We start from the raw sequence: 72,089 nt of genomic DNA, 5'->3' as shown, positions 1-72,089 counted from the left end.
GAGGAGGTTCCCCGGACCCAGGCATGTATGCAAATTAACTGCCATCTTGGTTGGGTTAATTTGCTTACTCACCCTGATTGGCTGGTGGGCATGGCTTGGGCGTAGCGAAGGTGTGGTCAATTTGCATATTACTCTTTTATTAAGTAGGATTATATAAGATCCTAAAGGTTGACCCTAATCCAATGGTAGTGACATCCTTTATATGAAGAGGAAGAGACACCAAGAATATGATCTTAAACTTCTTGTTTCCAGAAGTGTGAGAAAATAAATTTCTGTTGTTTAAGCCTCCCACTCTGTGGTATTTTGTTATGGTAGCACTAGTAAACTAATATACTAAACATCTAAAGATTCATAAAACATAGAGTCCCCTTTCCCCTCTCCTTGGATATATAACATGTTAATGGTGCTTTCTTATGTATTAACACCAACTTGCACACTGGGGACATTTAAAAATAATGTTGATATATGTGACATTTTCATTGCCTTTCCATTTAAAAATAAACTTCGAACAAAAAATGCAGAAATATATAAATAACATTTGCTATACTATATTGGGATACCCAGGCTGGCCCCTGTCCTCTTTCTCACAAGTGCAGACATAGTGGTCTCCTGTCTCAGAGCTCAATGACTCTCCCCTCCCCCTATCCCATCCTCCACACCCCCATTCCACTCCTCCAATACCCCCACCCACTAAATCCCACCCCTGCTCCCATTAGGATGTGCCCAGGAAGGTGGGTGTGCTTGCATAGATGGGTGGGGTTGAGTGTAGAGGCTGGTGGTGGGGGCAGTGCCTGTGAAAGAGGGAGAGGAGACAGACCCAGGGTGCCAGGTTGTTTGTTTTATTTAATAAATATGTTAAATTGTCAATATTGTACAAATGTTTGAGGCAAATGTGAGGTGGTATACATTTTGTAGATCTAAAACTTTGAAAATAAATTAATAGAACATTACTTGTTTATGTAATAAGTTTAATAATGTGGTTGTGTGTTCTCAGTACCTAAGTTGTGTGCTGAGAACAAAGAAAAAAGTAGAATTCCTGGCTTGTGTTACTCTCTATATAGAATTTCTATAGTATTGATACATGAAACTGTTGCAATGTGTGGAGTTTTATTATCATTATTCTGGAAATGCTCTACAGAAATTCTAATACTGACATCAATTTATTTAGAAGACAAAAAGTGTCATACATTATTTTTACTCTGTATATGGAAGATTTGTAGCTGGCTCAGTTTCTTGTGGCTCCGTAGAGACTAAAAAATGTGATAAAAGACATAAGCTGTGTCAGCTAAGGAAGAAAGAAAATATATGAAAATAAAGATATAAACTTTCTTATAATGACAGGAGAGAATAGAAAAGGGAAATAACTTTATTCATGAATGAAGCAAAAGAAAAGAATAAGGAAAAAAAAAGCCAAATGTGTTGACCAGTAAGACGAGAATAAAAAAAAAGAAAAGTAAAAGGAATTTTTTATGTTCTAAACTCTCATAACAACACTAGAGGCCTGGTGCATGAAATTCATGCACTTGGGGGCTCCCTCATCCTGGCCTGCACCCTCTCACAGTCTGGGAGCCCTTGGGGGGTGTCAGTTGGACATCCTTAGCACTGCCAAGGAAGTGGGAGAGACTCCCGCCGTTGCTGCTGCACTCGCCAGCCATGAGCCCAGCTTCTGGCTGAGTGGTGCTGTCCCTGTGAGAGCACAATGACCACCAGGGGGAAGCTCTTGCATTGAGCATCTGCCCCCTGGTGGTCAGTGCGCGTCATAGTGACCCGTCATTCTGCTGTTTGGTCGATTTGTGTATTAGCCTTTTATTATATAGATTATTATATAGAATTTTAGTTTAAAATTTTAACTGACATATTTCATATAAGCTTCCTGAACTAAAAGCAGAGAGACCACCAGTCTTTTTGAAGTACTATGGCACTTACCAGCATTGAAAGTAGACTCTAATTTTTGTTGAAAATATTAAAAGTATACTTAAAATGACGTGAACATTTTATACAAAATATTCTCAGTAGTAATTACTTATCTCTAGGTATTCTTTGGTAGTAAAACTTTGAGTGATTTCAATTTCTTTGCTTATATGTATTTTTTTCTTTCATATTCTTCAAAATGAGCACATTTACTTTTAAGTCATGGTTCAAAGCAGAAAATCAAAACTTTTAAGCAGGAAACATTACTTCCTGAGTATATAAAATCTTCACAAGGACAGAAGTAATGTTTTAGGTTGAAATTTCAAAAATGTTCCTCTAAGCAACAGAAAATTGACCCATTGGTATACGTATTAATGCAAAATAATATTAAATGTAAATTTTAAAAATATAAAATTAAAAAATACATCCTATTTCTGAGGCAAATGATATAATTGTGTGTTCCAGGCTCATAGCTAAAGGAAAAGGATCAGAACATGAGACTGAAGGGGCCTTTCTGCTACCAAAACAGACTCTCACGGAAAGAGGCCAGAGTATTTCAGCAATAGATTAGTATTGCTCATTTGTCCTCAATATTCTTGTCATTATCTCAAACAATCTTTATATCCTGTAAACCAGGCACTGACTGTTCATATTCACTATCAACAACACATACATATATACACTGAGTGGCCAGATTATTATGATCTCTGAAAGCATAATAATCTAGCCACTCAGTGTATATCCTATATAATAAAAGGCTAATATGCAAATTGTCCCCTTGATCAGGAGTTTGACCAGCAGGCAGGCCAGTCAACTGCCCATGTCCCCTCCCCCTGGCCAGGCTTGCCAGACCCCACCCATGCACAAATTCATGCACCGGGCCTCTAAGATACATATATATACTGAGTGGCTACAGTATATATAGCAAGAAAGACAATATGGGCAGTGTCTTTTTTTTTTTTTAAATATATTTTTTATTGATTTTTTACAGAGAGGAAGAGAGAGGGATAGAGAGTTAGAAACATCGATGAGAGAAACATCAATCAGCTGCCTCTTGCACACCCCCTACTGGGGATGTGCCTACAACCAAGGTACATGCCCTCGACCGGAATCGAACCTGGGACCCTTGAGTCCGAAGGCTGACGCTCTATCCACTGAGCCAAACTGGTTTTGGCGTGGGCAGTGTCTTAAATCTCTTTGAATGATATAATAAAACTAGTAGCCCGTTTGCACGAAGATTCGTGCAATAGACCTTCATTCACCTGGCTGCCTGCACCAGTTTTCTGCCGGCACCGGGGACCCAGGCCTTGGCTGTGGCCACCACCTTCTGCCTTCTTTCAGGGTCTGGGCTTGGCCCCGGGCAATGGCCTTGGGCTCGGCTGCACCCAGCGTCCCTGCTACCAATCGCAGGAGCCGACCCCCAGTGGTCTCCTGCGATCGGCACAGGCTCCCCACTGGCACCCAAGGCCAGGAAAGCCTCGGGCAGCTTTCCCGGCCTTGGGCTCGGCTGCACCCAGCGTCCCTGCTACCGATCGCAGGAGCCGACCCCCAGTGGTCTCCTGCGATCGGCGCAGGCTCCCCGCTGGCACCCAAGGCCAGGAAAGCCTCGGGCAGCTTTCCCGGCCTTGGGCTCCGCCACACCCCAACGTCCCTGCAATGGTTTCCTGGTGGGCGTGGTTGATAGGCGTGGCTTGGTTGGTGGGCGTGGCTTGGGCGTAGCGAAGGTGCAGTCAATTTGCATATTTGTCTATTATAAGGTAAGATATCATAGTTCATGTGGCTTGAACAATAGTAATTTATTTTCTCTCAGTTCTGGAGTTTGTAAGTAGGAGATCAAGGGTCCCAATATGGTCAGATTCTGGTGACAGCTACCTTCTTCGCTTGTAGATAGTTGCCATCTAGCTGTGTATTCACATGACAGAGTAGGAGGCACTGGTGTCTCTTCTTATAATGGCACTGATCTCGTCATGAAAGCCCACTCTCATAATCTCTCCTAAGTGTAATTCCCCCCTAAAGGCCTGACCCCTAAGTATAATCACATTGGGGATTATGGATATAGCATATGAATTTTAGGGACACAAAATTCAGTTCACAGCATCTAGAAACTAAGACTCCCAAACTCTCTATTTTTAATATTTTGAAGGACCTCCATACTGCTTTCCATAATTGCTATACCATTTTACATTACCACCAAGAGTGTCCAAAAGTGCCAATTTTTCTACAAACTTAACACTTGGGATTTTTGTTTGTTTCTTTTTCATAGTAGCCATTTTAACAGGTGTTAGGTGATATCTTATTACAGGGGGTGTGTGTTTTGTTTTTGTTTTTTTGCATTTCCCTGATAATTAATGATGTCACGTATTTCATAATATACCTGTTTTGATCCAGCAAACCCACTTGTAGGTGTATATCTAAACAAATTAAAATTGGGATCTTGAAGAGACATCTACACTTCCATGTTCATTGTGGCATTATTCACAACATCCAAGATATGAAAACAACTAAAGTGTTCAACAAATAAAGAAAAAGTTTTATATACTAACAAATACTCATAGGAGAGAATATAGTGGTTGTTGCCATGAACCAGGGAGTGGTGGCAGTGGTCATTGTTCAGTTATACTGGATAAATAAGTTCTAGAGATCTGCTATACAAGAGTGCCTATAGTTAACAAAATTTTATTGTGCATTTCAAAATGTATTAAGAGTGAGATCTTATGTTTTCACACACACACACACACACACACACACACACATACATGTACACAAGGAAACTGTGGGCAGTGTTGGATATGTCCATTACTTGATTGTTAGATGGTATTATGGGTGTTTGACTAAGTCCAAACTCATCAAATCATACAAATTAAATATGTGCAATTCTTTGTCTATCATTATACCTCAATATAGCTGCTTGAAAAGAAACAAAAACAAAAAACAAAGACAACCTCCTAAACTGTCAATGTAAAAAGTCTTATAAAAATGGTTTATCAGTGGGTTACTAGATATGAAAAAAGTATAATGCTTATCTCCATTTCTTTGCACCAGGACTCTGCATTTTTCAGAAGACCATTCTAATGTCCTAAAAGGCCGAATGTTACTGGTAGCTGGGACACTGAGTAAAAGCAATAAAATCCATGTGCATCAGCCCATTGCTTCTCTTCCACTGAAAATTCAGTTATTCATTCTCTTAAACAAGATTTTAATTCTGTAGTCTTCCAACTTCAGCTGGTGCCAGCTCATTATGCAAAACCACTTTGTAAGCAAACTACAGTGTTGTCTTCCTCAGTTAACTGATGGTAGAAAATTCCTCATGGGACCATGCTGGTGGGTTGAGGGTGAGAGGCAATGTGGCAGGAGTAGGTGCTCTGGGAGCTTGATCTACTAGATTCAGCAAATTACTTGTTATTTCAGGCCATTCTCCTATATAGCATTTCCACTTGATGTTACAGGAATGTTGCTCACACAAATATTATTTGGTGGATTAGTTAATGCCCATTCATTTCGCATGCGCATTTGTAGGCCAGTGGTGTTTTGTCTCCCTTAGAGCCCAAAAGGATTTTCTCTGAACCCTAAAGGCCCACATTATGATTTTCTTTGAGGATTTGAGACCTACTCCATGTACATCTTAATGGATTACAGGAATTTTGAGTGTCATTAGCTCTGCTAAGTCATATTGGTACCAATTTTCTGTTTGGGTCCAAGTTCCTTATTTCTTAAAATTAAAGAATGAGTTCAGGGACAAAGAAATGAGCGAAAGCAAAGTTTAACTATAGAAAAGCTCAGTGTTGCAAGGAGGGGACCCAATCGGGTTGCCAGGAAAGGTTCTTTGTCTAGGGATTAATATATGCCCTGCTAACTTCCCACTGATTGGTCCAAACAATTTGGCCCTAGTCACATTCATACATTTTAAACTCCAGGCTTCCAGCTCACATTCCCCACCCTGAAAATGACTCAGGACAAAACTATATCACCTGAGGATAATAAGCCCTACTCCTGGTAGTGTACAATGATATTACAAATCGGCAAAGCTAAGCATAGTTTTGGAGCCGATACACCTGTAAATTATACCAATAAATGTCTGGTGTCATATTCATTTAGTGTGATCTACCTGTAAGACTGGTTTTAGTCAAACAACCAAACAAACTGAACTACTTTTTTTTTTTTTTTTTTAGGTATTTAAAACATTATTTAAAAAAAAAAAAACACAAAACTTTATTGTCCCCTTTTTTTCCCTCCGATATTCCACCTCCACCCAACTCCTGCCCCACCCTAGGCCTCCACCACTCTCTTGTCTATGTCCATAGATAATGTATTTATACACATAAAATCTTTAGTTAACCTCTTCCCACTCCCCTACCCCTTACTGCTGATGTTTGTCAGTCTGTTACATGTTTCTATGCTTCCAGTTCTATTTTATTCATCAGTTTATTTTGTTCATTAGATTATTTTTTTGTTTATTTTAGTTTTTAGATTCAATTGTTGATAGATATGTATTTATTGCATTTTATTGTTCATATTTATTATCTCTTCTTCTTTTTCTTATTTCTCTTCTTAAAGAATACCTTTCAACATTTTATGTAATACTACTCTTTTTTTTAATGTTCATATTTAATTATAACTTGAGAAAGTTTTTTAAATTTTACTTTATTTAGAAAGATAAAGGAAGGGAGAGAGTGAGAAGAAAAAACAAACAAAAACAAAAAAAATGTTGATTGGCTGCCTCCTGCACATCCCCCTCTGAGGATTGAGCCTGTAATCTGGGCATGTGCACTGACCAGGAATGGGACTGGTGACCTCTTGGTGCATGGGACACACTCAACCAACTGAACCATGCCAGGCAGGGCAAATTGAACAACTCTTAACTGTTCTTGGTAGCACATTACAAGCCATATTGATTAAATTGCCCTAATCTAACCTGTTGTTTCCTTCCCTTTTGGGCCCATTTAGAATACATTTCCACATGAATTGCTCAGGTTTTTGCCAATATAAATGGCCAAAATAATGTAATATTTATCATCTAGTATATTTAACTTGACCCTATTTTTACTTGTCCCCTAGGACAAACTGCTATCAGAATCTACTTATCTGTCTAGAGCCCAGAGGCTGTGAAGTGGTGCAATAAGGAAAATTGGTGTTTTACTCCAAAGCAATGATCTCATGTGAATGATTACAGGGTCTCCACTAAAACATGAATAGCAGTTAGGAGAATGTCAGGGGCTAGGGATGCACAAATGTCCAGATAAATCCACCTACATGACCCTTTCCAATTCTCAAGCTCTACTCTTCCCTAATCAAGGTTCCAGCCTTCACATGAGACCAACACATTTATTAATGCAACGACAGGGTAAACCCACACATCTGATTTTTGCTTTCACTAGTCTTAATACTACTAAATATAGAAAAACTCTACCTGGACCTGTGAATTGAAAGCACTGAGCTAGCAATTGTTTTTCTTTGAGCTTCCTAGTGTTGTCAGAAGTAGCTGGCCCATCTCCCATAATACTCTATTATAGCAATCATGGTATCCACTGAACCCATGTCTTCCTAGGTACTTTTTTTTTTTTTTTTTTTTTTTTGCCACTGCTTTTCATGGACTGTACAGCTGTCATCTCCAATTGTACCTGCCTGGTAAATTCATGTCCAAGCAGACTAGGTAAAAAAGATAAAACCTAGATTCCCATTATTTTTTGTTGTTGTTGTTAATCCTCACCTGAGGATATTTTTCTATTGATTTTTAGAGAGAGTGGGAGGGAGAGAGAGAGACAGAGAGAGAGAGAGAAATATTGATGTGAGAGAGACACATCAATTGGTTGCTTTTGCAAATGCCCTGACCAGGGCTGAGGATTGAGCCCGCAACCGAGGTATATGCCCTTGACCAGAATCAAACCCAGGACCTTTCAGTCCCCAGGCTTATGCTCTTTCCACTGAGCCAAACTGGCTAGGGCTAGATTCCCATTCTTGACCTTTTTTTTTGGCATCCACTTCTGATATCAGCCAAGTCAAGGAAACGGAAACCAGTCTCCACAGATAGTTTTAAACAGGTACTGTCTCAGATCTATCATATTTCATTTCTTCCTTCCTTCCTTCCTTCCTTCCTTCCTTCCTTCCTTCCTTCCTTCCTTCCTTCCTTTCTTCCTTTCTTTCTTTCTTTCTTTCTTTCTTTCTTTCTTTCTTTCTTTCTTTCTTCTTTCATTTATTATTTATCCAGTGTTGAAAGTATTACAGATCCCCCTTCCCCCCCCCCCCCCCCAGTTGTCCCCTTCTAGTCAACACCTGCGCCCTGCCCCAGGGGACAAGTATCATCATAGTTCTGTATTGCCTACTCTAGAACTTCCTTATAATACAATCAATATTCTGGCTTTCATATATTCCACTTCTTTTTTTTTTTTTCATATATTCCACTTCTATTTCTTGCCAAATGGCTTTCAGCAATATCTCTAAATTTATATCTTGCATATATCAATAGCTTTTGCTTTTTGTTGCTGAGTAGTATTATATTTTATTAATATGCTAAAGTTTATCCATTCTTCGGTTTATGGATACCTATTTTTAATTATTCCCAGGTTTAGCTATTATAAATAAAGCTACTATGAAAATTCTTACCTAAAGTTTTTTGTGGTCTTATTTTTACTTCTATTTAATAAATAACTAGAAGTAAAATTCATGGGTTATAGTTTTAAGAAAGTGCCAAATTGTTTTTTAAATTACTTGTATGCTTCCATTGGAAATTTATGAGAGCATCAGCTGCTCTACAATCTTATCGTCTGATGTTGCCCGTCTCTTTGAATTTACCACTCTACTGATGTGTACTGTTATATCATTGTGGTTTTAATTTTTCACTTTTGGTAACTAATAATGTTGGTTTATCTAATCATTGTAGTTCTCTGTAACTTCCTTATTTTTTATGTATGTATGTTTTTCCAATAAATCATTAGATGGTAAATATTCTTCAGAATTAAATAATATAACCATTTAAATTAAATTAATATCTAAAAAAGACATACTTATTTATCATTTTTGTCCTACAATACTTGTACATAATTATCACTTAATTTATAAATTCTCTGATTCCAGTACCATAAATTTTATGATTATGCACCTGAATTAAACTAATTTTTATTATATTCATACAAAGCTTATAATTAAAATTTACTTAACTATATTAGTTATGTAATATTTAATGTTGCATACAAAGCAATAAGATTATTTTAAATACATTGTACATGTAAGGTTAGTCAACCCTGAGAACTGATATTTGATATTTTAATCATTCATGGTTTCTAAAATGCTTTGTTGTTGTACCTTAAAATGTCAGATGAGAAGAATACTCAGGAAATGGTTTCTTTACATAGCTGAGATTTCTCTGTTCTGTGCAAATCATGCTGGCAAACATATCTATCACTAAATGGAACCAGCTGTAGGGGGAATATGATTCCAGGAAGCAGAGATGGAAATAGAGGGAGTCTTGGAGGCTTTTAATTTTCTGTGTCCAGTTATCTCTTAGGTTCAAATGCACACAGTCCTTTATGTGAGGTAATAGTTTCCCATTTTGCCTAAATTCCCCATGTGTTTTCTGTTAAATTTATATATTTGACAATCAAATCTAGAATACTTACCATGTACCAGACACTGATGAAAGCGTTTTGCAAAATTTGACCCAAGATCAACTTAGGAAGTAGATACTATTGTTTCTCCAATATGACAGATATGAAAACTAAGCTCTTGCCTGGGTACAACAGAGTGGTTCATCTGTTGGTTTCACCTTGGGGTTGCCCCGACCTGCGGGTAAAGTCAACGCGAACCCTAGAGGGGGAGTGGGAATGAAAGGACAAGAGGCACAAGAGACGGAGACAAGACAGGCTTTCTGATCAAGTCTCGTTTATTGCAAGGTATACGGGGATAGATATAGGCAGGGAGAGAGTGAGGGAATTCCTCTAATGATGTCAGCGGGAGGGTAGTTAGGCTGTAAATATCAAGAATAGGTTATCTCAACAGAGAGGTCTATTTGTGCCCCAGCCGCCAGGATGTCTGCCGCCAGGGTGCCTAAGTAATAACTGTCAAGAGCCCCCTGTTGTGCAAACAATGTTATCTTTGGTCATCCAGATGCAGTCCTGGGAGCACAGTTTCCCACATGGGGTCACACATGAAACTTCAGACATGTGACAGCTATATATGTAGTATGTAGTATAAACATTCAGCAATATATTTTTGCTAAATAATGGAATTCATGAATTACTGAAAATATTTACCACTCAAGTAATTTGTAAGGAGATAAGTGGATACCCAATTAACATAAATGAGACTGTATGAACTTTGAATAGCAGTATTTCAAATAACAATAATTAATATGAACAGCTTTCAGGTGAAGCATTCACTGCAAGACAATGTTCTAGGTAAATTACAGACATTCACCCTGTCATTCACTTCTCACAATGACTCTATTATCCTTTTTAGCACATGAAAAAGCAGGGCTGAGAGAGATGAAAACACTTGACTAAGTTCATACTGTCCAGAAGGGGTGGATTTTAGTTAGGAACTAATTCCAGGTCACCTTTAAGTGTGCACTTTTTTCAATAAGCATTTTGTATTATGATTAGAGCAAAAGAGAAGAAAATATCTAAGGTGAAGAGAATACATGCTGGAAGATGCAACTAGAGCACACCAATATAATCAAGTAAATGTAAACCTTTAGTAACTGAACCATTTCCAGTGTAATTTAGTGCAACACACACACACACACACACACACACACACACACACACACACACCAAAACTTAATTTGAAAACATCAGAGTAAGATTTGATTTCTGACTGTTTATAAGCCCTATTATCTTTTTAATTCATTTCTGAAAAATGCAATATAAAAAACTACTACCATAGGAAAAAATTTAAGGCTCAAGTGTGAAATATATTACATAATTTTTATACACTTTAAATGAACTTAATGGCATAAAAGTCATTTTTTATTAAATATCAGAAACTATTATCATTTAGAAAGTGGATTTAACTCTATGCTGAATTTAACCTAGTGTTAATGTAAAAAAACCATTGAAACCTGTAAAGAATTTTTGTGAGTTTATTTGAGCCAAACTGTCAACATATGCCGGGAAGCAGAACTTCAATGAATTGAGATAGTGCTCCAAAGAATGGAGGGTTACATCTGTATTTATACATTGCAATCAAAGGAAAGGGACTTAGGTGAGTTACATGAAATTCATTGGTGATAGATTTTGCAATCAAAGGAAAGAAACTTAGGTGAGTTACATGAAATTCATTGGTGATAGATTTTGCAATCAAAGGAAAGGGACTTAGGTGAGTTACATGAAATTCATTGGTGATAGATTAAGGAGGTGGAATAAAGCAAAACAGGAAAACCTCTGGGATAAGGTAAAAAGTGAAATGATGAACATGTGCTTCTTTAACAGAGATGGATACAGGATACTTTAACGTAATTAACAGTTGACAATTAACTTGATAACAATAACAATGAGGGAATATCCTAGTGTCATTTGTTGTGCCCTGAGGGGTTCGGGGTAAAAAAGGAAGTTACAAGTTGCCCAGACATCTCAAAGATATGTTATCTTAGAGGCAAAAAGGCTCAGTAAAGATCTAAGTTGATCTTTGTCAGGGAAAATATCAGCCTAGGACAGTGATGGGCAACCTTTTGAGCTTGGTGTGTCAAACTTCACCAAAAAACTGAGCATAACTTGGGTAGTGTGTCACTTTGAGGAAAAAACATTATTTCGCAAATGTTTCATCCTCAGGAGCAGCAAATGTTTCATCCTTGGCATGCAGCCGCCTCAGCGGCTGCATGTCATCAGAAATGGCTACGCGTGTCAGTGCTGACATGCGTGTCATAGGTTCGCCATCACTGGCCTAGGACATGACTACCCACTATAACTTGTTTGTAGTTAAATATTTAATTTTCAAACCATCTTTTGTGGTTATTTTAAGTCTCTGAGTTTGCAAGACTGCCACGCAGGCCTCCCCTGAGCTTGTCAGGTTAGCATGTGGCTCCTTTCATCCACACATCCCCCTTTTGGTCATAAATCAATCCAATGGATGCATTGATGACCAACCTTTTGGTTGGATAATGGAGTCCCACGGTGCTAGGAAGGCTCATTCCTAGGATGTCTCAGTGTCAGCATGTCTTGCTGAACAGGTGGACCACTGGGGACGGGGCAAGACCATAACCTTAGATAGCATTTAAGGTCAAATTATGTATATATATTTTAAAAAGGCAGGTAAATGGAGGCAGTCAGATCCTATATGTCTTTGTTAAAAAGTATTCTGGATCATTTCTAATTTTTGAGCCACCATGATCTGAGTCTTTTTGCTATTTGTCTTACATTTTGCTTTTCTGCATCTAATATAACATTTACATATTGTGAACAAAAGTAACAATACTAAACCAATAACAGTGATTAGGAACAGAAAATGTCTAATACTAGACAAGGAAAAATCTAAGGGGAACAAGCATCCCAGCCAACTGAAAAACCCTTTACATGTATTATTATAATCTTTTATTAAGCTAATTATATGTTTCCCTCATTCATCCACTGTCATTTGTACCTTATGATATGTTTGGCCAGATGAATTAAGGCTCTCTACTATTTCATTATCTAGAAGCTCTAATTTTTCTTCTGGCCAATTAGTTTCCATAGAAATGACTTCATGGGGAGGATTAAGTTCAATTTCCCAATACATTGGTTTTTCAGTATCAATATTATCATAGGTTTTATGAACCTCAAGCAAAGTTATTCTGCCTATAATTTCAGTATTGCACCATATTCCAGTATTATTTAATGTAAACTTGGTGTTATTACAGTAAAAATCCCTTTGTATATTGATAGTAGGAGAAGACCAATGTGTGGCCAAGAAAGCATTAATTTCACTATCATACCTGGTAATCAGAACATCATTGTGCAGTAGGTGGGAAAGATTAGCAGGTATCCAAGTTAAATTTTTCATATCTAATAAGGGAGGAGCTCTGGGGAGGCAGATACTGTTTCCACTAGGGAACCATAAGGATAATAATAATATAAAAATTATTTTTATATTATTATTATCCTTATCCTTATAAATTATTATCCTTATAAAAATACATTCAATCAATAACAATCAGATGATATGAAAACAAGGATCAAGCAGTATCAGTTTGTGAGCATACAGGCCTTGTTTAGGTCATCTTTGAATAGCTTTCTGCCTCTGTGGTCAGCGACTTCTCATCCTCGAAAGGTCTCAGCTGTTTCTTGTCCTTGAAAAGTCTTTGATCTCCACTGCAGACGGAGATGGGTATCAGAGATGGGAGTAGACGTCCATTCACAATCAGGTGTCTTTTTTAAATGAGAAATGTGAATCCATGAGTTAACTCCTTTAAGTTTAGCTGCACATGGGTTAGTTATTAATACCTGGTAAGGTCGTCTCCAACGAAGTTGGAGAGAGTCTTTTATTTGGTATCTTTTCCAATACACCAAATCTCCTGTTTGTAAGACGTGATCTTTGAAATCTTCGTCTCCCGGGAGCACACTGTGAAATGAATCTGTTACCAATTTATCAATTTCTTTAAGTTGGTTAATAAGCCCTTGACAATAATGTAAAATGTCTCCTTTTAGCAAAGTTGGTTCATATGCCCCTTCATCCAGATGCATAGGATGGCCAGTGACCATTTCATGAGGAGAAAGCTTATGTTTACCAAAAGGAGTAGATCTCAGGTTGAGGAGTACTATAGGAAGAGCTTTTGTCCAGGGGAGATTAAAGGCTTCTGAAATTTTGGCTAGTTGAGTTTTGATTATACCATTGGTACGTCCCACCAGTCCAGAAGACTGGGGTGAGAAGCACATGGAAATGCTGTAGTCTAGGCCAAATGTTACAGATGGATTTTATTATTTGCCCAGTGAAATGAGTCCCTCGGTCACTATGTAACTCAGAGGGAATTCTAGGACTTATTTTTTTCTAGTAACAATTTACCAGCTTGTTAAGGCTGTTGCTCTCCTGCAAGGGAATGCCTCAACCAGGTGAGAAAACATACAAATCATGACCAATATATATTTGTAACCTTGAAATGATGGCATTCTGATAAAATCCAATTGCCATATTTCAAATGGGCCCAAAGGAAGTGGGAAATGTCCTTGGGATCCATGGAGTGGTTTTCCTGGGTTATAGTTTGGACAGATAGAGCATTTTCTGTACACTTTATGAGCTACTATAGGAGAAGGTTCCCAGTAATATTGTTTACTCCATGAAATCATCTTTTCGGGACCCCAATGTGTTAGCTCATGTGCATGCTGAAGTACAGGGAGTTGGGCCTCTACAGGTAAAATAAGTTTCTGATTGGTTCCAAGCCATATCTGTCTGTCTGGGTCAAGAGTTCCCCCTTTTTGTTGCCATATTCTCTTTTCGTCTTCTGTGGCTGTGTGTTGAAACTGTTAAAGATAATCTTTTATGGATTTAATAGGAAGTAAAGAACATTCTCATTGACTGTTCAATGCTGCCTGATTAGCTGCAGCATCAGCAACATGATTTCCTTTTGCTTCCATGGTGGTGGCTTTGGAATGCCCTGGGATTTTTATAATTGCCAATTGTTTTGGTTGCTGTATGGCATCTAAAAATTCTGCAACCAGTTTTCTGTTTTTTATGGGCTGCCCAGAGGAAGTTAAGAAGCCTCGCTGCTTCCATAACATTCCAAAGTCATGAGCTACCCCAAATGCATAGCAACTATCAGTGTAGAGACTGGCTACTTGACCTTTGACCAATTGACAAGCCCGTGTCAAAGCAATGAGTTCAGCTTGCTGGGCAGATCTGATTCCAGGCAGATAAGAATTTTCAATTATATTCACCATGGAAGTTATTGAATGTCCAGCTCGGAAATGTCCTTGTTCATCCTTTAGATAGGATCCATCTGTGAACCAAATTAAGTCAGCATTATCAATAGGAATTTCCTGTAAATCGTTCCTAGGAGCAAGAAGGTGGTCAGTAAGTAAAACACAATTGTGGGTGTCTCCATCCTGTAAAGAGGGTAACAATGTGTGGCAGGGTTAAGGCAATTACATCGAATTAAAGTAATAGGTGCAGAGAGCAGGAGTACTTCATAAGAAGCCAGTCGACTGACAGAAGTGTTGAGTGTGATGAGAGTTCAGCAAGGATTCAACAGAATGAGGAACATATATAGTTAAAGGGGAGCCCATGACTATCTCTTCTGTCTGTTTACATAACAAGGCTGTAGCGGAGATGGCCCTCATGCAAGGAGGGAGCCCTTTTGCCACTGAGTCTAGTTGCTGACTATAATACCCTATAGGTCTATGGTGGTCTCCGTGTTTCTGAGTTAGAACTCCTAAAGCATTGCCCTTACTTTCATATGTGAAAAGGAAGAAAGGAAGTTTATAGTTTGGATGCCCCAGAGCAGGAGCTTTAGACAGTACCTCCTTTAGAGTCTCAACAGCTTGTTTCCCTTCAGGGTTCCACTGAATTGGATCAGGTGTACCCAACTTTAATAGGGCATAGAGAGGCTGGGCTACCAATGAAAAGCTTGGAACCCAATTTCTACAATATCCAGTCAAGCCCAGGAATCCTCTAAGCTGCTTTTTTGTTTTTGGAAGAGGGAAAGATAGGATTCCTCTAAGTCTTTCTGGGTTAAGCAGTAGCCCATCCTTTGATATGAGATGGCCAAGCTATTTTACTTGAGGTAAGCAAAGTTGAAGCTTATCCTTTGAGACCTTATGTCCCTTTACAGCTAGCTGTTGCAGTAGGAAAATTGTGTCCTTTTGAGAGTCTAGTAATGTCCTAGAGCATACAAGTAAATCATCCACATACTGAATTAGAGTGGAATCTCTAGGAAATTTAACATCATTTATATCAGCTTTTAATATCTGGGAGAAATAGGTGGGACTTTCTGTATATCCTTGGGGCATCATAGTCCAAGTAAATTGTTGATCTTCCCAAGTGAAAGCAAAGAGATATTGATTGTCCTTTTCTACTGGAATGCTGAAAAAAGCACTATGTAAATCTATTACTGAAAAATACTGGCAGTCCTCAGGAATCCTATCTAATAAAGGGGGAATGTGCTAATTGACCATCACTCTGTCACAAAGATGGCTGCACCCACAGCTGAGGCCAAGTTCCCATAAGGAGCCTTAACGAGCAATCAGCCAGGACCTGAGGCTATGCCCTCCCCTGCCCCTGTGGGGATTGACAGGGGACCTCAGGCTGCACCCCAGCCCCAGTGCCAGGCCAGGGGACCTGAGGCCACACCCCCTGCCCAGCAGGGCTTGACAGGGGACCTCAAGGTGTGCTTCCCATCCTGGTGCTTGGCTAGGGGACCTCAGGCTGCTCCCCCCACCCCAGCACCAGGCCGGGGGACCTCAGGCCACACCCCCACCCGGCGGGGCTTAACAGGGGACCTCAGACCACACCCTCACCTGGCAGGGCTTGACGGGGGACTTCAGGCCGCACCCTTCACCTGGCAGGGCTTGACGGGGGACCTCAAGGTGCGCTTCCCATCCTGGTGCTTGGCTAGGGGACCTCAGGCTGCTCCCCCCACCCCAGCGCCAGGCCGGGGGATCTCAGGCCACACACCCCACCCCAGCACCGGGCCAGGGGACCTGAGGCTGCGCCCCCCCTGCCTGGCTGGGCTTGACAGGGGACCTCAGGCCATGCCCCCCACCCAGCAGGGCTTGATGGGGGACCTCAAGGTGCACCCCCAGTGCTGGGTCAGGGGAACTCAGGTCACACCCCTGCCGGTGGAGCTTGACGGGGGACCTGAGGCTGTGCTCCCCTCTTGGTGCTGGGCCGGGAGACCTGAGGCTGCGCCCCCCCACCTGGCAGGGCTTGATGGAGGACCTCAGGCTATGCCCCCCACCCAGCAGGGCTTGACAGGGGATCTCAGGCTGTGTCCTCCACCTGGCAGGGCTTGATGGAGGACCTCAAGGCACCCCCCCACCCCAGTCTGGGGTGGGGGACCTCAGGCCATGCCCCCCATCCTGGCACCAGGCCAGGAGACCTGAGGCTATGCCCCCTGCCCAGCAGGGCTTGACAAGGGTGGGACTGGCCAGGTCTGGGTCTCAGGCGATTTTGAGGTGCATGTGGGTGGGCGGGGACTTGACTCTGGGTCCTGTGGTGAGCCCCAGCCTCTGACAGGAGGAAGGTTTTCATATACATTTTACTAATTTTCTTTAATCTCTGACACTTCTATTACAGAGAAAGGGCAAATAGCAATATTAAATTATTTCCTCTAATTAAGCCCCTTTTAATGTGCACAAATTTTGTGCACTGGGTCACTAGTAGTTGATAATAAAGTATGTGGATTTGGAACCACAGGATGTCAGGGAATAACTATCCTATTTATAGCTCTGAGATCCTGCACAAATCTCCATCCTTTCCCATTTGGTTTCTTTACTGGAAAGATAGGAGAATTACAGGGACTTGTACATGGAATTATAAGTCCTCTTTTTAAGTAATCTTCTATAATGGGCTTAATTCCAGCTAGTGCATCAGGTCTTTGAGGATATTGGTGAATATTAGGTAAAGGCAAAGTACAATCAATAGTTATTTTAATAGGAGTGGCTGACTCAATCTTGCCAATATCTGTACTGGAAAGGGCCCAAAGTTGCATTGGAACTTCTTGCAACAAACATTCAGTTTCAAGATTATTTTCCTCTGGTGAAAGTTCCTTTAAAATCATTATTTTCCCAATTGGTTCAGTATCTGATTCATTTAGTTCTAAATACATTTCACCTTTTTGGGAAAAAGATATATGAGCATCATGGGTTTCAAGAAAATCTCTCCCTATCAGGTGAATTGGGGCCAATTTGACCAGTAAGAATATATGTTGCCCCGTAACATCCCCCAGTTGAAAGGGGACAGGTTCTGACTTAAAAACAGTCATTGGTTGGTTAGATACCCCTACCATTTGTACTGAAGCTTTGCTCCGAGGGAGAGGGAAACTTAGATGGGTAGGGTTAAGAACAGATAAAGTGGCCCCAGTATCCACAAGGGCTTTAGTAACTTCTCCTTTTCTGATAATTTCAATTTCTCCTAAAGCATTAGTAAGGAGAAGAGGAAGTACCCTGTCAGAGTCCTCGGAGCAGTCCTTTGCTTGCTTCTGTCTGTTTTCTCTTTGTAAATCCCATTTCAGTTTTCTACAGTCTTTCTTATGGTGGCCTGGCTTTTTGCAGTAAAAACAGACTCCTTTCTCTCTTTTCTAAGAGACTTTGGAGCAGAACTGGCTTGGTTGCTTAATTGTTGAAGCTGTAAGTTCATAATTTGGGTAACTTTATCTTTTTCTCTCTTTTGGATAGTTTTAGATAGCTGATCAGCCAGAATAGCCAGTTCATCAGCATGGGTAGTCTGCCAGTTTAATTTATGTTGTTTGGTCAGAGTTACAAGTTCTTCATCTAGTCCTTCCAAAAATGCGGAATTTAGTAAGGGATCATTTTGATGATCCTTGAAACTGTCTGGTGACAGACCTGAATATCATTTGAAAGTCTTTTCAAAATGTTCAAAGAAATCAAACACTGGTTCATCAGGCTTTCTTTTTCATTGCTGGATCTTGGTCCAGTTCATTCTCCGAGGAAAAATTTCAGGTATGGCTTGATAAAGCCGGTGGGCCAATTCCCTGCATTTTTTCTCTGTCTGTTTCTTTGTGTTTTAAAAAAATCATCTACTAGAGTATGCCAGTGAACCTTATTCAGCCATTCTGTTGCCTTGCTCTCAGAAACCAGTATGTGTATTAATTGGAACAGGTCAGAATAGCCAGGATCATATGTTCTAACAGTTAAGTCAAATTCCTTTGCAAACCCATCAGGGTCCTGCAGAGGGTCAGGAAAATCTTTAGTTAGGTTTCTTAATTCTGTTCTAGTCCAAGGAACATATACAATTGCTGGATCCCCTCTACCTGAGACAGGCTTTTCCCGGAAAGGAGCTGCTAGAATTCTTGAATTATCTTCCTCTGAGTTTGTATTCTCATTTTTCCCTAGGTCAGCAGGGGATGGTAGTTGAGGAGATATAGAAGAAGGAAGAAGAGAGGTGGAGGGCGAGTCTGCACAAGGAAGCTCAGAGAGCAAAGGGTATAGTGGAGGAGCAGTGGGAGGGGGAGGAATGGGGTCTTGGCACTTGCTTGCATCAGAAGCCTTCTTTAGTTCAGAGACAGTCTCCAAAATTTTCTTATTAACTTCTTGTAGGGAAGATATTTTATCCGATCCTCTCCTAGAAGCCTCTAATTTCCAATCAAGATAAGCTTCCCATTCATTTAATTTAATTTTAGAGCCGGCTTTTTCTAATTGAGTGCACAGAAAAATCATTTTGGAGGTGTCAAAAGTTCCCCACTTTGGCCATTTCAAGTTGGTATCATTTTTAGTTAAATTTTCCCATTTTTGTAGATACTTGCAAGTTGAAATTCCGTATGAATTGTACATGTACCCTGCTGGAGTGTTAACAGGGGGCTGGGATTCTTGGGTTTAGCAACCTCAGAGGTGCAATTTCCCATCTTTTAAAATTTATTATTATTATTGAATATCTTCAGAGTCTGAGCAAATTTTCTAGGGGTGTTATGTAGTGGGTTGCAAAGTGTACTGCTTACGGGTGAGCTCCACGAGGCCTCACTGCTCCTGTCACAATTCAACCCTCTTACGTGCCTTGGTTTCTCTCCTGGCTGTCTAAAACAGCCAAAAGGGCTCGGGGCACTAGCTTACCAGGCCTTATGGGTGCCACCCCCCCCAGACAAGCCAGTCAGTTAATTACAGTTGAGTTGGAATTTCCCTGTGGGGCTCCTGCACATCCTGAGGAATGACCTCTGACCTCTGACACCTCCACAAAGGTTCTTAGTTGCCTAAGAACACCCGAGAATAGGGCAGGAGGGAGGATGTGCCCCTTTAACTTTGGAGCTGAACAAGTTCAGCTCTCATTTATACAGCGAAGGTTTTTGCTCAAACTCTCAGAAAGCAATTCCAATTGAAGAGCCGCAATAAAAACCAGCCATCCATTTTTTCCTCGTCTTGCCTTAGCCTGGGTTCTATTAACCCTTAATCTTAGTTCCACCTCGAGGATTTTAAAATACAGCTCAAATAAAGTCAGACCCTCTACCAAAGCAAGGTAAGGTCCTGGATCCAAGAGACAACTCACCCCAATTCACCTGATAAGGCAGGGAGCCAGCAGAGCTCAATGGGCCACTTGCTGGATCCTAGCACCGAGTCCAAGTCCGCAAGGTGGTCCTGGGTGAGCTTCTTTGGAATCCTGCTGACTACGCCAAGTAATGTTAACAAAAAAACCCATTAAAACCTGTAAAGAATTTTTGTGAGTTTATTTGAGCCAAACTGTCGACATATGCCGGAAAGCAGAACCTCAATGAATTGAGATAGTGCTCCGGAGAATGGAGGGTTACATCTGTATTTGTACATTGCAATCAAAGGAAAGGGATGTAGGTGAGTTACATGAAATTCATTGGTGATAGATTAAGTAGGTGGGATAAAGCAAAGCAGGGAAACCTCTGTGAGAGGGTAAAAAGTGAAATGATGGACATGTGCTTCTTTTACAGAGATGGATACAGGATAGTTTAACGTAATTAACAATTGACAATTAACTTGATAACAATAACAATGAGGGCATGTCCCAGTGCCATTTGTTGTGCCCTGAGGGGTCCGGGGTAAAAAAATTTACAAGTTAACCAGACATCTCACAGATATGTTATCTTAGAGGCAAAAAGGCTCAGTAAAGATCTAAGTTGATCTTTGTCAGGGAAAATATCAGACTAGGAATGACTGCCCACTATAACCTGTTTGTAGTTAGATATTTAAATTTCATACCATCTTTTGTGGTTATTTTAGGTCTCTGAGTTTGCAAGACTGCCACACAGGCCTCCCCTGAGCTTGTCAGGTTAGCATGTGGCTCCTTTCGTCCACACTAGTATCTTTTCACTTTGTGATTTCACAGAAAATGTACTTGTATCTTAAATATAACTAAATAACTACCAACCTCAATAAATAAATAAATAATAAACCATGCTCAGAGCCAAAGAATAGTAATAAAGAATAAAATGTATAAAAATGAATCAGATGCCAAGATATGGAAATGCATGTCAGAAGCCTAATCCTCTCTAATAAAAGAGTAATATGCAAATTAACCACCACTCTGCTACATAAGCCATGCCCACCAGCAAAACCACGCCCACCAGCCAATCAGGGCAAGTATGCAAATTAACCCCAACCAAGATGGCTACCAGAAGGGAGGCTTGGGTTTCCTGGCAACAGAGGAAGCCAAGCTTTCCACACACTCTGGCGGGCCCAGGCCTCCACTCAAGGATACAAAGTTTCAATTATAGAAGGTAAACAAATCCAAACACAAATGGCAGCAGCCACAGATCCAGCAGGAGGCTTGGCTCCGCTCCAGGCTACAAAGTTTCAATTGTAGAAGGAAAATAAATTCCAGATACCAGGGCCTCTGCTTGGGTCGCCAGGTGCGTGGCTGGCCTGCAAACCACCACAGGCCCCTCGCCCAGGCCTCTCCATACCCCAAGGGAACCCCACCCTGATCCAGGACACCCTTCAGGGCAAACCAGCTGGTCCCCACCCATGCACCAGGCCTCTATCCTATCTAATAAAAGAGTAATATGCAGATTGACCACCACTCCAACACACAAGATCAAGATAGCTGCCCCTATGTGGTCAAAGATCCTGCCCCCATGTGGACAGAAGATGGTCACCACAAGATGGCCAGCAGGGGAGGACAGTTGGGAGGGACCAGGCCTGCAAGGGAGGGCAGTTGGAGGCAATCAAGCCTGCAGAGGAGGGCAGTTAGCGGTGACCAGGCCAGCAGAGGTGGGAAGTTGGGGGCAAACAGGCTGGCAGGGGAGCAGTTAGACATCAATCAGGCTGGCATGGGAGTGGTTAGGGAGTGATCAGGCTGGCAGGTAGAAACAGTTAGGGAAATCAGGAAGGCAGGCAGGCAAGCAGTTGGGAGCCAGCAGTCTTGGATTGTCAGAGGGATGTCTGGTGGAATCAGGCCTAAACAGGCAGTCGGACATCCCTCGAGGGGTCCCAGATTGGAGAGGGTGCAAGTTGGGCTGAGGGACACCCCCCGCCCCTGTGCACAAATTTCGTGCACCAGGCCTCTTGTTGTGAAATAAGATTCTAAATTCAAAGTCCAACAAATTTATTAATTGGAGTATGAAAGATGAGACAGAGGGCCGAAAACTAGGACTACAGGCTTTATTAGAGGAGAAGGACCCTGCCGGGCTGCCTTGCAAAGGAAGAGAGCACATGTGCAGGGGTGAAGGCGCCTTTTGAGGGGAGGAAAGGGAAGGGATGGGGCTTAGGGTACTCGGCAACACTGATTGGTGGTTTCATATAAGGCACATGATTAGGCACTTAGGTACTTAGGAATCGGGGGCTTAGGGTATTTGGCAGGTGCTGATTGGTGGTTCAATGTACAGTTTATATAAGGTGCCTGGTTAGGTGCTCAGGAATGTCCAGGCTGCAGGTACAGTTTACGTCATACTCCGTCCATCAGTTGGGGGAAGGGAGGATCTATCAGAGTATAGTTTCCTCCAATGCAATCTAAATACATATAAAACCAAATCTCTAAGTCATTATTGTAGGACATTTTTCAATTATTTTTTGGAACTCCAATTATTAAAATATCTTAATTTTAATGAGTTTAGAAAATGTGGTTGTTTGCATTTTTGTTTGTTTGCTTGTTTGCATTTAATATGAAGTGCCACTCATGAACTGTGAGGTAGATATGGTGGATTGTCTTTCTCAATTTCTATTCTTCTCTCCCTTCATAGAGAAGTTGGAAAGCTACCATTTTACTTCTCATATTCCCTTGTATCTTTGGTTCTGGATGAAAACAAAATTAAAAACATGTGCATGAATTTTGGAAGATAAAAATGAAGCAGAGGCCAATATTCTGATCATTTTTGTCTTTTTGGTGGAAAACAGGGTTGTAGACATTTGAAGATTTTCTGTAGCCATCATTCAAGGCTCTTCATCCAGCTTCCAATGTGTTAAGAGACAGCTGTGGCCTCAGTAGTGGCAGCTTCTTGATTCTGAATTTTCATTTCTTTAGTTTGATTTTCAGGGGTGTGTGACTGAAGTCTTGCTTCACTTCTCAGTAGTACTAAGAGAGTGATGTGGTTTCTGAGAGTTATTTCTTATTGCTATTAATGACCCGGCCTCTTTACACCAAGGGCATAAAGAAACAATAGAAATGCTCTGTCTTGATAAGGGTGTATGTTACTGGCTGTTACGCATTTTTCAAACTCACTAAACCATAGATTTATCTGTGCATTTTATCATATTTATATTATATCTCATTAAAATACATTATTGGAAACAAAGCAAGACAACAGCATAAAAATTTATGAAAATAGACAAATATTACAAGTATTACATTAGATTTTGGCACTGCACTGAAGTGAATTCTTGGAGACTTCATTGTCCATTATCAGAGTGACTAAAATGATTGTAAACATGCATTGTGATTCATTGCTTCCCCATTCTTGTGAGGTGACATCACTTCTTAGATAGAAGTCCTCAAGAGAGCAGGATAACAGAGTAGACACTCACTCACTATACATACAAATAAATCAAAACAGATGCCATTTTATTAGCATTATGCTTTTCTATTACTAATTTTCAGAAAATTAAATATTGAAGAAATTATAAATGATGATTTATTTGCAATGACAGAATGTTTTAAAACATCAGGAATTCTGATGTTTTAAATTTTTATTAAGTGACAGAATTGTCTAGAAAAGCTTTGAAGTGGCCTTTCTGTTTAAAGTCGATAATGCTACGTGAGTATCTACTCATCATTTTGTCCACTTTGTCACTCATTGATAACTTATAATACCTGTCTTATAATTTATCTTATCATTATGTTTCATTGGTTTTCAACTTCATATCATAATTATAGCATCCCATCAAATGGTAAATTTATAAATATATCTTAACATTGATCAAATGTTGTAGTTATCAGGATACTCAGTAATTTAAATTTATTAGTTTAAATGTAATTGGTTGGTTCATAAGCATATACATGTGTGGCATTCTGACTACTGAGAGATGTGATTAGTGTATTTTATAAGCATTGCTTGACAGTTTGAAATAAACCAGTTGTGTTTTGCTTATGAGATCTGGCAGCCAACAACAGGGTTTTAGACTTTGTTATCAGGGAGATAAACTTATAGATGGAAATCTGCTGTATTTTAAGTGGCTCATTAAGCTCACCACTAGACTGAAAATTGAAAATAGCATCAGTGAGCAACCCCCTCAAGTAAAATGATTTGAAACCCAGGATAGCAAAAGTAACAGGTTTCTGTGGTCATTAAATGCATAACAAAGACATGGGAAGATAAACTGATAGCAGAAGAGGTAAACAACAGAAAAATTTGTACTTTTAAGTACTTGGTTTACAATTTTACCATTTTACAAAGATTATAATTCAGAATGATCATATTTTAATTCTAGGAGAGTCCATGAGACATCACATTACTCTCTTAGAAACAACTAGTTATATGTTGCTTCTTTATTATTATTGTTTGTATTTCTGCCTATAGTGTGGTACCTAGAGTTCTATCAGTACACAATAAGAAAAATAAAAGCCTTACTATTTTTATCTTTATTGTTGCCCCCACCACCCAGTTCCCGCCCCACCCCAGGCTTTCACTACCCTACTGTCTGTGTTCATGAGCAATACACATATGCATATAAGTTCTTTGAAAACTCTTACTTTTATTTGCTTTTTCAAGTTATCTCTGTTGGCAGTTGTATTTTAATTTGTTTCTAGTTTGTACCTAGATTTTCTAATGAAGAATGCATTAAAAACAAACAAACAAAAAGCTACTACATATGAATACACATATACACACACATTAAGGCAAGTACACATCCATGTGCATGTTCTCAGATGTATCAATTTTTATGCTAAGGTTGGACTTATTTTTTATCTTCATGAAAAATATATTCATATACTTAATGATTGCTGAGGAGCAGTGGAGACAATTATTTATAAAGAGCCAAGATGCCTTCGTAGAGGGCAAGAACAAAGACCTCATTACCTTTCTCCTGAAATTTGTATTACTTTATACATGTGAGAGTGAACCACACTGCTCGGTAATGAATCCCCTAATATAAAAATCACCATATATATATATATATATATGAGCCCAGTTAGCGTAGCTCAGTAGTTGAGTAGTTGAGCATTGACCTATGAACGAGTAGGTCATGGTTTGATTCCTGGTCAGAGCACATGCCCGGGTTGTGGGCTGGATCTCCAGTATGGGGTGTGCAAGAAGCAGCCAATCAATGATTCTCTCTCATCATTGATGTTTCTATCTCTCTCTCCCTCTCCCTTCCTCTCTGAACTCAATAAAAATATATTTAAAAAAGAAAGAAAGAAAGAAATGAAACCTGTGAACTTGATCCTGCAGAAACAGACTAACAGTTGTAATATAAACCTACACTGAGTGGCCAGATTATTATAATCTCTGAACACATAATAATCTGGCCACTCAGTGTATATATTATATAATAAAAGGTTAATATGCAAATTGTCCCATCGACCAGGAGTTCAACCAGCAGGCAGGCCGGCCAACTGCCCATATCCCCTCCCCTGGCCAGGCTCGCTGGACCCCACCCATGTACGAATTCATGCACCGGGCCTCTAATATGTGTATACACACACACACACACACACAACACACACACACACACACACACACACACACACACACACATATGTACTAGAGGCCTGGTGCACAAAATTCCTGTGCGTATGTGTGTGTGTATATATATATATATATATATAAATCCTACTGGGATCGGGCCTAAATGGGCTGTCGGACATCCCCCAAGGGGTCCCAGATTGGAGAGGGTGCAAGCTGGGCTGAGGGATTTTGTGCACCAGGCCTCTAGTATATATATATATATATATATATATATATATATATATATATATATACACACACACACACACATATGTATATGTGTACACACACACACACACACACACACACACACACACACATATATATATACTAGAGGCCTGGTGCATGAAATCCCTCAGCCCAGCTTGCACCCTCTCCAATCTGGGACCCCTTGGGGGATGTCCGACAGCCCTCTCACAATCCAGGACTGCTGGCTCCCAACTGCTTGCCTGCCTACCTTCCTGATTGCCCCTAACCAATTCTGCCTGCCATCCTGATCACCCCCTAACCACTCCCCTGCCAGCCTGATTGATGCCTACCTGCTCTCCTGCCAGCCTGTTTGCCCCTAACTGCCCTCCCCTGCAGGCCTGGGTCCCCTCCCCCAACTGCCCTTCCCTGCAGGCCTGGTCGCCCCCAACTTCCCTTCTCTGCCGGCCTGGTCACCCCTAACTGCCCTCCCCTGCAGGCTTGATCGTCCCCAACTGCCCTCCTTTGTAGGCCTGGTCACTCCCAACTGCCACCCCCCTGCCAGCCATCTTGTGGCAGCCATCTTGTGTCCACATGGGGGCAGCCATCTTCGACCACATGGGGGCAGCCATCTTGTGTGTTGGAGTGATGGTAAATTTGCATATTAATCTTTTATTAGATAGGATATATATGTATACACACACATACACACACACACACACATACACACACACTGAGTGGCCAGATTATTATGCATTCATAGATCATAATAAAAAAATAATCTGTCCACTCAGTGTATATTGTGAATAGAAACCTATGATGTGGCTGACACTACAATCTAGCATAGCCCAAAATTCCTGGGGAGGTTAAACTTAAATAGTAACTCAGTTGAACTGTCAGGCAAGATTTTATATGAAACATCCTTATCTGATCAAACCACTATGTGGCTTGTAGAAAGAATTTTTGTCTTTTATATTTTGAAAGACTATAAAAGTGATGATTGTTTACAGTAGTTGCTTGTGACTATAAGAGACTGCTGCAGCCTCATTGCCTGGATGAGAAACAATGTGTGCTAGAGATGACTGAGGTGGCAGTGGCCACCAAAGAATTTCTTGAGACCTCTGGTCAGCTGTCTTCAAGTCAGGTGACACAGCACAAGTGATGGTTGTAAAATAATGCAGGCTCAAACAAAGAGCAATCATGACTAATTGTTTGAATAGGAGTCAGAATTCAGATATCTTCTTGAATTGTTACAGGAAGGCAAAGCCAGGGAGGAGAAGAGGGCATTACAGGATAAGTGAGACTGAAAATCACTTGTAAATATACTTTGTGGTTCAAACTGGTGTAGCAGAATACATCTATTACTGATAAATTAATAAAAGCTTCCTGAGTTCCTACAGTATATATTCAATGCATGTAGCCTATCTTTTCCAACAGATGACTAAGAAGATTCTGATGTTTTTCATAATTCAGAAAAAAATCTACAGATTACAGAGCATTGTAAACATTTATTCTATATGCAAATGGTCATCATGCCCTCACGCTATCACGCCCTCACACCCGCACGCTGTAATGTCTCTGACACTCAACACTGGGGAGAGAGGAATAGGAACCAGCCAGGCACAAATGAGCTTGTGAGAGAGGAATGGGGACCAGCTAGGCTGCGGCCTGGGAGATGGACAAGCCACCCGCCCCGCTGTCCTGGGCGCCAGCAGCTGTGCCTGCGCCTGTGGGCTGGGAGAGGTACAAGCCGCCCGCCCACGGTCCCCTGTGGCTGCGGCCGGCCCGGGTGAAGCCAGCCCAGGTCCTGGGTGCCTGTGGTCAGCCAGAGGGAGGGAAGCCCAGGTCATGGGTTCCTGCAACCGGCCAGAGGAGGGAATCCTGGGTCCTGGGTGCAGGGCAAGGCAGAGGTGGTTAGGGGCAATCAGGCGAGTAGGGGAGCAGTTAGGCGCAATCAGGCAGGCAGGCAGAGGTGGTTAGGGGTGATCAGGCAGGCAGAGGTGGTTAGAGGCAATCAGGCAGGCAGGCAGAGGGGTTAGGGGTGATCAGGCAGGCAGGCAGGTGAACGGTTAGGAGCCAGTGGTCCCAGATTGCGAGAGGCAGTCGAACATCCCCCGAGGGGTCCTGGATTGGAGATGGTGCAGGCCGGGCTGAGGGACCCCCCCACCCCATGCATGGATTCCATGCATCTGGCCTCTAGTATCAATATAAGCACTCAGTTTAATGAGTAGCAAATAATAACCAAAGAAAGTGAAGCTATATTTCTAGATTGAAATCATTACTAAATTATAAAGTGGTAGTAATATATACCAAGAATCACAGCTGAAATCACAGAAGTTTATGTCCTACAACTAAGAGTTTTTAAGATTTTTAAAAGTTAACCAAAGACACTGGAAATGAATAAGCTGTTACACTTCATTAGGAGAAAAAACTCTTGCCATAAAATGCCTATCTTCCTTTAGCTACATGATGTGTGTGCTAATTAATAATCAAAGTACAGCCTGAAGGAAGTTTGGTACAGTAATTTGTTAAAGTAAAAGTAAAATTTGAAATGTGCTGTCAGATTTAATTGAGTTACGACAAAATCCCCAGGATGAAGATTTTTATAAAATAGCAGTTCATATTTAAAAGAAATCTTTTAACAAGAAAGTAAATCTCACTGGAGAGTAGTTTTATAAAATATATTCTAGAACTTTATTTTTCTAAGTTAGTGTGATCAATAGGAATTTTTTTTTTCAGGAAAATAATCATGAATTAATGGTAGGAAATGGAATAATGCAGGCTAAAGAGCCATGGCAACATTCATCACTCATCTGAAGAGTCTTTCCATCAAGATAGGTTGGAGTACCTCTGGCACAGAGCACTGTGGAAGATGAGTTACCTTTTGATATATAATTCAACTGCATAATTCTTATTTTGTGCTCAGACTTATCCTAATGATGCACTGAGAAATTTAAGAGTACAAGATGTTGTCCATTCAAGAAAATTTTATTCTTCTTAACAAAAAGCACTTTACACATGTTATTTGCTAATGATGAAAGAATACCTTATGTGTTTGAATTGATGGTTAGAATTTTTTGAGTAGGATAGAGTTTTTGGTGTTTTTCATAGTCAATTAGGTAAGACACGAATGAGGCCTGGAAAGAGAAATTATATTAAATACTAGAAGACAGGGCATATGTGAAATAGTGGACAAAAGCCTTCACTTTAAAGAAGAAAATGAGTAAAACATTTGAGATTACTCTCTTGACTTGAATAAATCCTTTCAATTAGGAAAAGTGAGAGATCTCTTTTGAAGAGTATTTTGACACTCTTTAAAAGCCAAACTCAGCAACTTATACTAGGCGGAAAGGGGTTCTGAAAAAGTGCTTGTGCATAAAATAGCAATAATTTCATTTTCAATCTTCCTTGATTATAGTTTAAAGCTAAATATTGAACAGAGTGTCCAATATGGACCTTGATGAACTTCATCTCCTGATATTCAGATTCCTCTGTAATCCTTTCCCCCATCAAGAAGGACTTACCTGTGTAATCAATAAGAGTATTGCCAAAATGACAATGAGAGCTGAGACAGGTAATCAAAGGCATTATGGCCACTCCATGCCTTTGTCCTCTAAGGAGTCACTCATGCTGGGGGATATCATAAGGATCCTTAAGTGCCCCATGGAGAGGAGCCTAAAATGGTGAGATAGTGAATGTTTAAGCTGCTAAACAAATGAAAAACCCTTCATCTTTAAGATTAGTGGTAAATAAATGCAAAAAGAAAACAAGAAAGTGCCAACTCTCTATGTCTAGTACACTAAATATTTTAAATAATGTCTGGCAATCAATTACTTTTCCTGATTAAAATATTTATTTTAAGAGTTTGTGAATTTAGACAAGTACCTATGTGCATATGTACGTAAGAATGCATATCTTAAATTACGCATCTTCTCTCATTAGCACATGTTGCCCTTGTTTTGTTCAGTGAAGGAAATAATAAGGAGCTATTAAGAAAATGTATCTAATATCAAAACAAGAGATGCCAGGGATCCATTATTAATATGGTCATCATATTCCCAGAACTACCCAAGTCATTCCATTCTGCTGTTGTGTGTGTTTTGGCTAAGTTAAGGTTTGATGATCTCGGGGAAATGCTAACCTGATGTTTTACAAACTCCAAGACTGAACTAGCTTAATTGTCACCTTTGGGGAAATATGAATATTCTTCATTCTGAGACAGAATAATACGCTGCTGGAACAGGTGGTGAAGTTCTGGAGGGGATGAAAACATGCTTAATTCAGAAATGATTTTACTTATTAAAATTCTTATTCACTGACATTTATTGTAATTTCATCAGAATAACTGTAGTACTGACAAGTTTTAAATAGGATGGAATCTTCTAATAGAGGTTTAAAAATTCTGAATAGAAAATTAAAACATTGCATGTTTTACAGGGAGTTTTTATGTTTTTCTTTAGAGTCTTAATCACATAATCAACCTGATTCTTAGTTGCTTTCAATTATACATAAGTTTTGATTATGTGCCTTTACATAGAAATATAATAAGTAAAATAATATCCCCCCCAAATAGAGAGAACAGACATTCTTTCTTGTCTTCAGAGAAAAAAAATCCTCGAGAAAAGATTGAGTGCTATCAGCATCCCTTTTGCTACTCCACAGCTCTCACATTCCATATATAAATAGGCTTAGTTTTTTGGCGTGTTTTTTGAGTTGGCTAAATTATATTCTTTTAAGTTATTCCATTGATATCTTTTTTATATAAAAAACAAGAGGTATCTAATATTTCAGAACCCACAATATTCCATCTTCCAAGTAGAAGAATGAAAATTAGTGGCAGAAATTTATTCCTAATCCATCCTTTTTCTACCTTAAACCCTTTGGTCCAAGAGGTTTTGAATAATGTGCCTGATTTCATAAAAGTATATAAATTAAATAACTAATGATTAAGTAGAAAATGGTACATATATGACTATAACCACTTGGAAGCACTAGCAGATCTGGAGTCATGCAATTTAATTGAAGCTTGTGTATAACCTTCAATGTCTTCTTAAAAATGTCAGATGGAAGATTTGTATGCTAAATCCAACTACAGAGAAATTTTGAACAGGTTCCTGAATGTTGTACATATTGCTATGCATTTTTCCATGAATATATTTTTCTTCATGATTAGATACATTTTAAATAATCTTATTATGAATTAAATTATGAATGGTGACAAATTTTAAGTAAACTTATTGTGGTGATCATTATGCAATATATACAAATATCTAATTATTATGTTGTACACCTAAAACTAATCTCATCCTCTCTAACAAAAGAGTAATATGCAAATTAACTATCATTCTGCTACATAAGCCATGCCTACCAGCCAAGCCACACCCACCAGCCAATCAGGGCAAGTATGCAAATTAACTCCAACCAAGATGGCTACCAGAAGGGAGGCTTGGGTCTCCCTGGCAACAGAGGAAGCCAAGTTTAATGAGTAGCAAATAATAACCAAAGAAAGTGAAGCTCCACACACTCTGGCGGGCCGAGGCCTCCACTCAAGGATACAAAGTTTCAATTATAGAAGGTAAACAAATTCAAACAGAAGTGGCAGCAGCCACAGATGGAGCAGGAGGCTTGGCTCCGCTCCAGGCTACAAAGTTTCAATTGTAGAAGGTAAATAAATTCCAGATACCAGAGCCTCTGCTTGGGTCGCCAGGGGCGTGGCTGGCCTGCAAACCATCACAGGCCCCTCGCCCAGGCCTCTCCACGCCCCAAGGGAACCCCACCCTGATCCAGGACACCCTTTAGGGCAAACCAGCTGGTCCCCACCCATGCACCAGGCCTCTATCCTATCTAATAAAAGAGTAATATGCAGCTTGACCATCACTCCAACACACAAGATCAAGATAGCTGCCCCTATGTGGTCAAAGATCCTGCCCCCATGTAGACACAAGATGGCCACCACAAGATGGCCAGCAGGGGAGGGCAGTTGGGAGGTACCAGGCCTGCAAGGGAAGGCAGTTGAGAGGGACCAGGCCTGCAAGGGAGGGCAGTTGGAGGCAATCAACCCTACAGAGTAGGGACAGGCCGGCAGAGGAGGGAAGTTGGGGGCAAACAGGCTGGCAGGGGAGCAGTTAGACATCAATCAGGCTGGCATGGGAGTGGTTAGGGGGTAATCAGGCTAGCAAGCAGAAGCGGTTAGGGGAAATCAGGAAGGTAGGCAGGTGAGCTGTTGGGAGCCAGAAGTCCTGGATTGTTAGAGGGATGTCCAGTGGGATCGGGCCTAAACAGGCCGTTGGACATCCCTTGAGGGGTCCCAGATTGGAGAGGGTGCAAGCTGGGCTGAGGGACACACCCCCGCCCCTGTGCACGAAATTCGTGCACGGGGCCTCTAGTGTTATGTAACAACTAGAGGCCTGATGCCCGATGCACAAAATTTGTGCAAGGAACTCAGCCCTCGAAGCCCCGGCTGCCTTGTGGCCCCGGCTACCTCACAGCCCCGCCCACTGATCGTTCTGGAAGGTTGTTCTGCCATCTGGTCTAATTAGCATATTAGCTCTTTATTATATAGGATTACACTTAAGTTAAAAAAAAACTGATGAAGGAGAAGATAGCTGGTTAAAATGGAAGAAAATCTCAATAAATTAGGGCTATCATTTGATTTTTATACATTCGAATAGTGGAAAAAAATTCAAGTGCTCATTTAATAAGAATAACATCTTGCTCATCAAAAAAGAACAGTTGTCTTCTATACTTAGTAGAGTACAAATATGCACATGTGACATTCTAAAACTTGGAGCTAAATTGTATAATATTCTTAGAAAAATTTTATAAGCAGCACGTGTTTTCTGTATTCCTTTTTATTTTGTAACCTTAAGTGCTTATTGGTTTTTCTTTTTTTTTTCTTTTACGAGCTGTATCAGAATCAATGGAAAATAAATTTGCTTTAGTTTTTTATAATGTAGCATATATGTGTTATATGTACCGTGATATTGTTAATGTGTTTCTGGACACAGGTTCTTTATGATGCACATTTTAGAATGTATAAAGCTGGAGCAAACGTATGGGAATGTTACCAGCTGGGGCCTCCGTTCTTCTCAGCACAGAAAAGAATTGCAGGCCAACAAAATAAAAGTAAAGCCAAGAGGGATTTATTGAAAATACACTCCAAGCGAGGAGCAGACCACTCAGTAGAAACAATGTCCCCTAGCTCCATGGACTGTTTGGTTTAAGTGAGGGATTTTCTGGGTGGAGACTTGCATTTGCATCCAGGGATGATATAACTGTATTTCCTCTGAACATGCCCTTACATGTAAGGTACACAGAAAAGCCCACAGGAGAAGGGATAGAGGGGGTGAGCAGTTGGGGGAGAGGAGCAGTCAAAACCTCAATGCTGATTTTATTACAGTTAGTCCTGGGCCCCAGTGAGGTAGCACTGAGGTCATGTTGTCTTCCTTCGGGCTTGCACAGAGAACAGGCTTGTTCCATTTGGCTCCCTGGTGGTCTGCTGCCTGCAGGGCTGCCCATGGAGACATGGTCCAAAGGCTATGTTGGGCTGGTCCCTGTCAGGACCCCATCCTGGCCACTCAGGTCTAGTTTCCTACCTAACAGCAAGGTGTACTATTTTGTATTTTGTTATGTTTAAAACTTTCTCAAAGTATGTAAAATTAAAGTTTGAAGCTGATATTAACATTCCTTCCTATAAATTTCAATAAGGTAAATGTTAGACATGAGCAGAGCAAGGACGGATGGCCAGGTACAGAAACTCACCAAGGTAGAAAGTTCTGGATGCCTAGCAAGGGGCAAAACTGGGAAAACAAAGTTCTCACTCCCAGGGTAACCTATCCTCCCCTAGCATACCACTGGTCATGCAGTTTAGACCCCCTGAGCTTTTCCTCACTAAGATCACATCTAGGCCTCAGTTGTATTTTAGCTCCAAGTCCAGAAAAGCAGCAGAAGCAGACAAGTGGCACAGTGACTGCCTCAGGACCAGCTGCATTGACTAATGACCCTCCTGTCCTGGCACCGACCAATCAGTGGAGACCATGACCCTAAAATAGCACACCTGAAAAGCTGATGAATATTTTTTTAAAAATATATTTTTATTGATTTCAGAGAGGAAGGGAGAGATAGAAATGTCAATGATGAGAGAGAATCATTGATTGGCTGCCTCCTACACACCGCTCCATTGGGGATTGAGCCCACAATCTGGGCATGTGCCAGTGACCAGAATCAAACCCGAGACCCTTTAGTCCACAGGCCAATGCTCTATCCACTGAGCCAAACCAGCTAGGGCAAGCTGATGAATATTTTATGAAGACCCTCCCCTGAGACCTTTCCTAAGATTTCCACCTTCAAGAAAGAGAAAAAATATGCTCAGGACAAAGGACCCTCCCTCTAAAGAGCACACCATGCCATTCCTTTCCCTCTCCTCTTCCCCCACAAGCATGTGTCCCCTAACCTCTAAGGGACCCCATGAGACTTGCAATCAGGGGAGCAATGGGCAATGGCAGCTCATTCCAGGCTCACCCCCTGAACCTGTCTCCAAGGCCCCCTTTTCTCTGGGTAGCCCTTCCCTATGGATATCTCCATCTCCTATCCCTGCTTCCTTCAATAAATTCATTTTCTTGAATCATCGTCTGAGATGACTATTTAGCCTCTCATGTACCCCCACATTAACATTTCAGAAAATAAAATAAAATACCCTGGTTTAAAATAATCCAAGCAAATCAATAACATAATGGGAAAATTGCTAATAATATTTCTGCAAGTAAATGGTTTTTACAAAGAAAACACTGATATGTCCAGATTAAAATTCCTTTGATTTAGAGTAGGTTAAAGGGAAAAGCAAGTCATTTTAATGTAATTAGAAACTCTGATTTTTATTTCTCCTTTGTAAGTTCCTCTGATGCTAATGCATCAGGTATGGGTTCTGTTCTCCCCCTGGGTTTGGGTATGGAGAGAATATTGGCTTTCCATAACTTTGTGACAGCAGAGGAGAGAGGTATCTGCAGATTTATGTTGTGTCCACTGGTTCCTTATAGTATCCTCTGTGGAGCATCTGGTTTGAGCTGATCCCTGGACAGTAAAAGCTGAGGCAAACTGGTCCTTCCCTGGATGAGAGCCTGGTAATAGCCACTGAAGCCCTTGGCTGCTTTTTTTATACATGATCTGGTTTTTCTCTTGGCTCTCTGAGGTCCCAGTAACCCTCCATGAGGGCCATGCAACATCTTTGATTTCCTTTCCCCATGCCTGCTAAGCCTCTTTGTATTCCCTATACAGCCCCTGATCTTCCCAACATGCTTTTAATTAGGCAAACCTCTCTAATCATTAAAGAGATGTAAGAAATTGTGTGCTAATGCACTACAAGCAAGTTTAGTGAAGTTTGAGATTATTAAATGATCCTTCTCTCTGCATATTGACTCTGTTCTACCTTTTTTCCTGCCTGAGATCACCCCATGTCAGTGCAAGGCCTCCCCATGAGAAGTTTCCTCTCAGGAGAAGCAGGGCAGTAAGAGCTTTGCCTGGTATTTCCCTCCAGCTGTTAACATACCAAACACCTCCCCAGATTCATCAGCGTATGAAGGGTTCTATATGAATCTTACTGCTTTCCTTGCCTACTTCAGACTCTTTTTTCCCCTTGCTATTCTTCCTTCAAGCACTAAGTGGTCACAAAATTCTTAATTTAAGAGGAACCTTTGAAATTCTTCCCATACTGTGAAATAATTTGTAATCTTGTCATCTAGGTTTCACTCTTGATAGTTTAATACATATTAAAAGACACATTTATTTTTCTCTTATAAACTAATGACCAGGTTTTTCAGACTATTGGTATTGTTGCAAAACTTAAGAATCCAAATTTTCTATCCTACTTTATTCTTGCTATAAGAGATCTAATGTATCTCCATCTCTCCCTATTCCCGGATGGGCACACTCCATTGTCTAGATCTATAGAAATGTTGACCAAATAGAATGTTATGAATGAATAACTGCAAAAAAAAAAAAAGAAAAGAAACAAAGAAAGGAGAAATGCCGTGTTGACTTAAGAAATGTCTAAACCTGTAGATAATTTTTATGAGTTTATTTGAGCCAAAATGACAACAATTGCCAAGAAGCAAAATCTCAACAAATTGATAATGCTCCAAAGAATGGTAGTTTTGCACCTTTTTTTAATTGATTACAATCAAAGGGGAAGATAAGGGCATAACATCAAATCTATTGATTTATTAGGGAGGGAGAAGAAAGCAAAGTGGGGAAATATCTGGGATTGGATAAAAACTAAAGCAAATAAACACATACTTATTTTATATTGGTGGGTACAGGATTGTTAACAATTAACATTTACATGGCATAGAGATGGTGACAAGTGGGAAATTGTATCTTGAGGAGTCTGGTAAAAAAAAGCTACTTCTGACATTCCGAAGGTATATTATTGGTAGATGCAAAAAGGAAATAGGTTCAGTTAAGGTAAAGAAGGACCTTTGTCAAGGAAGATACTTGTCTAGGACATGACTACCCACATGACTTGCTTTTACTTAGGAAGTTTTAATTTCAGACCATCCTATGTGCTTATTTTAGGAGTTTGTAAGGCCAACATGTAGGCCACCCCTGAGTTTGTTGGGTGTAGTATGTGGCCCCTTTTTCATCCACAGCCCTCAGATATTTTATAATTCTTGCCTTTTTGACACACATGTGTACACGGAATGTATTTGTCAAGGGGATTAGTCATGCTAAGATAGATGGTACAGCCCTGGCCAGGTGACTCAGTTGGTTGGAATGTAGTCCCATAATACACCAAAAAAAGGTTGCAGGTTATATTCCCAGTCAGGTTCATACCTAGGTTACAGGTTCAATCCCAGTCAGGGCACATATGAGAGGCAACTGATTAATGTCTCACTCTCTTCTTTCCTCTCTCTCACAGTTCAGAGAAAAGAGTAGCTCATCCTTTTTTTTTTAGATGCAAGACACAAATCATTAAATATGAAGAAGTTGAGGATCTAAAATCCACTCCATCACTAGTATTCTTCCAAGACCATTTGTTTTGTTTGTTTGTTTTATTTTGTTTTGTCATTGAGGAGAGTCATCATAACCTTGTTTTCTGAGCATCTTCAACCATTGTTCTTTGGACACCTTTAAAAGTGTTCACTCATTCTATATTCATTTCTGTGTGCACTAAAATTTTCCATATGCCCTACAAAATTATTAAACACAATTATAAATAATGCAATCAGTTTTATCTCTGTGACATAAAAACAATGTTTTTAAATTTGTAGTTGCATAGTGAGTTCATATTAGCATTCAAGTATTTGTTCTAATACTATTTGATTTTGTATCAGAAAAATTAACCTCTTGGGTCCTCAGTTGTTTTACAAGATAATAATAATTATATTGCTATATGTTGTATGTGGTTTTGGTTTTTTAAATATGTTTCTTATTGATTTTTAGAGAGAGAGGTAAAGGGATAGAGATAGGAACATTGGTGAGAGGAAAATATCAATCTGCTGCCTCCGCACACCCCGCAGCAAGGAGATTGAGCCCATAGCCCAGACATGTGCCCAACTGGGAATTGAACTGGTGACCTCTTGGTTCCTGGGTTGATGCTTAACCACTGAGCAACACCAGCTGGGCCTATATGTGGTGTTTTAAAGAATTATCCTACCTTATAATAGAGAAACATGCAAATTGACCGCACCTCCGCTATGCCCATGATTGGGCCTGGTAGAGGCTGGGGGCGGGACTCCGGGTGGCCTATCTGGCCGTTGAGAAGACCAAGATGGCGGCGCCCAATCCTCTTAGTTCCGGGGGTCCCGGGCTGCGATCACCACCAGGGGGGAAGTGTCCGGGCCAAGCCAGGCGCTCCCGGGAGTCCCGGGTGGCGATCGCCACCCAGGGGGGCGTGTCCGGGCCGAGCCAGGCGCTCCCGGGGGTCCCCATGCGGCGATCGCCACCCGGGGGGGCGTGTCCGGGCCGAGCCAGGCGCTCCCGGGGGTCCCGGGTGGCGATCGCCACTCTGGAGGGGGGCGTGGCAGGACTCGCCCAGCCCCTCCCAGGGTCCCTGGGAACATTGTAGGCATGTGGTTGCTGAGACCCAGACCAGACCTCTGGCCAGAGATTCATAGCTTTGCGGAGACCTAGGGCAGGGATCTGCCTCATCTGCAGAGAGACAGAGGTTCTGCAGTACCCCCAAGATGTGGGTGGGCCCAGTCAGGGATCAAGGGGCATGGAAGGACTCCTGGCAGAGGGGCAAGGACCCTCACCCCTGAGGCGGGGGTTGAGGGGTGGAGCCACCTCCATGAAGGGGTGCTGCACTCCAGGGTACTGGACTGACTGAAGTGATTCAGAGAAGCTCCCAGTGCTAATGGGCCTCGCTCAGGCGGCCTTCACACTTCAGAGGCAGTGACTACTGCTCCTGCCTTCACCCAAAAGCAAGCTCGCTACACCCTGCCCCATAGCAGAGCATGCCTAGGCAGTGAGTGGGAAGCCTTCCACCTGCTTCAGAGAAGGGGGGCAGTAAAGAATGGGGGGAGAGGAAAGAATGTGGAGCATCCACAATGAAGAGGTGCTCGAGAAAAAGGCTCGGAAGCATGACTGGAAGGTTTCTTCTGTTTGCTGGGCTGCTGCCCCTTAGGAAGCGCAAAGAGCATGGCTCTGAGGGCTTCCTGTGTGCTGAGTCAAGTTCCACAGCCAACTGGAATTGGCCTCAGTTTCCTGGTCTGTAAAATGGATGAAGCGTGTCCAAGTGCCTTCACTGAGCTTTGATGGCCAATTGAGATACTATATGAAGAAAATGAGGGAAGAAGTGAGAAAGAAAAGGAAGGACAAAAAACACAAAAGAAAGATTGAAAGAACCTGTAAACCCATTGTCACTTAAATAGGGAATATAGTCAGTAGTGTTGTAATGATGGTATGATGCCAGGTGGGTACTAGAAATATCGGGGAACACTTTGTAAAGTATATGATTGTCTAACCACTATTCTGTAACTAATATAAAACCTGAAACCAATACAAAATAATGTTGAATGTAAAGAAATGAAAATTGGAGTGAAATTTTTATAAATTTCAAAGTTTAAATAAAAGCTGTAAAGGAAGGAAGGGGAGAATAAAACGTGTTTTTCATTTTGCTACTTCATTAAAAAGACAGTTGTCTTTATGTGGTGCTTTTATACTTTTCTAAGTCATTATCTCATTTTAATTTCCAGGCAACTTAAAGACAAGATAAGTATTCCCTCCACTATTCAAAGAAAGGAAATCTTGGTGTCTGGTCCTAATGATTCAATCGTCAAGCCCTTATTGTAAAGCAGGGTTAGTAAAATTTTCTGTGCAGGGTCATATCTATACTAATAAAAGCCTTGGGGGTGATCAGGCCAGCAGGGGAGGGTATTTGGGGGCAATCAGGCCCGCAGAGGAGCAGTTAGGTGTCAATCAGGCCAGCAAGGAAGCAGTTAGGGGGCAATCAGGCAGGTAGGTGAGCGGTTAGGAGCCAGCGGTCCCGGATTGTGAGAGGGATGTCCAACTGCAGGATTAGGCCCGATTCCACAGGAATCGGGCCTAATCCTGCAGTTGGACATCCCCCGAGGGGTCCCATATTAGAGAAGGTGCAAGCTGGGCTGAGGGACACCCTCCCCAGTGCACGAATTTCGTGCACCGGGCCTCTAGTATGAAATAATGCATCTAAAGGACATTTACTGTAACATATGATGCTTTGATAGCCTGTTGACTGCCACTGAATTTGATTACTTTATTTTTCATTGCTAGTAACTACCACTTGGAGGAAATGCAATGTAGAAGATTCCAGTTAAATTTAATTTTGTTATACTGGTCTTATTTTTTTACTGTCTAGACATTTTGTGATATAGATTTAGCATAGGTATTCTAGAATAATCTCTCATCTAATTTCACTGGCAAAAATTATGGCATTTACTTATGTATCTAATGACATTGCTGAGTATGAACTGAGGAGATAAGTCTATGGCTAGAGACCTTCCTACATTTTGAAAATAATACATTGTTTCTGGTAGCATATACATATATTAATAGAGAAAAGCTATTACTCAAAACCAAAGAAATAGAAAAGTGAGTAATATGAAAGAAAAAAAGAAACAAGAAACAAATTAGTTTGTTGAGTTCTTTTAATCTTGTGACTATGGAAAAATTGGAAAGAGAAGTATTACTATTTTGCAATAATTTTACAGAAACCATTTGCTTTGGAGGACAGTAATTTGTAAGGATTAAGATACTAATTTTTAAACTGGGAAGGACATGCAAGGAGGCTTCCAGCTTTAGCTTCAACATTTAAAGAGCTTAGAAGTCATAACGTTTATTCTTATAAGAAAAAAGCTGGAAAATCTAAAAACCAATTACTTTTCTTAGAGTCATTCAAGAACTGAGATTGTAGGGCAAATTACCACCCAAAATCTAGAGACAGGGGTCAATACAGAGAATCAAAGCTGAAATCTATTTATCAATTAATGCAAGAGAAGTATAAAAGGTATTATATACCACAACCTATATCTATTTCATTAATGCAATTTGTGTAAACATTTAAAATGAAATAAATGTAACCCAGCATATCTATAGGCTAAAGAAGAAGAAAAAAAAAAACTCACATAAACATATTAATTGAGGCAAAAAAGCTTTTGACAAAATCTAATCCTCATCCATGATAAACACTATCTGCAAAGTAGGAGTTCGGGTTACTCCCTCAACTTGAAAAAGGGCATCTACCAAAAAAGCTACAGCTACCATCATACTTTGAGTTGATATTTTCCTAAATAAGTAAAAAATGTAAAGAGAGAACCAAGATGACGGCATAGGTAAACACCTGTACTTGCTGCCTCTCACAACCACATCAAAAGTACAACTACCGGTAAAAGACTGAACAACTATCATCCAGAATCACGGGAAAGCTGGCTGAGTGGAAGTACTACAACCAGAAAGGTAAAGAAGACAGTGCATTGACACTGGTAGAAGGTGTGGAGGCACGGAATGGGCTGGCACGCGGGTGCGCTGCTCTTTTAATCAGGAGGGAGATTCAAGCTCCTGATTGCTCTGAACTGCAGTTCCAGGTGAGACTCTGGGGGATCCAGACACATACAGGGAGAAACTGGACTGTCTGGCATTGGAGCAGGAACGCAAGGGCAGCTCTCTTTCATTCAAAGGTGCTCACAGCGGTCATTGTTCTTATGCTGGGGCCTCTCCAGTGCAGGGCTGAATGGAAGTCATTGCTGTTTGCTCTGCATTGGTGATTCCCTGAGACCCTGCCCCACCCAATTTACAACCCCACCCAAGCTGTGCACAGTGGCTTTTGCATATGAATGGCCTGTCCTTTCTCAGCCTAAAACCTGTCACAGGCAGCAGCTGGGTCAGGGAACCCCAAAGCTATCAAAAGAAGGCGCAAGGCCGGCAGCAGCAGCCTGCATTGCTTCACAGCTGGGCTTCATCTGGGCACTTCCAAACCTGATATAAAGAGGAGGAATCTGCAGATCTCTTTGTAGTTCCTACTGGGTGGCCACAGGCAGTAGCTGACTTAGCATCCCCTTGGAGATCCAAGAGCCAGTGTACCCAGTGGTCAGTGTGAGACCATACCAGATTATAACTCTTCACATCTATAAGTGACACACTCAAGGGGCAGACTCAGTGAGTACCAAAACCCCACTGAAGCAAGTCCTGCCCCATAAGGGTGTCTCCTGCACAGCAACTCTTCCATTGTAGACACAGCTGGTCCTCACAGCCCATTGGCATGGGGGTCAATTCCTCCCAGTGACACCAACAGCAATCAAGGTTTAACTACAACAAGACTGTGCACACAGCCCAAAAGGGGTGCACCAAGAGTGTCACCTCAGGTAATTGGGGAGGATGAGCCATTGGGCCCTTTAGGACACCTGCTACACAAGGCCACTCTATTAATTCAGGGAGACTTAGCAGCTACCCAATATATAGAAACAAACAGCTGAAACCGGTTTGGCTCAGTGGATAGAGCGTCAGCCTGCAGACTGAAAGGTCTCAGGTTCGATTCCGGTCAAGGGCATGTACCTTGGTTGTGGGCACATCCCCAGTAGGAGGTGTGCAAGAGGCAGCTGATCGATGTTTCTCTCTCATCGATGTTTCTAACTCTCTATCTCTCTCCCTTACTCTCTGTAAAAAATCAATAAAATATATTTTTTTAAAAAAGAAAAGAAACAAACACAGGGAAGCAGCCAAAATGCAGAGACAAAGAAACATGTCAGAAATGAAAGAAATGGAAGAAATCAAAATATTGGATATAGAGTTCAAAACCAAGGTTACTCAAGAATCTTCTAGAAATATCTGAGGAAATTAATGAGACCTACAAGGATCTTAGTGAGAATGCCAAAAATAATGTAAAAGGACCAGTCAGAAATTAAGAATACACTGACTGAAATAAAGAGTAATATACAGGGATTCAACAGTAGACCAGAGTATCCCAAGAATCAAGTCAAAGATTTGAAATATGAGGAAGCAAAAAACACCCAACCAGAAGAGAAAAAGAAAAAAAAAAAGAATCCAAAAATATGAAGATAGTGTAAGGAGCCTCTGGGACAACTTCAAGCATACCAGCATCTGAATTATGGGGGTGCCAGAGAAGAGAGAGAGCAAGATATTAAAAACATATTTGAAGAAATAATGACAGAAAACTTGCCCCACCTGGTGAAAGAAATAGACTTACAAGTCCAGGAAGCACACAGAACCCCAAACAAAAGGAATCCAAAGAGGACCACAACAATACACATCATAATTAAAATGCCAAGGGCAAAAGACAAAGAGAGAATCTTAAAAGCAGCAAGAGAAAAACAGTTAGTTACCTACAAGGGAGTACCCATATGACTGTCAGCTGATTTCTCAACAGAAACTATGCAGGCCAGACGGGAGTGGCAAGAAATATTCAAAGTAATGACTAGCAAGAACCTACAACCAAGATTACTCTACCCAGCAAAGCTATCATTTAGAATTGAAGGTCAGATAAAAAGCTTCACAGAGAGAAGAAGCTAACGGAGTCCATCACCACCAAACCAGTATTATATGAAATGCTGAGGGTATTCTTTAAGAAGAGGAAGAAGAAGAAAAAGGTATAGATAAAAAATTATGAACAACAAAGTGACAACAAATACATATCTGTCAACAAGTGAATCTAAAAATCAAATGAATAACAAATCTGATGAACGTAATAAACTGGTGAATGTAATAGAATCAGGGGCATGGAAAGGGACCAGACTGACAATTCTTGGGGAGAAGGGGGTAAGGGGGTGCGGGAAGAGATTGGACAAAGATCTTACATCAATGATGAAGACATTTTGGGGGTGAGGGCATGGGATGCTGTGGGAACTGGGTAGAGGGGAGCTATGGGGGTGGGAAATGAGGAGCATCTGTAATAATCTGAACAATAAAGATTAAAAATAAAGTAAAAATATTCTCTCCTAATCAACATCATACTTAATAAAGTCCTAGAAAGTATACAGGTATAACAAGGAAAAATAAATATTTGCAAATGACATGATTTTGTACGTAGAAAACTCACAAAAAAAATCTACCAAAAAATCTTGGAACTCGTAAGTGTATCTAGGAAGTTACAGCATGCAAAATCAATATACAAAAGTCTTCCTTTCATATGTACCATTTCAATAATTAAAACATTGTAAATATCAATAACATACTAATTCAAATACTAAGCTATAAATCTGAAGATAAATAATATATACATGATACATATGTAGAAATCTATCAAACACAGATTAAAATAATACATAATTCTAAAAAAATTCAGAAGTAACCCATGTTCATGCATTTGGGAACTCAATATTGTAAAATGTCAATCCTCCCTAATTTGATTAATAGATGAAACTCAATACCAATCAAAATCCCAGTGACCTAGTTTGTCGGTCTCTGCAAACTGATTATAAAGGGTGCAAAGACAAAAGACCAAAAATAGCTAACAATAGTGAAGAAGAACTATGTTGAAGGCCTCACTATACCAGAGTTTAAGACTTTTATAAAGTTACAGTGTACAGATAATGTGCAATTACAAAAATTCCAGACACCTAAATCAATGGACAGAATAGAAAGCCCAGAAATAAGATTGTAATGGTAGATAAATTACACTCTGAATTTGTCAAAATTTATAGACCATTACAAAGAATGAACTTTAAAATATGCAAATTTAAAAAACTTATTACAAAAAATTGTTACAAATAATTGTTACAAACTGTTACAAATGTATGAAACAACCTCACTGAAAGGCATGAGGGAAGAAGATGCTTATTCAAGTAACTCTGGAAATGAATAGAGTCAGTAAGGCTGAAGAAAAAAATGAATTGAATTTAAGTATTGTATTGTAGTTAATAAAATTGTTTCCCAAGGAGGTATGGATTAAAAATTATGAAAACATTATTTATGCATACTGGAGTTGAACAATTAAGTAAAAAACCCATAAATAATGGAAGATAGTTTTGTCACTATTGGAGTCAAAGGTTACAGACAAACAAGGGGATAAGCCATGGATGATTCATGTGATAAAGGAGTAGAGGTCAAGACATTATTATGAATCCACATTTAATTTATTATCAATATAGGTGGAGATACACACACAGATTCCATAGATAGATGATAATATATGATAGATGATAGATAGACAGATGATAGACAGATGATAGATAGATAGATAAATAGATAGATAGATAGATAGATAGATGATAGATAGATAGATAGATAGATGATAGATAGATATGTATATATTCATGGGTTGGTATACACACATATTTTTCTTTCTTTTTGTTTTCATTGAGAAATCATAGAACCAATATCACCAGTAGCAACGAGCACATCTGTTTTCCAGATCTTGGTTTCTAATACTTTTCTTTAATGAAAGAAGCCAAGCTGCTTGAAGAAATAGCTGACTCTCAGAATGGAGTAATAAATATGCAAGATGAGTACAGGGAACTTTATAGTGCCAGAAAATAAGAACATGGTTAAAAAAACAGAAAACACACACACACAATTATGGAGTAATATAAGGATTCAACAAAAAAACTCCCAATTACCAACACTGAAACAATCAATAAAACAAAAAGTATGGTAGATTGGGATATGTTGGCTTATAACCTAAAATATAAGATTGATACCTATAAATCCATATAAATAAATGATTGGATAAATAAATATTGAGGAAAAATAGGTATTTTGTGCAAAAGAATCCTATCTAATAAAAGAATAATATGCAAATTGACCATTACTTCAACACACAAGATGGCCATCCCCATGTGGACACAAGATGGCTGCCACAAGATGGCCAGCAGGGGAGGGCAGTTGTGGGCAACCAGGCCTGAAGGGGAGGGCAGTTGGGGGGCCCAGGCCTGCAGGGGAGGGCAGTTGGTGGGAACCAGGCCTGCAGGGGAGGACAGTTAGCTGGAATCAGGCTGGCAGGGGAGTGGTTATGGGGTGATCAGGCTGGCAGGCAGTGCGGTTATGGGCAATCAGACAGGCAGGCAGGCGAACAGTTGAGAGACAGCAGTCCTGGATTGTGAGAGGGCAGTCAGACATCCCTCAAGGGGTCCCATATTGGAGAGGGTTCAGACTGGGCTGAGGGACACTCTCCCCCACCCCCCCGTGCATGAATTTCATGCACCGGGTCTCTAGTTATAAATAATTTATGTAGTTATTTCACCCTCATGATGGTGATGCTTAACTCTCCACTCCTAAATTTGGGTTGTGCACAGTGACTCTCTTCTAAAGACTATAGTACTGAAAGGGGAAAAACTAACTTTATTAAAATAATGTTAACATCAACAGTGATTGCATGCTAATAGTATGAACCCTTTATATTTTGTAATGAAAATCATACTTTATCTCTGTGATCTCCCTCTTAAAATCCCATCTAATCGCCCTGACCAGTTTGGCTCAGTTGATAGAGCATGGGGCCGTGGACTGAAAGGTTCTGGGTTTGATTCCCAGTCAGGGCACATGCCTGTGTTGCAGGCTCAATCCCCAGTAGGTGTCGTGGAGGAAGCAGCTGATCGATGTTTCTCTCTTTTCGATGTTTCTAACTCTCTATCCCTCTTCCTTCTTCTCTGTAAAAAATTCAATAAAAAATATTTTTTTAAAAAATCCCATCTAATCAAACAAATTTTAAGAGATGGACATGCTATTGAATATCTGAGCAGCATTCCTATAAACTGTTGAGATTGTACAAAACAAGGAATCTCTGAGAAAATGTTGTTTCCAATAGGAAGCCTAGAAGCCAAAACAACTAAACGTAACATGATATCCTAGATGGGATCCTAGAACAGAAAAAATAACATTAAGTTAAAAAATAAGAAAACCAAATAAAGTATGAACTTTAGTTAATAATGTAACAATATTGTTCATCAATTGTTATATATAAGGTGTTAATAATAAGGGATACTGGATATGGGTATGTGAAACTGTTTTCACAGCTCTTCTATAAATCTAATTGTATTCTAAAATAAAATATTTATTTAAAAATTAACTAACAAGCCCAGCTGGTATATCTCAGTGGTTGAGCACCAACCTATGAACCAGGAGGTCAGGATTTGATTCCTGGTCGGAGCATATTCCCGGGTTGCGGGCTCAATCCCCAGTGTGGGGCATGCAGGAGGCAGCCGTTCAGTGATTCTCTCTCTCATCATTGATGTTTCTATCTCTCTCTCTCTCTCCCTTCCTCTCTGAAATCAATAAAAATATATAAAAAATAAATAAAAATTAAGTAACAAAATATACAAAACACACCTTAGCTTCTCCTATCAGACAGAGCTACTGAACACATATGATTCTCACTCCTGAAACTAAAATGTAAAAATAGAGAGGAATCAATCTATAACAGCAAGTTTCTTTAAGTGATAAAATAGAAGAAGCATATTTATTGACTAAAATTCATAGAAAGCTACTGCTTAATGTAAGCTATGAGGATATACAAGATAATTTGTAATATACCATCTTCATACTGACACCCTAAAGTGTTCTTGGCTCTGAATCAGCAAGTTTAAGGTTGTGTAAGGGTGGCCCAGCTTGTGTGGCTCAGTGGTTGAGCATCGACCTATGAACCAGGAGGTCACGGTTTGATTCCTAGGCAGGGGACATGCTCAGGTTTCATGTTTGATCCTCAGTGTGGGGAGCACAGGAGGAGTCAATCAATGATTATCTCTCATTATTTATGTTTCTATCTCTCTCTCTTCCTCTTTAAAATCAATAAAAAAATAATATATTTTTTAATAATGAAGATGTGCAAGGGTAGAAGTTAGGATTGAAAACAGAGTTTACCTCCATTCCCTTTCTTCCCCTTATTCATTGTGCATAATTGAGACCATTAGCATTTACATCAAGGAAAAACAGCAACTAATTTTTTATTTAATGGGGTGAATTAAAGTATGTGGAGAAAGTAGACAATCTAGTATGAATGTTGTTTCCTAGAGAAAAACCTTTCTGGTTCTGGCACTTGAAAATTGTACTTCCTTACAGAAACCTCTCAACTAAAGTATCATAAATTGAAGTCTAGGAATCAATATATTCCATTCTACCATGTATTGAACTCCCTGTCAATTTCAGATCTATAGTAGTGATTAGTGACCATTATATGGCTTTATCTTTATTTTCTGACTTTCAAGGGCAAATGATAGGACTGCAGTTTGTGGCGTCCTTGTGGTCAAATGTGGCCTCTGCAACTGGTCCTAATCAATGATCACCATTTCTATGTTCGAGTGTTTTACTGTTGACAGGAGAGTCTCTAGTGCTCTCTTTCTGCCGTGATGACCAATAAAAACAAACACAGTGACTGCTGTGCCAATATAAGTCCCACAGTGAGGGCAATTTAAAATACAGCATAGATCCAAACTCCAGATGGAAATTTAACATGAGAAACAAACAAATAAACAAAGCAAAAACAAACAAACAGAAAACACCCTTTGTGTCAAGCCACTAAAATTAACTTAGTCCTTTTGGTGTACCATGGAAAAATATAAGGAGAAACCATCCTTTTGATCAGGTATCACAGGATCCCAGCAATTATCTGTTTCTTCTTTCTTAAATATAAATATCCTAATATATAAAAACCCTGTGTCGTAATGACCAGTAATGACCGGAAGCTGACCAACCAGAAGTCAGTGCTGGCCCCGCCCCCAAGTAAGCGGTAAGGGGCAATCAGGCAGGCAGGCAGGGGGGTTAGGGGTGATCAGGTAGGCAGATAAGCAATTTGGGGTGATCAGGTAGGGAGGCCAGCGGTTACGAGTGACCAGGTAGGTAGACGGCCCCTCATCGAACTGGTCCCACTCCCAAGCAAGCTGTTAGGGGCAATCAGGCAGGCATGCAGAGTGGTTAGGGGTGATCAGGTATGTATATACACAAACATACACATATGACATGCAGTGCTTCTGGTAACTGTTTTAGCAATATAGTTATTACATTAGAAATGGGGGCACAGGATGAGGACACTGCAACCAACCAAGTCACACCAGCCAGGGAAGTGGAAATCTATTTTTATACTAAAATTACATTTCAAATTTAAGTGTTTTACTCTCTTAAATTTTAACAACTTTTATCTTGCTCTTCATTAGTTTTTAACATTGGGAGATTTTGCTATTTCTCTTTTTTAATAATACATGTATATTTGGATTAGAAAACATGTTTCCTATGTTTCTAAAACATGAGCAAACATGTCCTTCATGAAACTGAACATAGCAAAAAAAAAAAACACAAGAAACTCAGTATTTTTTTCTCTTTCTTTATTTAGTTTGAAAATAATAACAAATATCCTTTTTAAAAAATAGACAAAGGTAATGAAAAGGGAAGAAAATACTAGATAAAAATTGTGTTCTCTTTAAATTAGTAAATTACAATTACATGAAACCTACTTGACTACTAAAATTTACGAAATATAGTGTGAATTGGCAAATTCAAAACAAAGGCTATTTTATAGAAAGGAATATATGTACCTGAGCAATGAGCCCCAAATAATCACAACTTTATTACCTTTATCTAAATTAAATCATTTGTGTTTAAATGAATAATTGTTATTCAAAAATGCATTTTCTACATGCAAATTATCTCTGAAAATGTTATGCCTGATATAAATTCTACTTCTAGAAGTCAGGAAAATGGTGATATAATTGTACCAATCATAACTATAATATAGTTGCTATACTGTATGCATATGCATCTATACCAGTAAAAGGGTAATATGCTAATTAGATCAGATAGACCAGACATCTTCTGGACATCCTTCCAGACAAAGCTACAGTGGCAGGGCCAAGACAGAGGAGGTTAGGGGTGATCAGGCAAGCAGCAGAAAAGTTAGCGGCAATCAGGCCAGCAGGGGAGAGCAGTTAGGGACAATCAGGCCAGCAGTGGAGAGCGATTGCGGCAATCAGGCCAGCAGGGGAGAGCAGTTAGGGGCTATCAGGCCAACAGGGGTGAGTGGTTAGGGGTGATCAGGCTGGCAGGGGAGAGTGGTTAGGAGTGATCATGTTTGCAGGGGAGAGTGATTAGGGGCGATCCAGCTGGCAGGCAAAGTGGTTAGGGGTGATTAGGCAGGCAAGCAGGTGAGCAGTTAGAGCCAGCAGTCCCGGATTGCAAGAGGGATGTCTGACTGCCAGTTTAGGCCCGATCCCAGGGACATTTCCTGAGGGGTCCCTGTTTAGTGAGGGTGCAGGCCAAGCTGAGGAACCCCCTGCCGTGCACGAATTTTGTGCACCGGACCTCTAGTTTTAATATAGAAAGACATATTTACCTGCCATTTGTAGCACTGGTATCTTTCCATATTCCTGTTTCTTTAATATTAATCTTGGCAGGTACTAGAAGGCTCATTGAGATTTCCTGTGGTGTTCGGCCCAGGTTGTCAACTGTAACTTCTTCTTTGCAATATTGAGATGGTTATCTACACTAATAAAAGAGAAAGATGCTAATTGACAGTACCTCCGCTACGCCCACCAGCCATTCAGGAATGATATGCAAATTAACCCAACAAAGATGGTGGGTAAATTTGCATACGTAGGTAGGACGGGCAGCACCAGACACCACCCACGGGGTCCGGGCCCCGACCGGGGAGCTGGGCAGGTGGGGGCGGCCAGCGCCTCCGGGATCACTGTCTGCCCCTGGACCGCCTGTGGGCACTGGTGGAGCAGGCCCAGGTTGAACATTTTAATGAAAATGGGATGCCTGTGCCCCACCCCACTGCTCCCTGTCCCTGGTGAGGAGAGGGCAGTGGGATCGGGGGTGCAGCCTCGGGACCCCGTTAGGAGGCACCAGGGCTCGGAAGGGACTGGGAGCAACCTGCAGGTGTGCTACCAGGAAGAGGTGCTGAACCATGAGGATGCCGAGGGCTGGCTGATGGAGGTGCGCAAAGGTGCAGATGAGGTGGCTCTCGCCGGTGCTGAGCTCGAAAAGCGCATCGACAGCCTGATTGACAAAATCGCCTTTCTGAAGAAGGTTCACGAAGAGGAGATCGCCGAGCTGCAGGCACAGATCCAGGATGCTCAGATCTCCATGGAGATGGATGTGTTCTCCAAGTCCGACCTCTCACTGCGCTCAAGGACATCCGCGCCCAGTATGAGAAGCTGGCTGCCAAGAACATGCAGAATGAATGGTACAAGAGCCGCTTCACCGTGCTGACCAAGAACGTTGCCAAGAACACCTACACGGTGTGCTCTGCCAAGGACGAGGTGTCCAAGAGCCGCCGCCTGCTCAAGGCCAAGACCCTGGAGATCAAAGCAAGCCGGGGCATGAACGAAGCTCTGAGAAAGCAGCTGCAAGAGCTGGAGGATAAGCAGAACGCCGACGTTAGTGCTATGCAGGACACAATCAACAAATTAGAAAATGAGTTGAGAGCTACAAAGAGTGAAATGGCACGATATTTAAAAGAATACCAGGACCTCCTCAATGTGAAGATGGCTTTGGACATTGACATTGCAGCTTACAGGAAACTCTTGGAAGGTGAGGAGACCCAGCTCAGTTTCACCAGCATGGGAAGCATAGCCAGGGGTTACTCCCATAGTTCCCAGGTCTTTGGTTGATCTGCCTACGGTGGTTTGAAGACCAGCTCCTACTTGATGTCTGCTCACTCCTTCCCTTCTTAATACACCAGCCACGTCCAGGAGGAGCAGATCGAGGTGGAGGAGACCATTGAGGCTGCAAAAGCCGAGGAAGCTAAGGATGAACCCCCTTCTGAAGGAGAAGCTGAAGAGGAGGAGAAGGAGAAGGAGGAAAGGAGAAGGAAGAGGCTGAGGAAGAGGAAGGAGAGGAAGAGGAAGAGGAAGAGGAAGAAGGTGCCAAGGAATAATTTGAGGATGCAAAGGAGGAAAAAGAAGGTGAGGTGAAGGAGAAGATGCCCAAGAAGCTGAGGATGAGAAGAAAGATGAAGGTGCTTGGGAGGAGCAAGCAACCAAGAAGAAAGATTGAGCCCCCCTTTCCTTAATTATTTCAGGAATAATCCTCCGGAAGCCAGGTCAACCTGTCACCAACCAAGCAGTTGAGTTCCTGATACTATCTGAATTAAGAAGTCAATATATGTAACATTCTGAGGTGAATCAGGTTGGACATTAAATGTTGTGCTATGACTTTTCTCCTTATGTAGAGTATCTGTTTGCTTGCAGAGTGGCTTCCTGGCTTGCTGCCAGCCTGTGCATGGTCCACACTTATGAGTTCAGGATCTATGACAATGTGAATAATTCAGATGTTTACAATAAAAACACATGAGTACATGAATTCACTAATGTTAATGTTAAACTTCATGGAAAAAATAGTCCTTTGAATCTTTGGTGGTTAGAAATTAAAGACCTCAAATCATGTGCAATAAACAGTAAATAAAGTTACACTGAATGACAAAAAAACAAAACAAAACAAAACAAAAACATTAGGGGCCATGAAACTTTCAAATAACTCGGGAACCATTCCCAAATCAGGAAGGGAAGTCACAGGGTGTATATTATTGCTACAAATACAGTATTTCCTGCTACTTACAACATATACAATATAATGTATTAGATGACTTCCTATCGCATGAAGTACATATTCTCATAGAGTAATACTGGTAGATATGTTATAGTTATGGTGGTATGTCATATCCTATCTATATTAATAAAAGGGTAATATGCTAATTAGACCATGAGACCTTCCAGATGTCCTTCCAGACAAAGCCATAGTGGCGGGGCTGAGGCAGAGGCGGTTAGGGGTGATCAGGCCAAAAGGGGAGGGCAGTTGGGGGTGATCAGGCTGGTGGGGGGGGGGCAGTTGGGGTAAGCAGGCCAGCATGCGTGGTTAGGGGCGATCAAGCAGGCAGGCAGGTGAGCGGTTAGGAGCCAGCAGTCTCAGATTGTGAGGGGGGTTGTCCGACTGCCAGTTTAGGTCCGATCCCACAGGGGTCCCAGATTAGAGAGGATGCAGGCCAGGCTGAGGGACACCCCCCTCCCCCCTGTGCATGAATTTCATGCACTGGGCCACTAGTCCTATATAATAAAAGCCTAATATGCAAATCGACTGAATGGCAGAATGACCGGTCACTATGATGCGCACTGACCATCAGGGGACAGACGCTAAATGTAGGAGCTGGACCCTGGTGGTCAGTGCGCTCCCACAGGGGCAGCATTGCTGAGCCAGAAGCCGGGCTCACAGCTGGCGAGCACAGCGGTGGTGGCGGGAGCCTCTCCCTCCTCCACTGCAGCGTTAAGGATGTCTGAATGATGGCTCCTGGACTGCGAGAGGGCACCAGGCCTCTAGTGTCATGTAAGAATCACCTTATATCATTTGAGAAGCTGCTGACAAGGAGCACTGGTTTGATGGATGACCTGAGTTCCACTAGTCCCAGCAGAGACATGCAACAAGTTCTACGGGAAATTATTGGAGAACAATACAGTGAGAGAGAGAAAGAGAAAGTAATGTGCATTACACATAGACTGACAAAATGATTTGCTTATAGTTCCAAGCTGGCATAGCTGAGAACAGCAGAGGAAAAAATGTCTCATCAGCATTTAAATAGCTGATCATATAACCAATCTGACAGGCCATTTGTAAGTGCAAAGTATAGAGCAGAGCTGTAAGCTTTGGGGACCATTCTGCCCTCACTTACACTTTTCATATTTCAAATTTACATGAGCACAAAATAAAGGAAGTAAAATCATGACCTGCTTCATTACTGTATACCAGTGATTCTCAAGTGTGTAACCATAGGTGGAATTAGAAGTACAAATTTTCAGATCTTACTACAGTCCTACTGAATCAGAAACTATAGTTTAGACTCATCAAGTGACTCTGGTGCAAAATCAAATTTCAGGACACTGCTCTCTACAATCAACATTGCTGTCTTAAAATTCCCAAAGATGTAATAGCCATGTGCATGCATTTTTAATTTTCTTAAAAGAGTTGTATAAATAATGTATAAAAAGAGAAAACAACACCAGCAAGATTAAATTAATTCAATTCTATTGTATGTATATACACAAATATACACATATGATATGCAGTGCTTCTGGTAACTATTTTAGCAATATAGTTATTACATTAGAAATGTGACTATAGAGCCACAGATTGGAAAAAAATTGCTTAGAAAATGCATACCGTGCTTAAAGTAGATTAAGTCTCTATGATCAAGATGATATTCCATTCAGTAAAATGCATTGCATGTGTTTATCCAATTTTCAATTGTGTTTCCTGGTAATGGAAATTTCACTACTTTGTAAGGAAGCTCAGTGGATTGTTAGCCAATGCTCCTGTGATGGGATGGGGGGTGGCGGGGAGGCAGCTATATAACAAAATGCAGGCTAAGCTTTAAAGGCATCTGAGAAGTGTGGAAGGAATGGGAACTAGATAAAGAAAAATTCCAGAGAAGAACCTTTCTTAGGTGAGCACAAAATTTCCAGCAAACATTTTCCTTAGGGTATTTGATGATCCTAGATGGAGAAATCTGGTCCTCTGGTAAAAACAAACAAACAAACAAACAGTAGAGTTTTAGTGGTTCTTCTAGGCTGAAAAACTACAAAATACAACAACCTGAAGCATTTAATTGGTTTTTCCAAGGATAACGCTCTGTTCTGAGCAATGGAGAGAATGGGAAATTAGGCCAGAAGCTTCTACAAGGCCAGGTAAACAAATGCTGATGGAGATGGGGAATAGAAATGGGAACAGAACAGAAAGGGAACTTTGCTCAAACAGAATGCTAGCTTTCCAGTTTTCTTTAGGAAAACAGAAAACAATTCAGAAACATGAAGAAGAGATTTCATATAATGAATTAGATGCTTATAAGCGTTGAAAGAGCTAGAGGAGTAAAGGTTAGAAACATACCTGCTAGAGTTAAGAAAATGTGGTGTGCAGTTGCTAGGAGCTGCCTCTGATAATCCCTGTAGCACAGAATGTGTAATCCCCAGGAAGGTGACACAGAGGCTGCTGGCAAAGCCAATTTCTACCACAAGCCTCAGCCCTTTGCCAGATTACCGCTGCTGGACCTACTAGTATAATGGTTTCTCCTTATCTGCTACATTCCACATTACACACACACTTCTTGTTGGTAAGTCCCAAACTTGAAATTTGCTGGCAAAGTGCCTTGAAAATTGAGTTTCTAGGCTTCCAGCCTGTGTTATATTAGGGAGAGCCTATAATGTAACAAGAATAATGTTGAAATGTCAAGAATCTCAGGTACTCTCCATCTCTTAAATTGATTTTTATCCTTATCCATTCTCCTAAACCTCCTAATGTTACATAGCATTATACCTCTGCCTAATAAATGTAATTATCCCTTTTACAAATGAAGACATGCACCTTTTTTCCAAAGAGGAAAGGCACATAATTACACTCATCTTACCTAATAATAGACCAATATGTAAATTGACCGTACCTTCGCTATGCCCACAGCCAATCAGAGTGAATGAGTATGCAAATTTACCCACCAAAGATGGTGGTTAATTTGCATACGAAGGCAGGTGGGCAGCACCATGGCCTGCTTCCGGGAGTACGGGTCCATCGGGAGCGGAGTAGGCCCTGGCGCTGCCCACCCCATGGCCGGGGAGGCGGTGGGGTGGGCAGCGCCAGACTGCACAGGAAGAGTCTGGGTTCATTGCCGCCCCGGGAAGGCGAGGCCGGACCGCCTAGCCGCTCCCAGGGTTCCCTGGGATCATCGCCGCCCCGGGCCGGACCACCTAGCCGCTCCTGGGGGTCCCTGGGAACATTGCAGGCAGGGGGTTGCTGATACCCAGACCTGGCCTCTGGCCACAGATTCATAGCTTCACGGAGACCAAGGGAATCTGCCTCATCTGCAGAGAGACAGAGGTTCTGCAGTGGCCCCAAGACGCCGGTGAATGGTGAATATAGTCAATAGTGTTGTAATGATGGAATGATGCCAGGTGGGTACTAGAGCCCTGCCAGGGATCAAGGGGCATGGAAGGACTCCGGGCAGAGGGGCAAGGACCCTCACCCCTGAGACGGGGGTTGAGGGGCGGTGCCACCTCAGTGGAGGGGTGCTGCACTGCAGGGTACTGGACTGACTGATGTGATTCAGAGAAGCTCCCAGTGCTAACCAGCCTTTCTCAGGCAGCCTTCACACTTCAGAGGCAGTGACTCCTGCTCCTGCCTTGACCCAAAAGCAAGCCCGCGGTGCCCTGCCCCATGGCAGAGCATGCCTAGGCAGTGAGTGCGAAGCCTTCCACCTGCTCCAGAGAAGCAGGGGCAGTAAAGAATGGGAGGAGAGGAAAGAATGTGGAGCATCCGCAATGAAGAGGTGCTTGAGAAAGAGGCTGGGAAGCCTGACTGGAAGGTTTGTTCTGTTTGCCGGGTGGCTGCCCCTTAGGAAGCGCAAAGAGCATGGCTCTGAGGGCATCCTGTGTGCTGAGTCAAGTTCCACAGCCAACTGGAATTAGCCTCAGTTTCCTCGTCTGTAAAATGGATGAAGCATGTCCCAGTGCCTTCACTGAGCTTTGATGGCCAATTGAGATACTATATAAAGAAAATGAGGGAAGAAGTGAGAAAGAAAAGGAAGGACGAGCAACACAAAAGAAAGACTGAAAGGAACCTGTAAACCCATTGTCACTTAAATAGCGAATATAGTCAATAGTGTTGTAATGATGGTATGATGCCAGGTGGGTACTAGAAATATCAGGGAACACTTTGTAAAGTATATGATTGTCTAACCACTATTCTGTAACTAATATAAAACCTGAAACCAATACAAAATAATATTGAATGTAAAGAAATGAAAATTGGAGTGAAATTTTTATAAATTTCAAAGTTTAAATAAAAGCTGTAAAGGAAGGAAGGGGAGAATAAAAAGTGTTTTTCATTTTGCCACTTCATTAAAAAGACAGTTGTCTTTATATGGTGCTTTTATACTTTTCTAAGTCATTATCTCATTTTAATTTCCAGGCAACTTAAAGACAAGATAATTGTTCCCTCCACTATTCAAAGAAAGGAAATCTTGGTGTCTGGTCCTAATGATTCAATCGTCAAGCCCTTATTGTAAAGCAGGGTTAGTAAAATTTTCTGTGCAGGGTCATATCTATACTAATAAAAGCCTTGGGGGTGATCAGGCCAGCAGAGGAGGGTATTTGGGGGCAATTAGGCCTGCAGAGGAGCAGTTAGGGGTCAATCAGGCCAGCAAGGGAGCAGTTAGGGGGCAATCAGGCAGGAAGGTGAGCAGTTAGGAGCCAGCGATCCCAGATTGTGAGAGGGATGTCCAACTGCAGGTTTAGGCCCTATTCCACAGGGATCGGGCCTAAACCTGCAGTTGGACATCCCTTGAGGGGTCCCATATTGGAGAGGGTGCAGGCTGGGCTGAGGGACACCCTCCCCAGTGCACGAATTTCATGCACCGGGCCTCTAGTCAGTATATAATCTAACTATCCCTGTAACTTGTATCCTTTTCTGGATAATGTAATTCTTCTAGTGCAGGCATAATCTCACTTAGATACTGTGTAACCTAATGACCAAATAAGTACATAAAAATAAGTAACCTATAATATATATATATATATATATATATATATATATATATATATATATATATATATATATATATACTAGAGGCCTGGTGCATGAAATTCATGCACGGAGGGGGGCTGTCCCTCATCCCAGCCTGCACCCTCTCCAATCTGGGACCCCTCGAGGGATGTCTGACAGCCTGTTTAGGCCCAATCCCGGTAGGATCGGGCCTAAACGGGCAGTTGGACATCCCTCTCACAATCCAGGACTGCTGGCTCCCAACTGCTCACCTGCCTGCCTTCCTGATTGCTCCTAACCTCTTCTGTCTGCAAGCCTGATCACTCCCTAACCACTCTGCTGCCAGCCTGATTGATGCCTAACTGCTGCCATGCCAGCCTGTTTGCCCCCAACTTTCCTCCTCTGCCAGCCAAGTCACCCCCAACTGCCCTCCCTTGCAGGCCTGGTCCCACACAACTGCCCTCCCCTGCTGGCCATCTTGTGCCGGCCATCTTGTGTCCACATGGAGGCAGGCATCTTTGACCACATGGGGGCAGCCATATATTGTGTTGGAGTGATGGTCAATCTGCATATTACTCTTTTATTATATAGTATAGAGGCCTGGTGCACAGGTGGAGGCCAGCTGGTTTGCCCTGAAGGTTGTCTCGGATCAGGGTGGGGGTTTCCTTGGGGTGTGGGGCAGCCTGGGTGAAGGGCCTGTGGTGGTTTGCAGGCTGGCCATGCTTTCTGGCGACTCAAGCAGAGGCCCTGGTATCTGGGATTTATGTATCTTCTACAATTGAAACTTTGTAGTCTGGAGCAGAGCCAAGCCTCCTGCTCGCTCCGGGGCTGGCAGCCATTTCTCTTGGGATTGATGTATCTTCTATAATTGAAACTTTGTAGCCTGAAGCAGAGGCCTAGGCCAGCCAGGGCTGCAGAAGCTTTGCTTCCTCCATTGCTGGGGGCAACTCTGCCTCCTGTTCTTTCCAGCTCCATGGCTGCCGCCATTTCTATTTGGATTTGTTTACCTTCTATAATTGAAACTTTGTAGCCTTGAGTGGAGGCTTAGGCTGGTAAGGGCAGGCGGAAAGCTTAGCATTCTCTGTTGCCGGGGAAACCCAAGCCTCCCTCCTGCTCTCTGTGGCTGTAGCCATCTTGGTTGGGTTTATTTGCATATTTGCTCCTGATTGGCTGGTGGGCATGGCTTGTGGGTGTAGTGGAGTTAGGGTCAATTTGCATGTTACTCTTTTATTAGGTAGGATTTACCACTAATATTCTTTATGTGAAATATTTGCAATAGAGGACAGAAGGGTTAATGAACACAAATATGTACATAACAAACAAGGACACTATGACTTTGCTATAGATCTCATTTCTATAATTGTTCATTAGGTATTTATACCTTCTACTATTTATAACTTATACTATCCATTCCACATTCTCTTACTCCCCCACCAGAAACACCTTGATGTGTTACTTTCCCTGGTAGGGCAATCCTAGTTCATTCTTGAATAGTGTTAGTGATGTCATAATAACCCTGCTTGTGTTTTAGTTTGCCAGTATTTTTTTACCACTTAAGAGGGAGAAAATAGCTCCTGAGAATGGATACATGGAAAATGATTTTTTTGGAACTTCATTGTCTTGGCTCTTGGTAGCATCTGCCCTCCAGGAAGCTAAGAGGCTTATGAACTACCAAGAGGCCAATGGTTTTCCCATCATGGAATCCTACTGCTTTGATTTCAGCAAGATCTAGCTGCTGTTGTATGAAGACTAACCAATTGTCTAGTGGGGCTCAGAAAGCACCATCTTCCCCTTCAGATGATCCAATTAAAGTTACTGAAGTATTTTTAAAAAATACAATTATTTTGCATGTCCAAAAATGTTTTTCATACATAATTATTAGAGAGCCTGGAGAGATCATAACTACTCCATTTTCAGTCTCTTTTTGAAGCATCTAGAAATTACCTTCCTGGTTCTTAGTGACTATGCAGCCTCATCAACATCAAAAAACATTCATTTACTTCTTAACTTTGGTGAACTGGCACTGTAGACACACTTAAGCAGCATCCCTGTGGACTTGCACTATAGTTAATGCTTATGTGTTTTCAGTCCAGATTTTCTAAAACTAGTACCCAATTTGACCTTAACCCTCAGTAGAGATCTCTACTCCTACTTTCCACTTGAATTCCTTCAGTTTTCAAGGCTTTGCTGGAATCCCAGCTTCTATCCCAGCTGCTGGCTAAGTCGGTGGTGGGCCATTAATTGGAGTTACTAAAGAATGGGAAGGAAATCACGTTGATGTTGACATTGTACTAAAATTGCTTGTTTTTTTCTTTGTAATCAAGTCATTCAAATTTCTATATATTTTGAATTGTATCCAAGTAATTGACTACATAGAAAATGTTTTAAATAATTCACTATAGAAAACTAACTAATGACAAATGCTGGCGAGGATGTAGAGTAAAAGGAACCCTCGTGCACTGCTGGTGGGAATGCAGACTGGTCAGCCACTGTGGAAGACAGTATGGAGTTTCCTCAAAAAGTTAAAAATGGAACTCCCATTTGACCCAGTAATCCCACTTCTAGGACTATATCCCAAGAAAACAGAAACACCAATCAGAAAGGATATACACACCCCTATGTTCATAGCAGCACAATTTACCATAGCTAAGATTTGGAAATAGCCTAAGTGCCCATCAGCAGATGAGTGGATTAAAAAACTGTGGTCCATCTAAACAATGGAATAGTATGCTGCTATAAAAAAGAAGGAACTTTTACCATTTGCAACAGCATGGATGGAACCAGAGAGCATTATGCTAAATGAAATAAGCCAGTCGGAGAAAGATAAATATCACATGATCTCACTCATATGTGGGATATAATGATCAACATAATTTGATGAACAAGAATAGATCCAGAGACAAATGGTAGGGGGAGGGTTAGAGAGCAACCAAAGGACTTGTATGCATGTATATTAGCATAACCAATGGACACAGACACTGGGGTGGTGGGGGCTTGCCTGGGCTGGGAAGGGATGGGGGAGGGGGTCAATTGGGGAAAAAGGAGACATATGTAAAACTTTAGACAGTACAAAAAGCAAAAATTTATCATCATAGAACATAAAAAACTTAAAAAAAAGAAAACTAGCCATACTGTACTTTTTTAAAAAGACACCCTACTTAATTTAATATAATTCAAAATATTATTTACCTGGATATACTGGGAGTTTTAAAAATACATATATCTTTTTAGTAATGAATAAATATAACTTTAAATTCAGGATAATTATGAAGCACAACTCCTTTCTATGCTGAATTTCAAATAAACTATTATGAAAAACTAGAGGCCTGGTCCATGAAATTCGTGCACTCAGGGAGGGGGGTGGGGTCCCTCAGCCCAGCCTGCACCCTCTAGCCGTCTAAGAGCCCTCGGGGATGTCATCCTTAGCACTGCCGCGGAGGCAGGAGAGGCTCCTTGCCACCGCCACTGTGCTCACCAGCTGTGAATCCGGCTCAGGGCTTCTGGCTGAGCAGCCCTCTCCCTGTGGGAGCACACTGACCACCAGGGGGCAGCTACTGCATTGAATGTCTGCCCCCTTGTGGTCAGTGTGAGTCATAGCAACCGGTTGTTCCACCTTTTGCTCGATTTACATATTAGCCTTTTATTATATAGGATATATATATATACACACACACAGGCAGTCCACAGGTTATGTCAGACTCGACATACATCGTTTCGTGGTTACATCACCATCTCCCATTTATTTATAAAAGCAAAGTTCTGCCCTAACCAGTTTGGCTCAGTGGATAGAGCATCGGCCTGCAGACTGAAGAGTCCCAGGTTCGATTCTGGTCAAGGGCATATACCTTGGTTGCGGGCACATCCCCAGTAGGGGATGCAGGAGGCAGCTGATTGATGTTTCTCTTTCATCAATGTTTCCACCTCTCTATCTCTCTCCCTTCCTCTCTGTAAAAAATCAATAAAATATATTTTTTAAAAAGTTCCATCATTTTGACGTATGTACATATGTGCTTTATGTCTTTTATTATTTATTTACCACAAGTAAAGGTCAGGAATTTTTATCTTTCTTTTAAATTTCTTTTACTGTTTCACTTCATTACAGCTGTGTATGTGCTCCATGTGAGTGACATAGGTGCTTATGTAGGTGGGTCCCGACTTACAGCAAAAATCATGTTACATCATGCCATAGGAACGGATTATATATATATATATATATATATATATATTAAACAATCCAATAATGAAATTTCAATGCACTTGTTCAAATTTCAAGAACATGTTACATGTTATATTACTTTGATATTAGAAAACTGACAGTTGGGGAAATTTAATTGCTCTTAAAATAAAAAGAACCGGGTTCAAATCCTGGACACATACTGGCTCTGCGACCTTGGACAAGCTGAGCATAAGTCTTAGTCTCTTCACAAAATCTCAAAATTGCAAGAACAGTACAAGTCACATATTCCTTTCACAATTGTTTTGAGAAACAGATGACAAAATGATATCTGAAATTACTTGGCAAAACTACAAAGCATTCTTTGGATATGGGCTCCTTAGAAGAAGTGATACTGTGCAGCATATGTGAGATGCAACAATTAGGAAAAATTATACAAACAGTATGCTTAGAATCCAATGTCATGTACTCTAGCTTCATTAATTTGTGCTTTTCTGTGATGTGAAAAGTGTCTGCCAATGAAGAATAGTGAAAAAAAATTCCACTGATTTTGAAATAGGCAGTTCTGGAATTGACATCTTCACTATAAAATTGTAAAACAGATATTCTCTAATAACCTATCAAGCCTTAAAAAATTCCTCAAACAGGCCAGTCTGGGCCACAATGTGCTCTCATTATCCAAGAAGGCTGCCAAGCATTTTGTTCACAGTTCAAAGTGTCACCAAGTATACTCTTGCAGCTTTGACTGAAAAAATATTCCGGAAAAGAACATCCTAATCCTAACTTTTCTCTTTTTTCTGTCATTTCTTGCTTTAAAAAATGTGTTCTCATTAAATATGGAGCAGAAACAGAAGATTATATATAATCTATGTGTAGAGTATCCTATATAATAAAAGCATAGTATGCAAATTGTCCCCTCGACCAGGAATTGTCTGGGAGTTCGACCATGGGGCAGGGCTGGCCGAGGGAAGGGAGGGAGGCCCCAGCAGTGGCAGGTGGCTGGGGGAGGGGAGGGAGGCCATGAATTTCATGCACTGGGCCTCTAGTTAAGAATAATGAGTGAATACATGCAAATTGTTTAGCACAGTTCTTGCCAAATAGTAAATGCTGAGAAAGGTGACTAATATTAGCAATTAAAAAAATATTAAGTGTAGTATTTTCAGACCTAAAAAAATAGGTTAAAATATAAAGTGATACAGATACATTAGAACTTCCTCTGTCCTATTCATTCTTACCCATTCTCCAAGGAAACTGCTATCCTGAAGTCAGTATGATTTATTCATATGCAGATGTTTGTTGAGGTAGTTGATTTTTAAATATGCACATAATCTATTAAATCTATACAAAACAAATATTAGTTCATAAAAATGAATAATCTGTAGGCATAGATTCAGAATTTGATCATACTACTCAATAATAATAATAATAATATTAGAAGTAATTATGATGTCTAAAGTTTGTTATCTCTTAGCTATGTTTCAGTTACTTCTAGGTGCTTTAACACATTTACTTCTCACACCAACTCTGTGATGTAAGGTCTATTATTGTGCCATTTTACTGATATTGTAAAATAAATTTAGAGACATTTAATATCTTAGCAAAAAAATAGAGTCTTAACTGGAACCCTGAAGTTCTGCTCCCAGAGCCCATTCTAATCACCCCTCCAGACTGCATCTCCATAAAACAAATGAAGAGACAGTTTCCTCAGTTGGTCTTTACTATCCACGCTTCAGTGCTGTATTCCAGGGTTCGGTGGAAAATTGAATAAAACAGTGATTTTTGAGGTGCCACTATTCATTGACCATAATTCATTAGTACTACAGCGCCCACAAATTTTAAGAACTATCCTCACACCTCCAATAGTAAAAGTCAATCACACATTCTTTCCAAGAAACAAAACCCCCAGGAATTGTGCAAACTTCACCAAAATTAATAATATGTTTTATTATCTCTACATCTCTTCCCTAGCCTCTTACCTAAGAAGTACCCCTAGTCCATCCAAAAAATAATGTTTTAATTGGGCTCAGGATTAAACTAGCTCTGATTTTAGTGGAAGAACTCAGGCTCCTTCTTCCTCCATGCACTCACCTAGGTCTTCTGCTTCCATACAGAAGCAAAGTCGGTGTGGCCACATGACCTTAGACTCACCACTCCTTTTTATAGTCAAGGTTCTTGAAAGAAATAGACACTTCTTTTTATTTCTTTATTCAATTGGTCTTCACCACATAATGGCTTTACAACTGCCATTGTGATAATGATCTAAATTATTTTATAAGAGCTATTTAGTTAATAACTAAATACACCCTACCCGTCTTATTAATTTTATCTTATTTCTAAAACACCAATATAGAGTTATGTTTTAAGCACTTTGTAAATATTAATTCCTGCAATCTTCATAGCAATGTTATGAGATATATATTATTACCATCCTCCTTTATAAATGAGGAAATGCAGGGAAATTAAGTAACTAACCTAAGTTCAAACAACTAGCAAATGGCAGAACTAGGACTTGAATGCAATCATCTAATTCCATAGTACCAACATCTATTTCAATTGCCTCTTAAGACTTAGCATTTTGTAACCTATTTTATATTTGTTCCATATATTTTATCTTATTAGTTTTTAAATATGTTTTTATTGATTTCAGAGAGGAAGGGAGAGGGAGAGAGAAATAGAAACATCAATGATGAGAATCATTGATTGGCTACTTCCTGCACACCCCCTAGTTGGGATCGAGCCCACAACCCGAGCATGTGCTCTTGACCGAATCAAACCAGGGATTTTCCAGTCTGCAGTCCAACACTCTATCCACTGAGCCAAACCAGCTAGGGCTGTTCCATATATTTTAAACACAATCAGTAAAAAATACAGATGAACAGATATATCCTCTTTCTTCCTTTCTCCATCTCCTAGAGAAAAGTACACACTCTTCTTAATATGGCATCTGACATTTCTCGATGGTTTTATATTACCAACTATGTAAGTATCCATAAAATGTACTGTATATAAATACTATCATATATTTTACAATTTCTTTTTATTAATGTTTTCATGATTTATACATTATGACCCCTGTATTTTTAATATTCACTGCTATATCATTTCTGCAGCACCATAACCTATTATTTTATTTTACTGCCTAATTTAATTTATTGTGCCAATGTTGTTGTTGTTTTTAATCCTCACCCAAAGATATGTTTTTATTGATTTTGAGAGACAGAGAGAGAGAGAGAGAGAGAGAGAGAGAGAGAGAGAGAAAGAGGAAGGAGAGAGAGGGGGTGGGAAAAGAGAAAGAAACATTGATGTGAGATAACCCATGTTTCCTGGATGTCTTAAAGACACATCTGTCATATTTTCTTTTATCCCCAAAACACAATTCACGATGAATATTAATGCCTTGTTGTATTAATAAATGAATAATATTTTATTGCTGAAATATCTGAGTTCTTAGAAAATTTGCAGTTCAGCATTGTGGAATTTATTATATAAAATGAATCCATGAAACATTGCTGCCAAAGCATTGTCAAGTGAACACGAAGAAGGCAATTATGCTCCTGATAAGCAACATAAGTGACTTAAGTACCTATTGAAACACTTTGAAAGCACAGTGTCACAATGACTTTTGTGTTTGGGAGAAGATCAACAGATGCATTAAATGGTAAGAGATGAACTGATGTCTTGAAATAAAATTAGTGCACTCAGGGAAGTTAAAAGATAGAAATGCCATTAGACTAAGTAGGCAGCTGCCAATGAAAGCATTGTGGAAGAAATTACTAGTTAGACATCCATCAATTCACCAACAAATGTACACATGTAAGCAGTATCCACAAATTCAAAGTACGTTGTACAAAATCTTTAGTAACATCATGGTCTTTTAGTGCTATAAATAGAATATTCTACTTGGTTTAAATTATACAGATTCAGTACTAAACATTACCTGAATTCTATAGCTAATTCTGCCATGCAATTTAAACTGAAAACAGGTATAGAAACTCCCCTTTTTTCTATCATGTTAAACTTGTATAATTTACTGTCAAAATTTTTGGGAAGAACAATATAATAACCTGCAACACTGACTCAAAAGAATACATGCACCCCTATGTTCATTGCAATGCTACTTACAATAGCTAAGATTTGGAAGCAGCCCAATTGCACATCAGTGGATGAGTGAATAATAATAAATAAAAAAAATCGATGGTACATTTACACAATGGAATACCACTCACCTGTCAAGAAGGAGAAAATCTTATCATTTGTTTCAGCATGAATGGACGTGGAAAGTATTATTCTAATTGAAATAAGCCAGTTAAAGAAAGACAAGTACCATATGATTTCACTTATATTTGGATTCTAATGAACAAAATCAAAACATACTGAAAATTGTCAGTGAGGAGGGGTACTGGGAGACTGGGTGAAAAGTTGAAGGGATTAAGCAAAAAAAAAAAACAGAAAAAATAATACTTCATAGGCACTGACAACACTATGGTGATTACCAGAGGGTAAAGGAAGTGGGGGCAGATTGAAAAGATTTAATGGGGTGTTAAATGGTGACAAAAGTAGATTAGACTTTGGATGGTGAACACACAGTATAATATACAAAATTGTACACTGGAAACCTATATAATTTTTTTTTTTAATCAATGTAACCTCAATAAATTCAGTAAAAAATAAATGAAAATAAATACATCACAGAAATTAATATTCTAACCTAGCAAAAGATTATTCTAATCTAGCAAATTAAATATATGCTATTTCTAAACTTGCAGGATGATATAAAATAGAATGAAAGAGCCCTAACCAGTTTGGCTCAGTGAATAAAGCGTCGGCCTACAGACCAAAGGGTCCCAGGTTCGATTCCCTTCAAGGGCATGTACCCTGGTTGCAGGCACATCCCCAGTATGTGCAGGAGGCAGCTGATCAATGTTTCTCTCTCACTGATGTTTCTAACTTTCTATCCCTCTCCCTTCCTCTCTGTAAAAAATCAATAAAATATATATATTTTTAAATAGAATGAAAGAGTTAATTAGATAGTAACATTTTTAAGTAATTTTAAAATAAATAAATAAACAGGTAACAAGTGTGGAGTGTAAAAAACTTAAAAGTATTGGGTTTTATGGGTATACATCCTATGAGAAAAATGTGTACAGTTTGCCTTCCTTTTAGTGCCTTCTTATGTACTTCTAGTTCTATATATCCTGATTTAGGACTACATGTCTGCCCTCCCCTGCTGGCCAGATTGCCCACAACTGCCCTCCCTTGCAGGCCTGATCCCTCCATTCATTTCATAGAATGACTTGATAAACATTTTTCATACATTAATATACAAAATAAACATTCCATAAAAATATAGAACATTTTTATACATTGAGTTATACCTGTTGGGGTTGCTGTAGGAGGCCAAAAGTGGTAAAGAATTATGAATTTACTAGAGGCCTGATGTATGAAATTTGTGCACTAGCAGGGGTCCCTCAGCCCGGCCTGCACCCTCTTGTAGTCTGGGACCCCTTGCTCCTTACCACCCACCTGCTCACTGCTCCTTACTGCTCGGCTTGCGGCTCCTTAGTGCTGCCATGGAGGTGGGATAGGCTCCTGCCACCACTGCTGCACTCACCAGCCTTGAGCCTGGCTTTTTGCTGAGCAGCACTCCCCCTGTGGGAGCGCACTGACCATCAGGGAGCAGCTCCTGCATTGAGCGTCTGCCCCCTGGTAGTCAGCGCGCATCATAGCGACCAGTCGTCCTGGTCATTGTGCCGTAACAGTCACTTAGGCTTTTATTATATAGACTAGAGGCATGGTGCATGAAATTTGTGCATAGGGGAAGGGTCCCTCAGCCTGGCCTGCACCCTCTCCAATCCAGGACCCCTCAGGGGATGTCCGACTGCCAGTTTCGGACATCCCTCTCGCAATCCAGGACCACTGGCTCCTAACCACTTGCCTGCCTGATCACTCCTAACTGCCTCTGCTTGCCAGCCTGATTGCCCCCTAACTGGTCCCCTGCCATCTTGGCAGCCCCCTAACCGCACCCCTACCAGCCTGGCTGCCCCCTAACCACACTCTGCCAGCCTGGCTGCCCCTTAACTGCCCCCCTGCTGGTCTGGTCGCCCCCTAACCACCCCCCTGCTGGCGTGGTCACCCCTAACTATCCTGAAGGAAGTTGGATGTCCAGAAGATGTCTGGTCAACCTGGTCTAATTAGCATATTACCCTTTTATTAGTATAGACTAGAGGCCCGGTGCACGAAATTCATGTGGGGGAGGGGGAGTTGTCCCTCAGCCTAGCCTGCACCCTTTCCAATCTGGGACCCCTCGAGGGATGTCCGACTGCCCGTTTAGGTCTGATCCCAGTCGGGCAGTCGGACATCCCTCTCACAATCCAGAACTGCTGGTTCCCAACTGCCCACCTGCCTGCCTGCCTTATTGCCCCTAACCGCTTCTGCCTGCCAGCCTGATCACCCCCTAACCACTCCCCTGCCAACCTGATTGATGCCTAACTGCTCCCCTGCCAGCCTGTTTGCCCCTAACTGCCCTCCTCTGCAGGCCTGGTCACCCCTAACTACCCTCCCCTGCAGGCTTGGTCACCCCCAACTGCTCTCCCCTATAGGCCTGGGTCCCTTCCCTGCAGGCCTGGTCACCCCCAACTTCCCTCCTCTGCCAGCTTGGCCACCCCTAACTGCCCTCCCCTGCAGGCTTGATTGCCTCCAACTGCCCTCCCTTGCAGACTTGGTCCCTCCCAACTGCCCTACCCTGCTGGCCATCTTGTGGTGGCCATCTTGTGTCCACATGGGGGCAGGATATTTGACCACATGGGGGCAGCATCTTGTGTGTTGGAGTGATGGTCAATCTGCATATTACTCTTTTATTAGATGGATAGAGGCCTGGTGCATGGGTGGGGGCCAGCTGGTTTGCCCTGAAGGATGTCCCGGATCAGGGTGGGAGTTCCCTTGGGGTGTGGCGCTGCCTGAGCGAGGGGCCTGTGGTGGTTTGCAGGCCAGCCACGCCTCCTGGCGACCCAAGCAGAGGCCCTATTATCTGGGGTTTATTTATCTTCTACAATTGAAACTTTGTAGCCTGGAGCTGAGGCCTGGGCCAGCCAGGGTGTTCGGAAAGCTTGGCTTCCTCCCATCGCCCAGGGCAACCCTAGCCTCCTGCTCTTCCAGCTCCATGGCTGCCACCATTTCTGTTTGGGTTTATGTATCTTCTATCATTGAAACTTTGTAGCCTTGAGTGGAAGTCTAGGCTGGCAAGGGCAGGCAGAAAGCTTGGCTTCCTTCATTGCTGGGGAAACCTAAGCCTCCTTCCTGTTCTCTGTGTCCGTAGCCATCTTGGTTGGGTTTATTTGCATATTTGCTCCTGATTGGCTGGTGGGTGTGGCTTGTGGGCATGGCTAGTGCGTGTAGCAGAGTGATGGTTAATTTGCATATTACTCTTTTATTAGATAGGATTAGATCATCTGAAAACCAAATGGGCTGAGCCCCAAAATGGCATTAACATCCAGGAGTGGGGTTCAGAGATTACAAAGGACTCTAGGTGGGCTTTTTTGTTGGGGAATTATCTGGGTGGTCCAGATCCTGGGCAGTTCTGAAGGGGAAAGATACTGGTCTTAGCAAATGGAATGTGGTCTGAGCAAAAGGGAATGGCAGTTGCAAGATGATCTAAGGTCAGTTTCTCAGGGGAGGGGATATCAATTTGATTATTTGATCAGACCTAACAATATCAACTTAGATTGATGTGTTATAATGGTTGATCAATTTGAATTTTCTTTAAGTATATTATCTTTTGTATTTTAATCTAGATATATAATTTAGAATTAATTATATAAACTCAATTAAGGCAAATACTAGTTACAATGCCAATATAGCAATGAAACAATATGATATAATGTAATGGCCAATGGCTGTCTGCACAGTACGAAGTTCTCTGTGGTACTGCACTATTCCATTTCTTCACAGGCACTTGCCATAAATGTGCATGACAACTGCTTTCATGAAGGTGAACAATGGAATAACATTTTAATCCTTGCTCTAAAAGAAGGATTGGTCACAGAGAAAAATGACTTCAATTATTTTTTAAAAAATAAAAGGTGAATGAAATTGTACTACTTAGAGCATGGTCATTTCCTACACAATGGCATTTTCTTCAACATACATCATTCTAAAAAAATAAGATAAAATGTATTGGCAAGCTCTTATGCTCCACATACTCTTAGAGTCCTCTCAATTCCAAAAGGAAGACTGTAATTATTGATTTTTTTGTACAAGAGTGATCCCATATCCTTTGGAACTTAATCATTATAGATGACAAAAAGATATGAGGAACGACAAGATGCCTCATTTTTAATGTATTTTTCTACTCTGAATACAAGTCTTACAGAATCATTACTAGTATAATATAGTACCCAGGGAAACTAAAATAATAAATTCAAAAATAACCAACAGGTTTCTAGCTCCAAGATATATTATCTATTTTTATTCTCTCAAAAGCATGTGAAATAGAAAAAGGCAGATACTGATAAATAAGAATATCACATGTCAGAGAGAATGGCATTCATATAGCAGCATTAAATTTGGTTAGAACTGTATTTTTTCGTTATTTTTTTTAAAGTACCACAGTTATTCTTTCTCCCTTTCTCCTTCGACTGAGGTTAATGTAATATTAAGGTGGAATAGTTATAGATGATCTCATCCACAAATGGCCTTAACTGCTATATAAAATTAGCATTGGAGGTTGTAAGATAATAGAAAATATGCATATGTTCCTAGCATAGAGCTCCTAAAACACTTGTAATTTCCTAAGTGGAGCACTAGTAGCATCTTTTGTTCTAAAATTTGGTCTTTGACCCTTGTACCTAACAGCGTTCTTCAATCCCCCAGAATTCCCTTGCTGATAGCTGTGATTTTCATTTGGTGGGCTCCTGGATGGCAGTGGTCACTGGAGGCTTGAAATTCCAGCTCCACCGACTCCCCAATTCTTTAGAGAGAGAAGAGGAGGTAAAAATAGAGTTAATGATTTGTCATGCCTAAGTGAACAAACCTCTATAAAAACCCCCGAAGTAGGGGATTTGAAGAGTTTACAGATTTGTAAACACACCATGTACTGGGAGGGAGATACACTCCAAATCCCTGAAGACAGACCTCCTATGCTTTGTATTCTCCCAGGCTTCCCGCTATGTATATTTTTAAAATGTGGTTGTTATTGTTTTTGTTTTTGTGTATTGATTAACAGAGAGAGAGGGAGTGAAAAGGATAGAGAGATACAAACATTGATGAGAGGGGAATATCTTGATCGGCTGCCTCCTTCATCCTCCTACTGGGATCATGCCCACTGTGCCAGGCCAGCTCAGCCAATGGTTTGGTGAACCTGAGGGCTGGGGGAGCGGGAACGGCAAAGCATTGAAGAAAAGACAGGCAAAGAGAATAAGCTGTGTCTAGGTGGATCTCCTGTGCCTGGCTAAGGCCACAGAGAGAGATCCAGATGGCAAGCTGAGCCTTTATTTTATAGCCAGAGGTAAACAAAGTAGTGGTCAACATAGTTACAATGTTCTTGTGAGTTTCACTTGTTTTGGCAGCACTTGCTGCATCTCCCACAGCCCATTAGCTACCCAGATAAGATCTAGGGAGAGTCATAAGGTCAAGCTTAATTATGCTAAGAGGGCTGTGCCCTCTAAGCTGGGACTTGTTTGTGGCTTTGCCAACAGGTCAGTCCGAGGCTTAATCTTATAGCTGCTCCCTACAGCCCACAACCCAGATATGTGCCCTGACCAAGAATCAAAGCAGCAGCCTCTTGGTTCCTGGGTCAACACTCCACTCCTGAGGCACACCAGCTGGACACCCCCTATGTATCCTTTAATCTGTCTGTTCATCTGTACCCTTTATCATAACTTTTGTTATATAATGTACTAGTAAATGTATTTCCCTGAATTCTGTGAGTTCTAGTAAATAATCAAATCCAGGGGGAGAAAATCATGGAAACCTCAGATTTGTAGTCAAGTTAAACAGAAATTGTGCGTAACCTGGGGACATGCTATTTATGATTAGCATCTGAAAGAGGAGCCAGTCTGATAGGATTGAGCCAGCCTGAACCTGGCATCTAACTCTGTCTCGAAATAGATAGCATCAAATTTAGTTAAATTGTGGGACACCCAGTTTGTGTCACAGATTGCTTGGTAGGTATGGAAAAACCATCCACACATTTTGGGTCAGAATTGTGAGTATGGTAGCAATGTGAGAGTAAAGGAGAGACACTTAAAAGGAAAAGTGGGTTTTACTTACAGATGTGATTAAGGAACATTAAATAATCCCATACAATGAATAAATACTGACGAAAAATTCAAAATCTGTAGCAAAGTAAAAAACATATCTATATCCTTTGTCTTTCTAAACCTCATCTTCTCAAAGTCATATTTTAATGCACTACTCAAGTAAGTTCTCTCTTTCCTAGGGTCCAATATTTATATTTTTCATTTACTTTATGTCAGATTAGATGATGCTCACAAAATTGTGAAAATGAATTGCTCCTTGGTTTTAGTAGGTTTCTTTATATCAATAATAATAAAAGCATAATATGCTAATTAGACTGGGCATCCTTCCGGACATCCTTCCAGATAACCTTCCAGACGAAGCCAGGGCTGTGAGGGAAGCCCAGGTCCTGGGTGCCAGAGGGAAGCCAGTGTCAGCAGCCGGGGGAAGGAAGGCCTACTTTTGCATGAATTTCGTGCATCAGGCCTCTAGTTTATATATATTATCTCTCAACCAAGACTGTAAGCTCTTTGACCTCAGAATCTATTTCAATTACTCTTTGTATTTCCTAGAACATATACCTCAAATCAGTACAAATTATTGATAGGAAGAAATCACATTTTAAAAAAGACAGAATGACAGCAAACTGATTTTTAATACCAGTTCTTAGGCCATACATTTCATGAGAAGAGGCATAGAATTCTCTCTGAAGTGAGTTAATCTATATCTATGTTAATAATGAGCTAGTCAAGATTCTCTAATGTGTCACCGTAACAGAGACCACTATCAGTAGATAAAATTAAGGGTAAGGACAAGAGCTTATTCATTATTTGGTTTCTAGTGTTTATCATAATATATTAGAGGCACATTAAATAATCAGAAATGAACGTTTTTCATTTCTGATTATTTAATAGGAAAATGACACTATAATCTACATTATAAAAGGCAAGGGGGTGTCACGAC

The 72,089-nt window shown here is 40.9% G+C and overlaps 1 pseudogene; it reads left to right on the top strand.

Annotated features, from left to right (window-relative positions):
- The first annotated feature begins 26,870 nt into the window (after positions 1 to 26,870).
- On the top strand, positions 26,871 to 51,157 carry LOC103301850 (neurofilament light polypeptide-like; annotated as a pseudogene).
- The last annotated feature ends 20,932 nt before the right edge of the window (positions 51,158 to 72,089 follow it).

Source organism: Eptesicus fuscus, chromosome 2 (genome assembly GCF_027574615.1).
Source record: "Eptesicus fuscus isolate TK198812 chromosome 2, DD_ASM_mEF_20220401, whole genome shotgun sequence".
Classification (NCBI taxonomy): domain Eukaryota; kingdom Metazoa; phylum Chordata; class Mammalia; order Chiroptera; family Vespertilionidae; genus Eptesicus; species Eptesicus fuscus.
This window is presented reverse-complemented; position numbering and strand designations above follow the sequence as displayed.